Consider the following 72,089-nt stretch of genomic DNA (forward strand, 5'->3'; position numbering starts at 1 on the left):
AGAGCAAAATAAAAGGGTAAACACAAAATAGAATAAACTATACAGGTCAGACTGGGCAGTCGCTGTCACTGTTCCTGTAATAGTATACTTCAATGTCTAAGTCTTGTTTTCTCACGTTCTCTCTGCTCTCGTTCCTCCTCTGAACTCCCACACCGCGCTGGAGAGCTGCAGGTTTTTATATTCAGGTGACCATCTCCCGATTAGCAACAAAATTAATCACTTAATTAATTCGGGAGATGGCTACCTTCTGCACAAGTTTTTTTAATTATTCCTGGCAGAGGACGAGCACCGATCTCGCCTCTGCCAGAACACGTTTTAAAAATAAACAAAACAATAACACGCCAATACGCCGTCACAAATTACAATAAATAAATCATAATAATCAAATACAAAATAACACAGGGACGGAGAGGGACCCTGTTCTAAAATAAAACAAACAAATCAATGTACAGGGCTGCTCACCCTGTTACAATGTGTCATTAGGGTTAGGGTTAGGGTTAGGGTTAGGGTTAGTCCTTTTTAAAATGCATTAGCAGATGCATTTAACCGAACACTGCTGGTAGGTAGCAGTCACTGTTCCTTGAGTATGCATAGCCTGGCATGGGAGAAGGAGCAGAGCTCATAGAACAGGGAATAGGAAATGAGAAATAAAGCAGCGGTGGAGGAAACAATGAAACGCTGTTGATGGGAATGAATAGAGACAGTCGAGCAACCGAACAGAAGAGTATGAGCTGACAGCAGATGTAATAGCATGTGTGTGGTGTTATTACAAGGTAACTACATATGTAATAACATTATAACTATGCACTCCAACTGTAATTCCGTAGTAATTGTATATTGTGATTACAAAACACTCAACTGACTTGTACACAGTCAGAGCAAGCGTTTTGCAACCAATCAGGTAGTTGTAAAAACTGTATTGAATTAATAGCAAAAAAATGGAAAGTACTGTAATTCTGAAAAACAAATGTGTTTTAAGATGATTTAACATATAAGCAGTGCATGCTACTGAACCCTGGAATCAATCTTCCAGCATTGGTAGGTTGGCTTCCTGACTAGTAGTAGGTACTGAACCGTGATAAAGATGCAAACTAAGCCCCAGCTGACCTTCCCCATGCTCTATTTTGTATCATACACTCTGTTTGGCAAAGGTTGCAGTGTGTTTACGCATTTGCATTTGAATGACGTCCTTGCATGATTTTTGCAGGCATGTTTTCAGCAGGAATGATTTAGAGACAGAATCTAGAATGTGTAAGAACTGGAGCGATTTTGTGAACTCTCCTCAGTTTGAAATCCTTTCTGTTTGCAAGGGGGTTCAAGTCTGCATCACACTCTGAACACTGCGTGACTTTGAGAGCTGTTGTAACCCTGCAGAGAACACCCATGCAAGGACACTCTCCCGATCTGCATTTAACACTGTTACCCAGCCACCTTTTATCCTGCCATGATTCAATTACTCTGCCACTTAAATCAGATTTTGAAAGTAAATGCAGCTCAGACGGGTTTTTGACAAATTTAGCTGATGTAGAAGATTAGGCTTCTTCAGACACTTGGCAATGTTACACTCCAGTGTCCCATTGCCCATCGCGGTGAAGGTTGCATTCTCTTGTTGTGTTGAAAGCGGTTTTTACCATCTAATTAATTCATCTTCAAGGCAATGCACTGCACACATTCCCATTTCCTCCTTAGAGAAAGAACACATGTTATTCAAAGAGCCGCCCGGGGAAGGGAGCATGAAGAGGATTAGAAATGTTAATATATTTAAAGAAAAAAAATCTACATGTAAATTAGGAAGACAATAATGCTTCTCAATTTGCATAGAGAGAGAGAGAGAGAGAGAGAGAGAGAGAGAGAGAGAGAGAGAGAGAGAGAGAGAGAGAGAGAGAGAGTTTCTTATCCCATGATATGTAATCATCATTCATTATTGCTTCCAGTGGTCATTTTTATACTGGTCTCTAAATACAGTCACAATTCCACCTTGTTTGTCAGAGACTGTGCTCCTATGGTAAAATATGCTGGTGTGACTTTATTACACATGCCAAACACAGTTCAGTGCAGAAACAGTAATCCATGACATTTAACACATACAAATGTCCCACATACAAAGGCAGGAGAAATCCTGAATGAATTCACCACATCAGAATCAGAAGTACCCATTCTACAGTGGTTTAATTTTATTCAGTGATATTAAAAAGCAGGTAAAGAAATCACCCAGGCCGAGGTACAATCTTGGTGTGCATTATTACGTGTTCTCTGTAATTTACTCTTTCCCCACGATCAGCCCAGGTGAGTCTTTCCCGAAGCTTTTTAAATAATTATTTTTCAGAATATTTGATAAGAATGACAGTGGTTTCTTCTTCTGAGCCAGGGGTGTGACACCTACACCAAGACTCGGGAGCTGAATCGCATTTACTGGGTTGACTGACTCCCAAGTCTATTTTCTATATACCATCATCATTAATCATGCTCCTTCAATTCTCATTGACAGCTGAAAGCTCTGGAGCCAATGAGATTGCACCAGGCAGTTTGGAATGCAGAAATACCCAATCAGATCTCATGCCTGGATCAAAGTGGATCAAAATGATTTTAATTGGTGTTAGCATATTTTGAACCCCTTAACCACCAAAGAAATCAGGTTTTGCCCAATCAAACTTACCTGTACAGGTAAAAGCAAGAAACCTTTGCTCTTTCATGAATGCTGCTTTTTTTTGCAGGAGATCATTAGTTTCATTTTCAGTACCTCCTACCTGAACCGATTGAGCGACTGGCACCTGGATCAGCCTTGAAATCACCACATTAGAGAACGCTCAACCACCTCTGCACTGGCGTGGGGAGCTGTAAGGTGGCCCTGAAATGGTGGGGGATTCTTCAAGGACAAACTCGGAGAAGAAGAACAAAACTTTGAATCTGTAGCGTCCTATTTGACAAATCAGCAAAAAATCAAAAGATTCACAACACAAGAAAAGTTGCTAGTGCTGATAAGAAGCTGGCATTTTTAAGTCATTTTGACCCATATGAATCCATTCGTAATCAAAGTATGTTCTGGTTCATTACGTATCTTAAACCTAACATTAACCTTTGATACTCACACACTGACCTCCTGCACTGAGTCCACATTACATCTCAGCTGGCTTATCGCATTGCAGCAAATCTCCCAGGGCCAGTTCAGCATGAATGAATAGCTGCTCTCCTCATACAAGCGTACATAAAGAGCAGTCGCAATTACAAAGGAAATGTGACAGCTTACAAGATTCACTTCTTTGTGATGCATCCTATCTTCAGTATTCACAAGCTATACATGTCCACAGATGTTCATTAATTGCTGTGTTTGTGCAGCTCTATGTAATAACAGTGAAAAAAAAACACCCTGCTATCATTTTTTTCCAGCATGTCATTTGTATAATGGGAATGTACACTGTACACTACAATGAAGGTTTTTTTTGCAGGACTTTCAATGGAAAAATCCTTCTGTTAAGTTACACAATTTGGTGACACTTTACATTGTGTGTCTAATTACTCTGTATTGCGCAATATATGCAAGTACACAACTGTGTCAGAAAAGGTTCAGAGTTAGGGTTATGGCATGCAAAAAAATGTGCACATTAAGTAAATTGTAACTATACATAATAACATGTAATGTTATTACTAAGTAACTACACAGCAATTCGAGACACTTTAAAAAAAAAAAAATGTATATAAATTTAGTCGTTGCCAATTATTTTTTTTTAATTATTTTCTTCCCAGTTTGGAAATGGCCAATTATTTTTAGGCTCAGCTCACCTCTATCACCCCTGCGCTGACTCGGGATGAAGAAGACAAACACACGCTGTCCTCCGAAGAGTGTGCCGTCAGCCGACCGCTTTTTTTCACACTGCGGACTCGCCATGCAGCCACCCAAGAGCTACAGCGTCGGAGGACAACGCAACTCTCGGACAGCTTATAGGCAAGCCCGCAGGCGCCCCGCCAGACTACAGGGGTCGCTGGTGCGCGGTGAGCCGAGGACACCCTGGCCGACCTAACCCTCCCTCCCCCCGGGCGACGCTCGGCCAATTGAACACCGCCCCCTGGGAGCTCCCGTCCACGGTCGGCTGTGGAATAGCCTGGACTCAATCACGACGTCCAGACTATAGAGCGCATCCTGCACTCCACGTGGAGCGCCTTTACTGGATGCGCCACTCGGGAGCCCCTAGCAATTTGAGACACTTTTAATTTTATTAACACCCCCGAAAAAAATAACAGAGACAGAAATTATGAATTCGGAAACAAGGAAGAAACATTGGCAGCATAAATTTATTTTAAATGTATATTTTATATGGAAATATAAAAGTACAATCATTGGTATAAATGTGCAACTTGCAACCAGTATCCATTTGCATACATTAAATCAATGGTGCAGCACGATGCAAGGAACATATATGAGACAGGAAAATGTACCAAGTTGCTGAAAGGTGATTTTTAAGAAATGTATTATTATCATTATAGATATTCCTTATAGATTATACATAACATACAGTACTAATGTTACAAACAGATCTGAATTCTGTTATTCAATTCTGTTTTTTTTTTCTATTGCTGTAGGGTATTATGTTTAACAACTATTGTATTGTGCATCTTTATATCTTTACATAAGGGGATAAAGATCACCTTTCAGAAGCACTGATAGGGGAACAGATATACACAGGGTTTTCTCCAGCCCTCCTTACTGTAGAGCCAGTGGTGACATGTGGAGAAATGTGTATGTCAATAGAATATTCAAATCCATTGCAATCAATGGAGATACATTTTGCAAAATGCAAAAGGATTTTTTTTTTTTTTTTTTTTTTAGTACAGGATAAACTAGCTACACACATTGTTTTAAAATGTATCTGTTTTAAAATTTGCTACATAAGGAAAATATAAGGCAGTTGAAGAACAAGCCATGCATGCAAATAAAAAGTAGACAACCCTTTTTTTTTTTGGCTGCACAACCCCGATGCATTAAACAGGCTCTTCATGATATTTCTTAAATATTTATTTGTTTTAGTTTTTAATTAAGTGGTATCAAACGTCAATCAACATTCAAATGCATTCAAATGGGAAATGTAATTGCCAAACTCATTTTCAAACCTAAAGTGTCAGAGTGGAAAAAGTATTTTTTTAAACTAAAAATGTACCTTCCAAACCTATTTTCACTCATAGTACATTTCTAGTACATTTCTCATCTCCCAATTGTAGGTTTGAGATTGACAGGAAGTAATTCAGCAGTTACCACTGCTCCAGCTCCTGCTGCTGCTGCAGTCTTGCAAGGCAGCTCCCATTCGAATGTATTTATTTGGCTGGGGTTTTACTCATCAGTTGTATGCAGGATCTGCTGTTTGTTTATTTCTCCTGCTAATGGAGTCATGCTCTGAGTGGTACTGTAGGATATCAAACACCTTAATTAAAGGTGGACTAGCATCTCTGACAATGGAGTCTATGAGCACATGTGGAAACGAGTTGTTTCTGGTAAAATAAATACGGTATATAACTTTTTTGGCATTGTCTTGAGAGAGAGAAAGTGATGACATGGAAACTAATCATAATGAAGTGTTGAGGGAACGTACAAGTCATCTCAGATACTGCATGGTTTCTCTTGTGTAGAACACATTAGACGCCCTACTGCAGCAGCATGAATTGGATAACAGGCATCAGCATAACAGGCTGTAATCATACCTGCAACAGACACACTTCAAGGGCACTCTTTGCAGCCAGCTGCAATTTCGCTAAAGGTAAAACTACACACTGTAAATATCAAACACAGTTCCAGCTGTTTCCCAGGGTATATTTGGAAGTTGATGCCTGTTTGCACCCACAGCATGCGCTATACATTTACTGTAGTATGCCTTGTAGTAGCTTTTTCTTCTGTTATAATATAAATTTGTTTTTATATTATGTAATGTGTGTCACAAGGTATGCAGTAGTACAGATAATAAACTACTATAACACAGTTTCTTTTTAGTACTTCTGTTTTTGTACTAATGTTTTCAGTGGTGTTAATAAGGGCAGAGGTGGGGGCACCAGAAAGTATTAAGCATCAGTTTTAAAGACCTGCAGCTTTAAGACCACTCTATCACCATTACATAATTTAGAATGATTTCAGAATGAGAGACACAGGTGCGGAACCCCACATAGCCCATCAGTCGTACTGACCAGGTAACAGAAATCATAATCACTGTACACTTTACAATATTGCCCACCATGGTATGGGTGTGGATCCAAAATATCATAATCATTTTGTAATAATTCTTAGTTTTAAAATTATATACATATAAGATGCCTGAATAATATATCTCATATGGCTGTACATTAATTGCATGCAAAATATGGTATCAATTCTGGATTTCAAACAACCTGAGTTCTGTGCAGATGTAGAAACTAAACTATGCACAGTATCCAGTAGGGTCAATGTGCCTTAAAGGGACAAGCAGATATTTAGTTTTCTATGGTGTGTCATTGATATTTACAGAACTGTGTGTGTTGGTTTCATTTTTATGAAAAGGGGCTGCAATGGTAATATTTACAACAACTTTGGGTCTATTCAGCTTGGTACCAACTTAGATCTTGGAGAAAATGAACAAAGCCAACTTTAACCAAATTATCATAACCAAATGAATTACTCTGATGCAATTCAGTGGCTGTTTAGAACATTATGTTGTGTATTAAGAATGGTGAGGTTGGGTGCTATAGCCCATCTCCATGTATTCAGCATTGAACACCCATCTGGTCCAGATTTTTTAAGTAAGAAATGACTTTGGTACAGGCAAGAACAATGACATTCATATTCTCAGTGGTTTTGTTCCAGTTTTGTATTATTGGGATTTAGCACATCTCTCCCACTAGACCTTATTAGAAATATATTGCATTACAATGATACTCAGCACAACACAACCCTCAAAGAGCTATACCACACTTAGAAACAGTTTTGTAGAGGATATGTTTTGTTTTTGTCAGACCAATTTGCATGGATAATGCAGAATAAAGCAATGTATTCCTGTCCTGCATGCTATAGATTACAAAGAAGACAACATATTCCTCTCAGCTGTTAGCACAATATGGTTGTCTTATATGTTCGTCTTCCACAAAAACTTGAAGAACTTGGAAATAAGTCTTTAATTTCCTATGGAAGAGATTTCAGATGTATTAAGTCAAGCTGGTTAAACAGAGAAGCTGCAAACTAAGCAGCAATCTCCCCAATCCCCCAGTGACCCTCACAATCCTTGTACAAAAGGATCATATCCATCAGAACACACATTAACAAAGCTCCATCTTACTACCTCGTGTCACCAGCAGGGGTCAGTCAGCAGCAATAACTGTTACATCACCCCAATAGGAAGCTTTATACTAGCGTCCAAGATTTATTAGCTTTTTAGTTATTAGCTTATTTTTCTTGGTGATTATTTGTATTGATCTTTGAATACATTTTGAGAATTGAGTTGGGAGTTACTAATTACTCATTCCTTCCATTGAATTTGGGACGAAGAAACCCCACTGGGACGAGAATGGGAAATGACCTGTTTAATACTAGTAATAAAGATAAAAAAGGATTTGCAAGGAAGCACTTTTTATTAAGATGGGTTTTTCTTTGGGTAGGGCTTCCAAATGGATGGCTCATGTTTTATAGCTGCTGCAGTTTTAAATTACAGACTTGGACAATGATTTCACCTTTTTTTACATTAGTGGTTTTCAAGCAGTGTTCATGTAAGTTAAACAGATATAGGAGTCCTATATAGTCTATATCCTCCCACATGTGGATTTTATCAAAGCATTTTATACTATAGCACTATTGCATCAATCGTATGTTTTCAGGGGCAATCCAGGGAAAGCCACGGATAGGTGATTTATTCAACCTCAGAGATTCCATAATGCATTTACATTTTCCATTAAAATCCAACTGTATCTAATCCCAGTGGGCTATACGTTGATTGACCCCATAGCCAGTAGAGAAGCCCTGAATAGGACGAGCAAAATATAACACAAGAACTAGGAACTATTATCAATAAAAGGCAGAATTTTGGCCCATTCAGAAAAATGCACTGGAGCAAAGGGCCTGGGAGGTCATGCTGTTTGTTAATTGCATGGGATATGTAACACAGTATTGCCCAGTTTATATGTACAATCTGATAGGATTCAATAAACCGATTTGAGGAGTCGATTCCAATGCCCCACCTTACATATACAGTTTCCCAAAGCAGTTTTCACGATCAACGTAAGAAACAGCACTATTTATGATACATGGTTACTATCTTTCATCATAACATACAGCTCATTATAACATGCAAGTACTCAGCAAGGGAAGGACTATGTAAAGAGAGCAGAGTGAACCATGCTTTAAAATGTCATTTTCAGGATTCTTTTCAAATTTTTTTTTTTTAAATCTAGACCTACAGTAGTTCATGTTTTCAGTTTCAGCAGATTGTCATATTCTTATTGTGCTTTTATTTAAAAAAAAAACATATTTGATACATTTACCTGTAATCAAGATCATGTGATTTATCATATTAATAACCATGTTTATCTTACTGTACAAATAAGAAAGTTAACAAATGTCCTTTTTATGATTTCAGTGAATATTTGTTAAGGATGTAATGCATTAGTTAATAATAAGTTCAGGTTTCATTGCAACTAAGTATTATAGAGCTTTTATAGTTCATGGATGTCATCTAGTTGTTAAATGTTTATTTGTACCCAAAGGAAACCCATGTCTAGCTCAGCTGCAGTTAAGTCATTGGCATAACATAGGGAACCAATCAGTAAATCAGAAGTGCTGATTTATCACAAAAGCAAACCACTATTTGATTTTTTCAACTGCTCCTTATTGAAATGGTAAATCTGTTTGTTAGTGCTCAAAAGATATCAGCAGTAAGTTAAACAGATCCAAGACTCCTTATTTGGAAGTAAAAACAATGTAACGTTAAGAACTTGCATAAAACAATAGAGTTGCAGGAAGCAGCCATTCAGCATTGCTATCCTAGCTTCATAGCGATAAATTGTTGCATTCCTCTCTCATGATGTGCTGTTGTGCTAGCTTCAAAATAGCCCTTACAAAAGTTTCCCATAGTAAAAGCAAAACAAAGTGTAATAAAGCACCGGTAAACACTGTAAAGAATAGTGAGGTATGGTAAAGCATATTAATAAACATGGCATAGTACAACCATGAGAAAAGCATGGTAAAACTACACAAATACAGTACAAAATAATACCATGGTACACTTTTATAAAGGAGGGGCCTTTTGTTTCAGTTTTGTGCTTTGTGAAGCGCTGTACTTAAAATATCAATTAAAAAGCATCTATAAAAATGTTATTAAAAGTATTGACGATTATTGACAGTTTATTACAATACAATTTCAATGTCACACCGCCAATGAAAAGTGTGTGTGTGTGTATATATATATATATATATATATATATATATATATATATATAATTTTTTTATTGGAAAAAGGCCATATGAGCTATAATTAGCTTGTTTACAACGGCGTCCAACTGCAAATTAAAATCACATAAAAACATGGAATACACATTTAAACCTCTACACATCATACACGTACACAGGGCTTCTTCAGATAATGAAACAACACATTTTTAAATTGACAATGGGAAGTCTGATCGGCAATGCATTCCAATCTGAAACTACTGCAGCAAAAGCAAAAGATCTCCTTCCAGTAGCACTTTTTACCAACGGTATTTTAAAATATTTGGTTCCACAAACATTTTGTAAGCTGTAATCACAGGTAAACTCCTGGAACAGATTACTGAAATAAACAGGCAGTTTGTTAAACACCCCTTTAAAAAGAATCTGATTCCAGTGAACGTTCCTTCTATTATCAGTGGACAACATGTTTAACCTGCTGTACAAGGTACAGTGATGTTCTGAAGGAGTACTCTAAAGAACAAATCTACAAATCCTGTTAAACATTGTAACATCTTCTTCAGCGACTCCTTACTAGCAGTCATGTGAATCACATCATTGTAGTCCAGAATAGGAAACTAAAGCTGCTTAGCTAATTTAAACCTTGATGTAAAATTTAAGCAATGTTGAGGAGGGAGGAATAGATTTAACTACTCCATCTGTCATGTGATTGGTTCACATCACTGTCAGTCCTGCCCCTTTTAAAAGGAACGCACTCCATCTCCACTCCAAAAACATAAAATGGCTGAATGAAGAAACTGCTGAACACTGATTCTGTGACTTAACAGAACATGAATTACAAAACAAACTACAAAAGAAAGAAAAAAAACTAGAGGTATGAACTTTATTTATGTTGTTTAGTTATTTACTTATGCTGTATCAGCTATATTTAAACAAAATACTATAAAGTCATAAATATTTGCGACCAAAATATTTTGCGAATCACACCTATAAAACCTATTTTGCTCCAGAAATGTTGGCACCCTGTTGCACTGGTAGTAGTATATTACTTCATTATATTCATACGCAAAAATATTTTTGGCTTTACAGTATATAATATAGATATTGTATCATGCAAATTTTTGAAGTTAGCGTCATTATTTACTACTAACATGATGTCTCAGCTGATCGAATCAATTGATCTGGTCCAAAAAAGCCTCCTGTAATTAATGTAGCTCAAAAAGGGTGTTACCAATTTCTCAGTTCTCAGTTTGTGCCTCAACAGTACCATCTAGAAACCCTAAGCAAGACACGTTGACATCACATGCATGGAAATGATTGAAATCTGTCCAAGCAAATGACTCTTACGACTAAAGGGACATGGCTGTCATTATTTATAAAAAGGTAGGATGTTATTACTGCCTCGTACATAGAAACAAGTCTGTCTAGAAAACCACTTTCAAGCATGTACAAATAAATGCCAGCCAGTGCAATGCAATTAAGGGAATATCATATGTACTTGCCATTTTGTTTCTTATTTGTTACCTGCAGACCTTTCTGGACACCTGTATTAGGTCCTCGACTGTGGTTACTAAACATAACCAAGCAAAGCAATTGTATATTTTAGTTGCGTTAATTAATACTTGTTGGCCAGATCCCTAATAACATTAATCTTGGGCATCCTAATGTTATCAGGTTATCAGTATGGTCTGCAGGTAAACTAAAAGAGAGATCAGCTGGAAAATATTCCTCTGAAACACCCCCACCCCTCCCCTCCCACATTGTATACAGCCTTGACCACATGTTAATCCTACATTCCATGCAGCTTGGCTAAAATTTGCTAATGCTATGGGTAATTCTTGGATGAGGAATGTATGTCCAGATTTAGAGTCAAAAGAGCTGATGGCTATATGAAATGCAGCAACATGAAACAGGCATTAATAGCAGTCGGTTAATGAAACAGGATGTTGTCTCTTGCTCCCTTATAAAACAACAATAGTTCTGTGCAATTGCATAGCTCTACTGTATAAATAACTGTATCTATAACTGTACCTATTCCGTTTTCCTCAACTCAATGTATCCTTTTCTTTGTAAATGTTTGCAATATGCCGTAACGAAAATGGGTTCACCCATCTCATGAAGATGTACAGCATATAATAAATATTGCACAAGTCTTTCTTCAACTGGAGGGTTAAATACATTTCTACCTGCTGTCACTGGTTTCGGCCAACCGGTTATTCATAATGGCCAAGGCGCCCACCCCGCCAGAGAAGCCATTGTGTCTGGAGCTGCTGCACACAGTCCGCGGGAAGCCATTGGCCGTCTCCGAAAGCTGCTTCTGCATGATGGCGAGCGACACCTTGTTGGACGCGGTCAGGTCCCTCATGGAGATCATCTCCCCCGAGAGCCTCCTGCCCTCGGTGTCGCTGTCGTACTGGCCATCCGTTTCCACGGAAAAGTGGTTTCTGCGGAGGCGGGAGCCGGGGGTGATGGCGTTCCTCCGGCTCAGGAAAGTGCTGTTCTTGTGGTACGTTCCGCAGCACCGGCAATCCAGCTTCTTGATCATCCAGTTCAGCACTTGCTTGATGACAATGGAGATGACGTTGAAAAGGGAGTAGATGCAGCAGACCCCCAGAAGGATGAATATAAAATTCCCAAAGCGATACAATCCCTGATTCTTGTAGGCCGCGTTCTGGCTGCTTACCAGATCTCCGAACCCGATGGTGCTGAAGGTAACGAAGCAGTAGTACAAGGAGTCCATGTAGTTCCACCCTTCCACCAGGGTGTACATGGCTGACGCACAGCATAACAGAATGATGGCAGAAATCCCCAGGATCATCATGACGTAGTAGACCGAGGGCTTCCAGCCCGCCAGGCTGTCACCATGAGAGAACGAGGACTCCCTTCGGATAATTGGAGGCAGAATGCCGTTTCTCTGCAGGTGCCTCTCATGGCATGCCTTCATGATGACGGCCAGGAGGGTGATGATGCGCTCCAGGAAGAGGTTAAAGAACAGGATAGTCCCAGCACATCCCAGCAGCCCATAGAAGATCAGGAACACTTTTCCTGCAACTGTCGCTGGAGTGGTCATTCCAAAACCTGGATTAGGAGTAAAGAAACACAAATAGATTAGTTACAGATGTTTGCAAGGTTTACATATAAGATGCATACTATTGCACCATACTGTACAATGTGTGTCAAATTGACTTTCTTCCACAGGGCTTTACAGGACTTACTTATGTTTTAACATGCTTTCACTATGCTTTGTTACACTTTGCTATATGTTTACTATGGCACACTTTTATAAGGGAGAAACTAAACAGAATTTCTCATCATTTTTTTTAAATCTGAATGAAGAGGCAGCTTTGTGGAATGTGTATAAATACCAGCGGGTTGGTCAAGAAAAGAGGAGTCCTCAATCATTTCAAAGAACGATAAGGATGTAGAAGACAAAAATAAGTCTGTCCTATATTCAGGTGAGCAGCTTTAACAATTGTGTAATAAATCAGCTAGACACAAACCAGATTCATCTGGAAAAGTGGCCCCCCAGAGTGAGAGGGAAAAAGTGACCAAGCCAAGGACAAGTTTATAGGCTGGTTCAAAGTCACTTTACCGCTATTGTTGTTAGTTTTTGGCCCAACCTTCAAATACACTGTATACCCTTGAATAAGAATGGCTGTCATTAGTTATTAAATGTCTATTATAAACCACATGCACCATATTATCCCACAGGCAGAACCCCCCCCCCCCCCCCCCATCTCTTTTGGTGTCTCAATATACTCATGCCCTTTAACCAGTCATTAGCAATGTATTCATTCATTTCTTTGCTTGTAAGGCCCTGGGTGGTTTTGGATCAGAGCAAACAAGGCAACCTTTCAACCACCCCCCAGGATTCAACCTATCAACCCTGCACAGCATTTCAAACAGCAAGCTGACATTAATTTACCTTCTGTGGTGATCTATAGTCTATGGTCCTGTGTTTCTCTCCAATATAGCATATTCCCTTATCGCAGCAACTCCCCACAACAATTAAAAAGAGAACTGATGATCAGTGGGCGTCCTCCAACCCCACCTACAAGCCAACCGACCACCCCTTTACAGCAGGGCTCCTAGCCCCTAAAGGGCAAAAGCCTGGCCTGCAGGTGTCTGCTTGACCTCACTGGATGCTAGTACAGGCCACAGTAACACAGCAAGGTGATACATATATTGCTGTCCTGTGTTCTTATTCTCTTACATCCTTTGCATTGGATGCTCATTCCCTTTATAAAAGTCTCCTATAGTAAAAGAACACGAAAGTGTAATAAAGCATAGTGAAAGCATGGTAAAGCATAGGTAAGCATTGTAAAGTATATAAAAAAAACAAAATAATGGTTTCTTTCTCCTCAAGATTCAGACTATTATACAATAACTCTGAAACGACATTTTGATGGAGTGCATGCGTCCTCCTTATCTTTGTGAGATGTCTAGAACTATTGTGGGTGGCTGTGTCTTCATTATAAATCTTGCAGGGCACAAGCTTGTCTCTGATTGGCTGAGAACCTGTCATAGCTGCTGGGAAAATTCCATCTCAGCTCCTCTAATGAAACTCAATTGTATAGAATTCAGTAAAGTGTTCTGCTGTGCTTTCCCTGATAATCTGCCTCTGTGTACATCCTCAGACAACACATAGAGTTTCTAAAATAAAATGGGAGACTACTTCACATGTAGCCAATGTGTCCCCTTAGATCCGTACGTAGCCAGTTTGTAGGTACAGTGAGACTCAAAACAATGAACAATATGGGTGAGATCATTGAAGCTATTACTCCAAATAGTCATTAGCGTCATTTATGTCTGAAAGGAAAAAAACAGCAATTGCTATTCTAAAATGAATAAGAAACAACTGCAAACTTATTCACAAGCCTCTACATTTAATGCCTGGGTTGTTGATTTTTTCTGATTTTATCTGTGTTATTACTGTCTGAGAATAAAACAATTCTAATGACATTTAGGAGTAGCTTGCCTTGAGAATCTAGCTCTGGGGCAGGGGTTAACGTTACCCCCATTAAAATAAATCCTGCAAATGCACACGGTTTTATGTAACGCACAAAGGCAGTGACAAAGACTACTCGCTGAAATCCTGGGAGGCCTAGGTTTTAATTCAGTGGGGCACAACTCCGGTCTCCAAGGGCCATTCCAATCTGGGTATTTGTTTTAATCAGGTCCTAAATGATCTTTTTATAAAAAAATACTAAATAAAAACCATTGTTCTTCTCATGCCAATAATGACAGGAACTGCCTTCGGAAAAGAATGCTTTCTGTTACATCTCAACTGCAATCTATCAGTGAATTTTGTTTGTTGAAATCCTTATCTGAAAGCTTTCTATTTTATATGCTACCAGAAGACATCCAACTTGATCCTAGATGTACCTGATTTACTGTAGCTCTCAGTACCCTGCCAAGTTTTTGTCTCTGGCAAAATAAATAAATAAATAATCATCATGTTTTATTGTTCAAAGATGCATTTGAAGTGTAACAGGGAATCTGTGACCAGGCACTTCCAAAGTGAATATCTTAACCACTGCATAAAAGAGTCCAGTTTTTACTTCTTAAGAAAGAGTGGGTTTTAAAGCAATTTATTCTAAAAGGGTCAGCAGAACTTTCAAAGCACGTGAAACAATCCACAATGCTTGATTTCTGTGTGAAACTGTGAGTTGTTTATTATTGTTTTTGTTCACTGAGTTAATTCTGTATAATGTACATTTGTTAACTTTTGCTATTCAAATTAGACAGTACAAGCCAATAACTAAAAGTACTGGCAACAGTTTGCACAATTTGTGGTTTCATTTTTTTCGTAAAAATAACGCTGCAGTTATTTTATTAATTTGTATTTCAATTGAACTATACGAGTTGTACCGAGTTTGTACAGTACTGTATACTGTAATTGATTCATTCACAGTAGTTCTTTCAACCGTTTTCATAAGGACATTTAACTAAAAATAAACTTGTAAATACTGTAAACGTGTGAGTTTATATGCATGTTAATGCCATGGCTCATGTGCACCCATGGTTAACCCAACACCTTGAATAAGTCAGCACTAAATGGCATCCCTGTGGGATGTCGAGTTAACCAAGGTTGACTGTATTTGGATTTTAGTTGTTAAAATAAAATATTGTTCTGTAAATGCTTATTTTATTATTTCACTTCCATGACTAACAAGCCCTGTCCTGCTACAGATATGGCCATGCCTGCCTGATTATTTCACAGAATGTTATGATGAATACAGTTTCTGTTTAAAGTAGCTCAAGTTGTTTTCCTGATTAGATATTGAACACATTTTCAAGCGAGTGCAAAGGGACATTTTCTTAGATAAAAACAGTTATGCTCCTATCAAACTAGATGAAAACAAAGAGTTTTGCAAAAATGTAACATTACGCTATTATTTGGAATAATAATAATAATAATAATAATAATAATAATAATAATAATAATAATAATAATAATAATGCTCTCAACAAGTTTTGCATTCTACATTTTCATCTTTACTGGTGGGGAAATTTCTCAAACTACAAGTAAATCTAATACAGTATTTAGATGGAAAAAATACATTTGTGAGTTAACAATAGAGAAAGAGAAGGAGATGTGATACCCTTTTATTGGACTAAGCAAAAATTAATCACAAGCCTCAAAGGTCTCGTCTTCAGGTGAAACATCAATCTCTCTTTCCTACTTTCAAATTATTGGTTTTGTCATTTATCATTTCTGGATCCTATACATTACATCGATATGCATGTGATTAAAACATTTACAGTAAATAAAAAAATACATGAAATATGGTTTAATTATAACATTAGTTACAATACAACATTATAGTGGTGTGGTAGCACCATTATAGTTAGGGTTGAGTAGGCAGTTTAATGTTAAACTTTGACTCCATTCAGGATTTGCATGTTTAGTCCCTTTGGTTAGATCTTTTGATGTGGGCCATTTCGTTCTGCTCGGATATGCAGATTCTGAGATCCAGATAGTTTTTTTTTTTTTTTTTGTCAGTCTCCAGCTCCAAAACGGTTTGAAATTTTTGTTTGACAATTTTAGGGCACAAGGGGACTGGCCCAGAATAGTGTATTTTTATGATTTGGTGAAAAAATATTAATCTGTTCCTGAGTTATAGGGAATTGAAATTTTGGTTACAACTTGCAGTTAGATGTTTGATATCAAAAAAGCAATTGGCCTCATGACAAAATATCCTTTTTTGCAAAGGTTTAATCTTGCTACACAATTGATTTATTTAAATGTTTGGATATACTGGTACTTGATTGATTACTGTCTTGTTCACAGTCATCTTTAAATAACTCTAGAATATGCTTAGTTGAAAACGAATCCGTTTTTGACCAATTCAGATTTTGCCTCTGATGTATTTATTTTCAAAAGGTTTCCTTAGGTTGTGCTGCGGGGCCAGCCACAGGGGTCTGTGATGTGCAGTGAGCCAAGGACTCCCCAGCTGACCTAACCCTTTCCCCGCTCGGGCAGCACTTGGCCAATTGTACACCACCCCCTGGGAACTCCCATCCAAGGTCGACAGTGGCATAGCTTGGATTCTAACCGGCGATCTCCAAGCTATAGGGTGCAATTACCAGTCTATGGGGGGCAGTATTAGTGACGATATCTGGTGTGTCTCTGTCTGTCGGCACCTGTGGCAGTTCCAGATTGCTGGGCCAACGTAGGCCCTTGGTTAGTTTGCCAAACGGCAACCACTTACCAACCAAGCCAACCATAAACCAACCTTGGACCAAACTAGTTTGCTGACTGGGTAGGCTTGCATGTGACCAATTGAATTGACACTTTCATTTTGACAGAAGATTAAACAGGCTAATGTATTGGACCGCAGACTGTCACCCATGTGTAACATTGAGAATTGTCAGAAAACTTGGAGATGTCTTTGTGTTTATTTATTTTTTTAAAGTGAAGGGAAAGGAAATTAAGAATGCTTCAATAAATATCAGAAATGTGACACAGAGGCATGTCTACTGAATGCCTTTCAAAAATGTTTTATCTACACTATTATTAATCTGCCATTTTCCCATGTACTTGGTATACACAGTACATGTTTATATGAAATAAATCCACTGTGTGGAATATATGTAAGGTGCAGTATCCATATTTAAATATTCTAAATTAGACATATGTGATATTCAGCCTTTAACTTTGATATAAGTGGTATATTAATGTTTATAGCACAAGAGTGGGCATATCTAGCATGAGATATATTTTTGTTATCTTACTTGAGTGGGTGTTCCAAAGCAATCTTTTCATGTGCATTGTCAACTTTTCCAGCGTTGCTCAATCCAGAACTACAATAAAGTCCAAACCAAACAGTTTGTGCAAGGTTTATTAACAAAACAGCTGTATTCAAAACAGGTACATGTTCCAGTACAGGCTATGAAACAATACATAGCCCTTTGTATAGGATAATATATATATATATTACCAATACAGAAATAAACTAGAAAGTTATCTAGTTAGATGTGTACAGATCCAGGTGCTTTGGCATGTTCATGACCACACCCCCTCACATGGATTGGAGGCGGGGCTACGCGTGATCACCATTAATTAGTGGACATTCCATATTAACTATACAGTAACACATTGCTACTAGTTTAAGAGAACATTATGCCTCTTGCTTTTATTGCTTATCAAAATGATGACTATATTCAATCTAGCAAAAACAATGAAAACTCTATTCAGTGAATTGGTAATATTACGACTCAAAGTGGTTGGGTTTTTAAAGCTATTTTAAATGACTTGTGCTGCAATGAGGATACTGTACAGCACAGTAACCTGTAATGCCAGCAAAGGTAAAATACTGCTATTGTAATGCAGCTGTGTTGATGAGAGACCACGAGTTACTGTGGGTTAGTGCCTGTGCATATAAGGGTATACTCCACCAAGGTGATGTGACTGCAAGTTACTGACTTGTGTCGACATTTTTTATAACAGGAGAAAACACACACCCTTAACCTTGCTGCTGACAATGACCTTCTCAACCATTTTCTATTAGTGCTCATTCTGTTTTTGTTCCTTTACAGTTGCCAGCATTTGAAGGAACTACCAGAGCAAAGCTAAACATTATAAACCCCCATTATATTAGACTAACTTTATTGCCTGACAGAAAATGATTTTGTCCATCTGTTAGAGCATGTTTACCAGTACATATGTGCAATACTTTTTATGGGCACTTTGGTTTGACCAAAGGAAAATTAATGAGCACCAACTGGCCTTCTCAAATCTGAAAACCACATGGAATTAAAGAGACAATTCTAATCCCCAGTGTTCCATTCCCCATCTGGAGGTGCATTGGCTGGAAATGAAGGACGTTGCACTCTCTGGAAGAGGATACAGGGCTGAATTGATATTACATCTGCAGGTGCGGTTGCAACCTTTTCGTAGCCAGTTTAGGATTTGCAAATATTTCAAACTTAATGCTATAAATAAACTGCTGCATCCTGGTACCTTTGCTGTAGGGCAAGTGGTCCTATTGCAAGTAGGCTATAGTGGACTTGCCTTCACTCACACATAATACTTTGTTTAAGTCTAGCTCTCGGGCAGCTTACAGACAAGCCCGCAGGCACCCGGCCAGACTACAGTGGTCGCTGGTGCGTGGTGAGCCGAGGACACCCTGGCCGACCAAACCCTACCTCCCCCCGGGCGACACTCGTCCAATTGTGCGCCGCCCCCTGGAAGCTCCCGTCCACGGTCGGCTGTGGAATAACCTGGACTCAAACTCACGACATCCAGACTATAGAGCGCATCCTGCACTCCACGTGGAGCGCCTTTATTGGATGCGCCACTCGGGAGCCCCAGCTTTAAAGAGTTTAGAAACAACTGCGGCATGAGAAATGTTGCAAACTACTTTTTACTTTCTGGTGCATTTTATGATGATCACTGCATAAACTTTTGAGCACATCTTTAGTAGAATTAATCAGCGCAGCTTAATATGGTACAAAGTGATTCAACTGTCAAGCCTTTTATTTTATTTATAAAGGTTGAGGACTTGTGCTTTCAACTCAGAATTATCTGCACAACTCCATGAAATACCATAAATGATTGATAAGCTGTCATGTTTTTTAAAGCAAGAAATCGTCTATCGTCTATTGCAGTAGGTTTTACTAGAAGTTTTACTTTGACATGAATTCATTTATGTATTCGTGTCTACGTCCTTACTGTTCTGATGGAAGATGTTATTTTAATTATTAATGAACGTTCAGCCTGTCAACTAGAAGAGAATGAAAGAAGCAGTGAGTTTATTTGAATTACAACAAGACTTTGTATCCATGGGGCATTGGATGTTGTAGTTTTAATATTAGCAATGTTTTTTTAGAGTAAGTTTTGTTGTCCAAATGTGTTTAGTTCCACCCCATAGCTTTCTGACTAGTGCCTACAATAAACAGCAATCCATTCAGATTTTCTACAATACACTTACCTTTAATTTGCCTAAAAGCAATGACTGTGCAATGCCTAGCATTACTCTCCCCTGAATGCAGTCAGGCTATATAGCAAACATTTTGAAAACTGCTGTGCACACAGTCATACAATTGTGTTTAGACATAGACAAAAATAAAATAAAAATGTGTTATGTTGAGCTCACAAGATAAACAATCTCAGTATCTCGACATTTCAAACCATTACACCGAGATCACAAGATAAACGATCTTAGTATCTCGACATTTCAAACCGTTACACCGAGATCACAAGATAAACGATCTCAGTGTCTCGACATTTCAAACCTTTACACCGAGATCACAAGATAAATGATCTCAGTATCTCGACATTTCAAACCGTTACACCGAGATCACAAGATAAACGATCTCAGTATCTCGACATTTCAAACCGTTACACCGAGATCACAAGATAAATGATCTCAGTATCTCGACATTTCAAACCGTTACACCGAGATCACAAGATAAATGATCTCAGTATCTCGACATTTCAAACCGTTACACCGAGATCACAAGATAAACGATCTCAGTATCTCGACATTTCAAACCGTTACACCGAGATCACAAGATAAATGATCTCAGTATCTCGACATTTCAAACCGTTACACCGAGATCACAAGATAAACGATCTCAGTATCTCGACATTTCAAACCGTTACACCGAGATCACAAGATAAATGATCTCAGTATCTCGACATTTCAAACCGTTACACCGAGATCACAAGATAAACGATCTCAGTATCTCGACATTTCAAACCGTTACACCGAGATCACAAGATAAACGATCTCAGTATCTCGACATTTCAAACCATTACACCGAGATCACAAGATAAACGATCTCAGTATCTCGACATTTTAAACCGTTAAAATGGTGTGAAGTGGCGTGATCCTAAAATGGTGTGATCCTGAGAGAATAGTGGCTGCAAATCCATATCAATTTCATCCAAACAGCTGCTATTTCATTGAAAATTATTAGGATTCTGTCTTTGTTATTTTTGTTCAATCTCATGATTTCTTTTCCCAGTTTATAAAGTAAAGCACTGTAATTAGATTGTTACACCAGCAAATACATCAGTAACACCAAACTGTAACCAGATTTGATGGAGGATTCCAACAATGACCAGCACTGGTGTACTGTATCTATTTTCTGTAAGCGTGCTGGGTTTTGAAAATCCTGTAAAAATCATCTTCTGTTGTGGTTCAGGACTCAGTGTTGTGTGCATGTATTTAACATAATGCTTATAAAGATAACAAGAAAAATTACTTGGCAGTCAAGGTATTTACAATCCAAGAAGCTCCAGCCCAAGTTATGTAATTAATGATGCATCATGCTCATTTATATTATTACTCCACAAAGTGTATTTATAACCCACTCTTTCTCCCAGCAGGAAAAGGTTTTGTATATATATTCTTCATTTCAACTAATCTCATAAAACACAACTGGCACTTTATCAGAAAGCGCTAAAGGCTCAGTCCGGGAAGATTGCATTTACTGCTGATAACATCCATTATACATGTAAAGAGCGACATTGATTCAGAATTCAGAATTGTATCCTTTTGCCTATGTTTTCTTTAATAAATCGACTGAAGAACTATAATCAGGATAATAAACAGCTTCCTATTTTAACAGAGCTTCCTCCAGTCTTTAATTAACTTCCACATTAATGTTACAAAATGACAAACTATGTGTGCCAAAGAGACCTGGAAATGTATCACTAAGCTTGTTGGGTGCAGGTTTGTAAAATGAACAGGTGTGTTTCTATTTTCACAAAACAGGAGTTAATAATGGACAGCTGTAAATGCTTTGTAAATATGGCCCAAAGAAAGCCAGGCAGACAGACAGACATGTATCCCTTTTATAGGTGCTAGCTTCTGTGTAATCAGCACACAAGTTGTTAATGTGCACAGTGGAAGCATTCATTCGGTCATTGCTTGGATAAAACTTGGGCTCAAGAGCACAGGCTCAAACCAAAACCTTGCACTCAGCAGCTTTAACTAGGCAGCAACAAGAGCTAGCAAGCCTCAGACAGGGTTGTCAGTCTTACTTGCATGGATAGCGACTGGTGTTAATAGTAAATCAAATTCTCTTGTCCTTTTCCTGGCTAGCTTGAGGCAAACTCATCACAAACATAGCGCAAGTAACTACATGTATTATCTCAGGATGAACACTGTAGAGCACACCTGAATACATTTCCACAAAAGCAGACTTTATAGTATGCTTGTTACAGCCATTGAAGATGTTTTTACTTTGCTTTGTGTCTGTACCTGGCTCATATCCAGACCAGCTCATTTTAATCATCCCTCCATTTCCTCTCCTAGGTTGACCTGGACTCTCCTACATGAGATAATAGATTACTGCTGCTTTGTGACATTTTTGTTGTTGTTTAAGACTCTGTTGTCTGTTTCTATCATCAAGCTAATATCGATTGGTGAAGATTTTGTAATGACCTTGATGATATCCCTTGATAAAGAGCTATAAGAGAGCTTTGCTATAGCCCTTTCTATGAAAGCCAGAGTTAAGGGTTATAGTACATATCAACCAGTAATTAATTTGATATAATGAAACAAATCAATAAACAGGAGAAAGCGATAATTCATTTATTTCTAGGGGCGTCCAAGATACAAATTTTAGGAACTGAATTCAGGAAGTAAAAATCGATTTAGACTAAAATAAAAACTTTGGGATGCATAATGAAAGGCAGCAATGCTCTCGTTTCCACAGTGTCTGATGGGATTCTGTATTCAATGACCCAATTAGGCAGCGCTACAGCTTTTAATAACTCTCTTTTCTAGGTTTCATCGTGTATGACAGGGGTGTCAGACATACGGCCGGCAGACCGGATCAGGCCCGCAGAGTGATGTCATCTGGCCCACGGAATATGGTGGAATATCATTTTTTTATTCAATAGGATATAGGTAAAAACAATATTGCAAACAAATACAAAATCACATTAGAAACTGATCTTTTTTTTTTTATTTAACACTCACCAAAAGATAAAGACAAAGAATATTAGTGACTGCTGCTGCTGCTTCTTGATACCTGCTGATCAGCGCATCAACATCTGGAGCAAATGACTGGGCTGAGGATATCTTGAGTATCGAGTTAAGGCATGTGTCAGTTAGTTGAGAATGGAATTTAGATTTGTTGATATTCATGACAGAGAAAGCTTGCTGTTTCTCAGGACAAACTATTTCAGCAGCTTTTAGCATGCATTTCTTCAAAAACTCTCCATCAGAAAATGGTTGTGAAGAAACACCTATTTTGTGAGCAATCACACAGTTTGCCTTAACAGCAGCATCACTTATGTTACAAGCATTAGTAAACATTGATTGCTGTTTTTCAATCACTGCTAATTCAGGGTATTTATCTTCATGTAACTTTCCTGTATATTTATCAGATTTCTTGCCATGGTTTTGTTCATAGTGTCTTTTAATGTTGTATTATTTCACAACAGCCACATGTTGCTTACAAATTAAGCACGTTGGCTTTCCATTCATGTCCACAAAGAAATACGAAATTCCCCATGTCTTTTGAAACACAAGGCACTCTTGGTCCACCTTTCTCTTCATGGATAAAGACACAATGACACTCGCTACAGAACTTACAAATCAGAACCAAAACCCTTTTCTGGTATCACTGGTGTTGAACTCGAACCAGCTGACGCACTGCCGTCTCACCCACGTGGTCGCCGATTGACAACAATCACAGCAACATGACAATTTGTGTTGCTTATATGAAGGAACTCTGGACTGGAGACATGTTTATACACGTGCTCTAAGAGGTGACGGTGAGTGAAATAATCAATATGGGCTAGTTAGAGGAATGTTAATATGTATGATCATTTTTGTTAAATATGATAATTTGTAGGTCTTGGGTTCGTCTTTGTATTTTTATAACTGTCACTCGGCCTGTGCTAAGCGCCAGGGTATCGGATCAGGCCTATCATACAAAAAGAGTTTGACACCCCTGGTCTGCAGTATGGCCTGTTCTTCAGTTTTCTAAGACTGAAACCTGAATTCTTCTGTTTCTTTTTTTGTCCTGCTCTCACCAAGGCTGCTCTTTGAATAGTTACAGCATGAAAGCTGTCTCGACCTACTTGGGTGTATATATAAAAATATATTTCTCTGAACTATTTTTAAACCTTGGGAAGTACTCTGACATAGCATTCAACGCATGGCAACTACACATTGCCCCCTTTCATTTTCTGGTCCCCTGTGAGCTAACCTTACCCTGTTATTAATACTTGTGTCTATAGCTACGTCTTTCAAAGTATGTTTCATCTTGGCAGTGGTGATGCTTGTGAATATGTAAATAAAATCTGCTCATGAATGCCACCCCCTGTCAGGTATTGGAGGGGCCAGTCAAAGTAAGGGGGAATGGATCCAATGTGCTCAGATTGCTGGGAATGATCATTTTAATAACACTTGAATCAGGCACGTGAATCCCTTCCCATCCTACTTTGTTTGTTTTTTTCAGGTCACATTTGTTTAAAAAAAACCCTGCTGCTAATAAGGTCACAACAAACTGCGGTAGTGTTGCGTTTTGCAAATGAGGCCTGGCAGTGAGCACACACTACCCCCACTGCCTGACAGACAATCTGGATCTCCTCAAGCATTTTCTTGCCCTTCTCTACTTTGGCACTTTTCTTTCTAGTCAAGATATTCTCAGCTGCATTGCTCTTGGGCAGACATAAGGCTTTTAATGCAGTTAATCATTCCTTTTCACTTTTCACATGCATCAGCTAATCCCTCCCACGAGTTTACTGAGGAAGAAGCTAAACCAAAAGTACAGTATTTAACTCTTATCCTTTAATACGCCATGTAAGCTTCATTGAAACTTTAAACACTTTGTTAATGTGACATTTCTTACATCCTTTTCTCCTCTGGGATTGTTTTGGCCTGTGGGTTTCTCTAGAGGTTGTGGGCTGTACAGTATATTGCATGCTGTACCCCAGAGATTTCTATGAATCTGGAGTTATTCCTTTCTATGCTCTCAAGCTTTGAACCATAAGAAAAGTATCTTCTCTCCATGCATGCCTCTGCCTGCTTCACTACAACTCCAATTCCTTTGATCAGAAATGCTGTATATTGGTCATTGGGATGTGCAACTTATATTAAATTGCAGTATCCTTTAAAAGAAAAGTATAATAAAGATAATAATGGATGTTGATGCACTGGTTAGCACTAAACACAGACTAAAACCTAAATATAGCATGGGTATCAGTTAAGAATTTAAGCACAGATTAAAGTGCACAATTAATGTACAAGGTCCATGCTTTTAATAAAACAAGCCAGTTTCCTCTTGATTTGGCTCGGTGACAGACTTCTGTTCCTATGGCTTATGTTCAATGGACTCATTAAGACATTTGTTTATATAAACTGTACCACAGGCTTTTATCTCAGTGTAAATGGATTGGAATTCCACTTGTCAAAGAATCCAGAAAGAATCTAATAAAGTACAATCAAATCAAATACTTTTGTAGTCTCTTTATCGTCCATGTGACGCGCAATAACATCTGAAATTAGGAGTTTGAGTTAAAAATATGTTCATTATTCAATGTGAACCAGATAGCCTGTTACTAGCCAGAAAACCTAATACAAATAGGGACATAAAACAAATAAGTATTCTATTTGGAGAGACAATAATGATAAATATATATTAAAACATCTTTCCTTCCTTTGATTGAATCAATGTTTTTTTTTTTTTTCTCAAATATACATTCAATAGAAATACAATAGCCTCCAATATTACAACCCACAAGCAACAGATGCAACACTGCCAGTATAGAAATAATTAGGCTAATGTGACTGTTACTTTCAGTGAGAATATAGTGGGATTGTCTAAGGTTTCTAATTCCACTGATAGTTATTCAAAATGCCAAAGCCAAATGCCATTCAGATGTTACTATTAACAATGTGCTGCTGTGGGGTAAGTGTTAATAATTTAATACAGTTCTCTTTGACCAATCCACAGTTTTGGTTGAATTGGAAAAATAATCAATTAAAATATAAAAGGATGGCATCATAGAAATGGTTTACCAGCAAATAACCTAGAAAATGATATGTACCTGTATTTTTAGTCATGTCATTGGTTCCTGAGGTGATGCATTGACTCTCAGTTATTTGTTATTTACTTATGGATAAATAAAAGCAACTCTACCTCTTTTAGCTCAGCAATATGTTTAATAGGAGGCGTTCTTAGTCTTGCTGATAAACAGAAAAAAAACTTTAGTAAAGTTTAATTCTGGGTTGACTATTTACCATATTCATGTATAGTGTTTGCTTCTGTGCACTCTTGTTCTTCAGAACATGCTAGCTTGTTCTCATTTCTTAAAGGTCATTTCGGCTTCTACCTGCAGCAATAGGAGGTTATAATCGTGAACTGGAAGCTTCACTGTCCTTTTTGTTTCCTCCAAATGCAATTTGTGACATATTGATTTTGCAGAAACACCTGTTGCTATTTGCACAGCTGCAGAAAGGCTGAAAAACTGAGTTGCAGACAGAGAAATGCAATACAATGACCTGGTGTTTCAATTCTATATGATTATGAGTGGGGCTTCTGATTTTCAATTTTAACCAATAAAAAATGATAAAACCCCTGAAACAAAAAATGAAATCAGTGTATAGCCAATAAACACCGGCAAAAAACTGGAAATGGTTACTCAATTCATGTTGACTTCACCCCTTTCCCATTAAAAAAAACTACTACTACAACTACAAACAAAAAAACCTTTCCCAGTGCAGCTGGGCAATGTCCTTCCATCTGGACTTGTATCTATACTTGATTTGTTCTGAATACTTTAAACCCACCCGAGATAATGAGTGGCAGCAAAGTCCTACATTTCTATAGGAGACTCCGCTTGTGAGATTTAAAACGAGCTTGCAACCAGGAATGGAATCTTGTTCTCTGGATTTAAAGCTGTATTACAGTTAAGATATGGAGGATTTAAAACAGAATTTCCAGAAGAATTTGTCCGTGACCATAGGGATTTCTTTGTGGAAGACAGCAAAGGAAAGATGGTTCAACTTAAGTGTGCAAGTACTGTTGACTTACTATACATATTTTGACAGAAAAAGAACGTACAAGCATTTTGGAAAATAACCGAAAACAATAGCTTCATGCAGTATATAAAAAGCGAAACCCCCGAAAAAAAATGATTTACATAAAACTCGAAAATAGCTACAAATAAGCACCGAAAAATGTAAACAATAAAAACAGAAAAACAGAAGCCATAATTATGAGTCACACAGCCTATAGTCTGAGGTGAGGTGAACAAAACTGGACACAGTATTCTTGAAGGGGTCTAACAAGTGCAGTGTATGATCTTAGCACTTACAAGCCATGTGTGTACAGATCCATATATATCCAGTACAAGCGGTGAACTTCTTTAACATGTCGTACATACTGTATGGTGGGTTCCTCACTGCAGTGTGGAAAGGAGCACCTGCAGCATCACACACCACCTGTTCCAAGGTGGGGTTGAGAGAACAATTGGAGTTTACTGGAGTGTCAATATGCACTGTTCTTGTTGTGTACAGTGTATGTGTATTTTAACAGCAGATCATTCAAAGAAGAAAAAAATCATTGCATAAGCTACTCTGGTAAACGACTTTAAGAAAAACAAACCAATGTCAATCCGTTAAATACGGCTTGAATTTGAGAACTGGGTATGCAAACATCTTGGTTGAACGATTACAAAAGCTGCATGTTAACGCAGGGTGGCACAAATCATTTTGTTTGCTGGTGGCTATTTGGCCACTAGCTTTCAAAACCTGGTGGCCAAGTGAACTTTTACAGTGGCCAGCATTTTCAAACAGGGACAGTATGAGGAGACGTGTACATGTTGCACACACATTGCTTTTGCATGTTTTGTTTTCATGTAATGGGTGATTATCTTTGAATTATGGGAGGGGACCTATATACAATCGATGTGCCAGGGAACTAACTGCAAACCATTCCAGGGAACGTTATGTATTAAATGCTAGGGAACTCTTTACAACATTAATCAAATGACAGGGAAGACAAATATATAAAAAATCCAGGAACATGAACACATCCCTTTATTTTTCAGTTACTGGCTAATATACTAACACTCTGTGTTAGTTCCTCCTCCTCATCTTCAGTTACAGTCTCATTTTCATGGAGTTGGCCAGATGTAGATTTTCCAAATCCAAATGCAAATACATTTGACTGTTATTTCAGTTTCTTTGACATTTTATTTTGGGTAAGAGATATTTTGAGTAAATATATTTTTTTCTTTTATTTCCCATGCCGAGAAAGTCAAGGAAACCCATTGGCCTGTAGCGCTCCTGCAACACGGAGAATTTTTTTAAAGCTGTGCAGTTATTTTAAACCCCACTGTCTGTGCCTTGTTAATGTTGGGGTGAGGGAAATCTACTTGCTTTTAAAGTTTTTTAGTTTCTTAATTTTCTTTACGTTCTGTTGTATATCCTGTAAATGCTTACTTAGTGGCGACTTTATGGTAAAATCTACTGGCCACATTAAAATTGAAGGTTGCATTTGGTGACCGGGCGACCTGATTTGAACCAGCTTGTGCTAATGCCTTAGTGTAATGAACCCTTTTTTCGCTTGTGTGTTTTAATTTTGCAAGCAAAGCAAACATCCCCAAGTTCAATATATATATTCAATGCATTACAGGCACACTACAAGGCAGAGCCAGTTATTTACCTCTACTGTTAACGCCAATGCTAAATCAGTTACTGGCATTGCCCTATGAGTATGACCTATTCATGCAGTGATAAGGCTGTAATTTCATGAAGGTGGGGGGGGGGGGGTGGGGGGTGGCTGTTTTTTTGGCCAACCACAAGAGCGACTACTTAATATTTTAATTAAAGAGCAAGTTGGCAGGGTGTGACTGAGAGAGAAAGAATCCAAGTGTAAATCTCCCTCCCAACCAGAAAAGGCGCTGTGTAAGGTTGCTGGTATGCTTTCCCATAGATGGGTCGACTCGACGGTTGGCAGAAACCGGAAATCGGCCATCTTGAAGGACACGCGTAGCTGCACGTACATGAAACGAATCCCTTGCGATCATCTACGGGGCAGGCAGCGATTGGAGAGACCATGGGGCCGAGTTGATTGCAGGGAGGACTTGGGTAGTACAAAGGGGATGCAGCTACGGAGGTTGACGCTGTTATCCAAAACAGACCATTTATATTTGTTTTTCCCAGGTTTGCATAAGTACTGTATAGAACATTGTCTCCACTGTGGGCTGTGAGCAAGATGCAACAGCCAGTCAAACCGTTGTTTTGTTTGCTTTTTTAAAACAGGCTTCTCCTAGATTGCATTCCAGTGAAGCAGCATGTTCTGTTGGGGTTTTATTACAGCCCCAAAGCCACGGATAGCTTATAAGCTACTTTGACTCCGACTCACCATGGCCCCTTCAGTACTTTTTTTCCCTGTATGCAGAGAAAACCCTTGACTTATTCATTCCTGAGCAACATAACCAGGTTTGTGATCCCAGGGCCTGAAGCAGATGAATGAAACAACACCATTTATTTTATCAGTCACTCATGCCACAGGGCTCTGTTACAGCAGCAAGAGGAACATCAACCTGACCTGTTCTGTGTAGCTCTGCTTAAAACGAGTCCAAGAGTTTGCTTCGTTGACCATATATACTGTATATAGACACTGTGAGGATGCATGTATCATAGACACTGTGAGGATGCATGTATCATAGACACTGTGAGGATGCATGTATGAATCAGAAACACTGTGAGGATGCATGTATGAATCAGAGACACTGTGAGGATGCATGTATCATAGACACTGTGAGGATGCATGTATCAGAGACACTGAGGATGCATGTATCAGAGACACTGTGAGGATGCATGTATGAATCAGAGACACTGTGAAGATGCATGTATCATAGACACATGAGGATGCATGTATGAATCAGAGACACTGTGAAGATGCATGTATGAATCAGAGACACTGTGAAGATGCATGTATGAATCAGAGACACTGTGAGGATGCATGTATGAATCAGAGACACTGTGAGGATGCATGTATCATAGACACTGTGAGGATGCATGTATCATAGACACTGTGAGGATGCATGTATGAATCAGAGACACTGTGAGGATGCATGTATCATAGACACTGTGAGGATGCATGTATCATAGACACTGTGAGGATGCATGTATGAATCAGAGACACTGTGAGGATGCATGTATGAATCAGAGACACTGTGAGGATGCATGTATGAATCAGAGACACTGTGAAGATGCATGTATGAATCAGAGACACTGTGAAGATGCATGTATGAATCAGAGACACTGTGAGGATGCATGTATGAATCAGAGACACTGTGAGGATGCATGTATGAATCAGAGACACTGTGAGGATGCATGTATGAATCAGAGACACTGTCGCAAAAGTCACTCAAACTTGAACAAAAAATGAATGGAAAATAAACTGAACGTGGAGGATAGCATTACTCAGCAGCCAACACTGATAATGAAAAAAAAAGAAAAAAATCACTAAGAAGCATCTACCCCCTGCCCTTTTGATTGCACTTGCTTTTGAACCTGTCTAGCTTGTTTGATTGGATCGCCCGACACACACGGCTCAGCTTTTTGTTATATTTAATTGCATTTAGACATTTGTCAGCAGGTTTTTATCAGCTCTCCCAAAGTCTGGTCAATTTGAAAATGTCAGCTGAGCTCAAGCATCCTGCCAACCCCAGACTGTAGACTCTATTAATTAGAACCACAGGAGGAGAAAGTCCGTTTTCAAAGGGTCTCTGTATGAACTGGTTTTAAACAAGAAGGCACCCGACACTCAACATGTAGAAAAGAAAAGGGCTGCATTCTTCTAATTCATGTGCCTTCTTTGCTGTTCCATCAATGCAGTAGAACACAGAGTGCAGCGTGCCCTTGCAACCAGCATGGTTTTTGTTAACACATTTGTAAAGACTTTAGAGTCTAAGTATTAGAGTAGGCTGAAAGGTACAACTTCAATTCAGCTGTTTTCACTCATGCCTGTTTGCTGAGTCTTTTTTGTGCATAAAGACATTTTTTAAATGTGTTTTTTAGGGTATGCTGTGGACTGGACTTGTTAAGCTGCGTGAAGTTTAAGTCAACATTTAAAGATTCTAAAGTCCTGTTTGCATTTAGAGGTCATCCACCTGTAGGATAATGAATGCTCTGCTCAGAACCTGAAACAATCTGTGAGGCTTATAATACTTGTGTAAAGGCTTCAGCAATATTGTCCCATGTCTATTGAATTGGCATTTTTTGTTTTTTAGTTTGTTTGTTTGTTTCAGTGACATTAAACTCATTTCAAGCATGTAAACAAAGAAGTATAATCTCCCAGATCAGGTCAGGGGTCTCAGCACAGTAGGTAACCATGGAAACAAAGACTCACAGAAATGCAACAGCGTGTCATTGAGCAAAATAAAGCAGATAACAGACTGGCACAAAGAAGACACTAAAACACACATATTAAATATGAGCAAATAAGGACACAAAACCACAATGAACAGATCCAAAACATGTGTATAAACTATCCAACTGTAATGATAATGCAGCTCAATCAAAGAAAATCCTTCTGTTGGTTCAGCCTCTACAATATTTTTTCTGATATTTGGTTAATGATGTGAAGCATCTGTATTCTTTATTGTTTGTATAATAAGTGCATTTTTTTCAATGGGCTCACCCAGTTAAAATTTCCCGTAATACCGATTGGTTATTAAGGAAAACAGGCGCTCATTAACACCAGCAACAGAGCGTGACCCCAGCGTGACCCCAGCGCGAGTTGTCAAGCTGAAAGGAATTCCACAGCAAGCAATACAGAACTTTAGAACTCTGGCAGGATCACCAGAGATTATAAAAAATACTGCATGGGGTAGTGTGTGATAAATAAGAATTTATTGACCACCCAAGGGGTTGGATTCTTGCATAATGTAGCATCCCACCCCTGACGTGTGCATTGAATTCTCATATCACACACCATGCACTATTCTCTATATGACGCTTAAAGAAACTAAAAAAATAAGTCAAGACTGCTAAGTAAAGAGGAGTGTAATTATTATAATGAAACTTTTAAATAATGTACACAGAGTGTGTTGCAAGCTTGAATAAAAGCAATAAAGAAAATCACAGAAAAGAAACAATATGCCACATCTGCCAAGAGAGCAGTGCCTTCGTGCAATCGGCATGTTGGAGGCTGGACTAGGGCAGTGTACTGTGGGTCGCCGTCTTGGGTGCTCACAGCCAGCAATTTCAAACCTGGCAAGATGGTATAACCAGATACACTCTGTCAATGACAGGCCACGGACTGGGAGACCAAGAGTGGCAGAATAATAAAATTTTGCTTCCTACCAACATCAATCCATGTAAAACTGAGATCAGAACATGGATAACAATTAGTTCAAATGGTGTCTGGTTGCCCTACTTGTATATATTGGCATGGGTGATCAGAGAATGAACAAACCCCTTTATGATTCAATCAGGAAACTCATGAGATAAATAATTTATTATAACTAGGCAACACTACTACATTATACATATTTTACACTACAGTATTTGGCCTTTGGCCTCACCTTTTGAGGCACCCCTGTCCATAAATTAGATCCCAGATAAGTGAAGACGCTGACCATAGGGAAGCTATGGGCAGGGGGACAGCATAGCTGACAAAGCTGAAAAAGCAGGTGGAGGCTGAAGAGGAGAAGGCGAATTCTGTCTTGAAATCACTGTGTGCTTGTAAAATAATTGCCTTCAGGTTCTCAAATTACAACTAATTTATACATTCGATATTATCTGCTTACGAGTTAAAATGAATAGAGCTCTAAAACATGTTGTTGTCGTTCCATAACAATGTTATTACAGGGCCAGCTCCTTTCTAATGAATATGTAAAGGCTTTCTGATCTCATTTGATGTTGGTAAACGATTCTGAATGGATATGTCAGCTGCAGTGTATAATGGTTTGCTGAAAAAATGTGTCTAATATGAGATATATGGGAGTAGAGCAGGCAGATATGAAATTGTCTGCTCAGGATCAGTAGTCTCATAGACAATGTTGACACCTTGTTGTTTAGTGCCTGGACATGTTATAAATCATTCCTTGACCGCATTGTGACATTGCCGTTTTATATTCACTGCACTGCACTGCAATACTTTGTTGTAAATCGATCAGAGCGACCAGAAGTACATCTGTCTTATACAGAACAGGCGACCTGTTTTGACCAGGGCAGGTTATAGATTTGTCCTGCATGCTACAGCTGTGCATGTAAAGAATGGACTGGCCTTAACCAACAGACTACAGGTCGGCAATAACTCAACTACACTGTATGCAACATGTTAAGACCATTTCCCAAGGCAATGTTATATTACTGGGTCTGTTTAGATCCTTATTTTCAAGGCTTTTTTTCAGCCATGGGGCTGCTTCTGAAAAGACATATACGTTGAATTTCTGAAGCGAGGTGTTTTTTTTTTTTTTTTTTTAGAAATGAGGGTTTGCACTGTCTCATGTAACTGTGTCAACTGCATGTTAGTAAATGGCAAAAAATGATATACAAAATATCTATTACAATGGAGACAGAAATTAGTGATGCACACCTAGAAATTATTTCTCAAACCACTTTCCGCTCTTTTTAAGAATCAGAAATAATAGAGAATGATAGGTAGCTGTCACAAAGATGGCCGGAGTGGGTGGCGTCAGACCAGAAAGGAATACACAGACAGACGGTGGTGATGAGTAATGCTGAATGCAATGGGGCACTCAGTGTTTATTAACAAAATAAAAGGTTTAAACAGACAGAACACAAAACAGGACACGGCACTTGAGGCCAAAATAAATAGACTAACAAAAACGGACTAAAACAGTAAACAGACAAACGGTGAGTGAAACAAAAACGTAGCTTTCTTTCCTTTTTCCTACTTTCCTTTTTCCTCCTCTCTCTCTCCTGTTCTCCACTCACCGAACACACAACCCTGAGTAAAAGAAATGTGCATCTATATATACTGTTGTGCTGGGATTCAATTACTAATTAATTATTCACTTGAATCCCAGCACGTGAATTAATTCTGTGCAACCCCGTGCTCACATACTATACTTTAAATGCACGTGCAGTGATGTGCAATCCCGTACCTAAATACAAATATACAATTTAAATCACACGTGAAACACAGACCCGTTTATATCCTGTGTACCAATCTCTATACACCAACATTAACACACGCAACATACAACACATAACACACAAATGCACACAGGGGCAGGCCACATTGCCACAGTAGCACACAAAATAGGATATTAAAGGTAAGAAGTTAAAATTAGAAAGTAAACCATTAGTCTGTTAGATATTTGACTATAGTGACAGTTTCATGTCCTGACATAAAGGCAAGGGCATATACTGTAATAAAGGGTCAATTGTCTAGCAAGAATGTGCAATGCAGTGGAATATATATATATGTATATATATATATATATATATATATATATATATATATATATATATATATATCAAAAGAGTCAACTTTCCAACATTTTGGTATATGTAACATACAGTAACTTTGTCAAGGGAAAGTGTGAGGCACTTATAGGCTTTTGATGCCATGGTAACTACACTCACTTATTTCTATTTACATTTATTAATGTGTTTGTGATGTAATTTACTACATATACTAAGCATCAAAAGAAACTTAACACTTATATTTGAACATCAAAAGAAACATATCACTTATATTTGAGCATCAAAAGAAACGTATCACTTATATTTGGATAAAATTCACTAGATGTGATCGAAAAATGGCAAACTCTGTTTTAGAGCAGGTGCAGTGACTTTTTTTATTGTGCTGATTAATAATTGACATCACGAAGATGCTGCAAAATGATCTGTCGATCTTGGGCAGGTGTTGTGACTCTTGGTCTCACAGTCTGTGGCCTGTCATTGACAGAGTGTATCTGGTTATACCATCTTGCCAGGTTTGAAATTGCTGGCTGTGAGCACCCAAGACGGCGAGGCACAGTACGCTGTCCTAGTCCAGCCTCCAACATGCCGATTGCACGAAGGCACTGCTCTCTTGACAGATGTGGCATATTGTTTTTTTTTTCTGTGATTTTCTTTATTGTTTTTATTCAAGCTTGCAACTCAACAGCTGAAATCCCTCCATATCCAGTGTCCAATCAACTGTCCCACTAATTAGGCGATTAAGTGCATATGCTTCAGTCATAGTCACTCAAGCGTGTCATGGTCAAGGATGAACGATAGAGCGATTAAAAAGAAAGAAAAAACATTTCAGCAATGTCCATCTTTTACATACATGATTTTTTTAAAAATAAATGTGTTATAATAGTGATAAGTTTCTTTTGATGCTCGGTGTAGTTAATGGTCTAACGATCTACTATTGAGTCTATGTATCCATTTATGTTCCTTTAGCTTATGTATTGTACATTTATTTAATTTCATTTCTTCTAAAACTACACAGTGTAGGTCATTCATGTTGTGTTCATTTTTTGTTAAGTGTTGAACTATTGGTTCATTGACTTTTTTATTTCTTATGTTTGACAGGTGATTCTGTATTATTTTATAAAATGCTGTACCTGTCTCTCCTACATATTTTATTTTTTACATTTCTTGACAAAATATACCATATACAAGGTTGCTATCCTTGCATGACAGATTTTTTTTAAGACATATTAATTTTCTCTATTTGCGATTTCACTTTTATCTTTACAGCTATATTCACATACTTTACATGTGCTCTTACAGGTTGTAATGTCCTTTAATGTGTCTGTGATCCGTTTATTTTTTACTGTGGACTAACATGTCAGCTAAATTTGCATCCCTTCTAAAAGCCACTACTGGCACTTTTGGAAATCTTCATTTATTCTCAATTATGATGTATACAAAGGTCAATGCGAGTTCAAGGTCTTTCAGTTCTTCAAATCCACCGCACACTTAAAACTCTCTGAGAGATTACCTTGAACAAACCTGGCACACTGCCTGCCCAGCAATGTGTGATTAATGATAATGAAGACGCATCCATCTGGAGCACTTTAGCTGAAGACAGTGAAAGGCAGGGAGGTACAGAGTTGTGTTGAAGGAGATCCATGTACATATAACCAGCATTAGAAATATACTCAAACAGTTTGTATTACCCCATGCCAAGGACATGATCATTCAGAAGCATTAGAAATGTATTCAAACAGTTTGTATTACCCCATGCCCAGGTCATGATCATTCAGAAGCATTAGAAATGTATTCAAACAGTTTGTATTACCCCATGCCCAGGTCATGATCATTCAGAAGCATTAGAAATGTATTCAAACAGTTTGTATTACCCCATGCCCAGGTCATGATCATTCAGAAGCATTAGAAATGTATTCAAACAGTTTGTATTACCCCATGCCCAGGTCATGATCATTCAGAAGCATTAGAAATGTATTCAAACAGTTTGTATTACCCCATGCCCAGGTCATGATCATTCAGAAGCATTAGAAATGTATTCAAACAGTTTGTATTACCCCATGCCCAGGTCATGATCATTCAGAAGCATTAGAAATGTATTCAAACAGTTTGTATTACCCCATGCCCAGGTCATGATCATTCAGAAGCATTAGAAATGTATTCAAACAGTTTGTATTACCCCATGCCCAGGTCATGATCATTCAGAAGCATTAGAAATGTATTCAAACAGTTTGTATTACCCCATGCCCAGGTCATGATCATTCAGAAGCATTAGAAATGTATTCAAACAGTTTGTATTACCCCATGCCCAGGTCATGATCATTCAGAAGCATTAGAAATGTATTCAAACAGTTTGTATTACCCCATGCCCAGGTCATGATCATTCAGAAGCATTAGAAATGTATTCAAACAGTTTGTATTACCCCATGCCCAGGTCATGATCATTCAGAAGCATTAGAAATACATTCAAACAGTTTGTATTACCCCATGCCCAGGTCATGATCATTCAGAAGCATTAGAAATACATTCAAACAGTTTGTATTACCCCATGCCCAGGTCATGATCATTCAGAAGCATTAGAAATACATTCAAACAGTTTGTATTACCCCATGCCCAGGTCATGATCATTCAGAAGCATTAGAAATACATTCAAACAGTTTGTATTACCCCATGCCCAGGTCATGATCATTCAGAAGCATCCTCAGTAACCAGAAGCGATGGTGGTTTAACACAGCCTGGCCTGAGCTGAGCAGCTGAATCAAGGGAGCGCGGAGATGAAAGGGTTTCCACTCGTAGGATTGGCTGGGTGATATCTGATGAAGACACTGCTAACTGTGCTGGGTTGAGGAAAGCTCTGTTTCTTATGTCCTCAGCCCACTGGGGAGTTAAACTTTAGATCAAATGTACACTATATATACAACGCGTGTGAGTATAGGTTTTTAATGAATAGATAGATGAATACGTCAGGAGCCTCTTATATGAGAGATATCATCTTGAAAAAGTCCTGGAGGCTCAAACTGCAATGTTGCTTCTATGAGAAAACGGACATTGTAATGGAATAAGCATGGGGTGCACAGGACTCAAGCAGTATTTTAATACAAACTCAAAGTGTAATTTGTATATATATATTTTAGCTCAAAGACATAACAGCATGACAACTACTTGTTATTGTTTATTTATATGTGATTTATTCTTACATGATATAATGATGTTCTATATATTGTGACATCATTTTTACTTCTATCTTTAAATCTGTATTAATTCCAATTAACATTATTTTATATAAACTTTTATCATGCAATGCTGGCTCTGAGGATCAGCCTTGATTTGGCCTCCCCAGCACATCAGCATGCCCAACTTTTGAATGAATTTTGTTTGTTTATTTATTTAAATGTTATATATTTATTGGAGTTAATTAGTTCATTCTTTTCTGTTGAGTCCTGCTGGCATAATTGTGTTCAATCTATTGATCAATTTACTTTCTTTTATTCTTCTATATGTTACATTGCCTAATTTTAGCTATTCCAATACTACAAACCAAACCATTTATGTCATGTCCTTGTGCTGTACTATTTTTTTCATTCATTTTCTTTTTATTTCTAATTAATGAAAGGTGGTTCTGAATTATTTCATATAAAGTTGTTCCAGTCTCTCCAACATATTTTATTTCATCACATATATACACAGCTGTAGTCAAAAGTCTACATACCCCAATGGAAATTGATAATTTCTAGAAATTTCTCGAAAACAAATAATTATAGGAAAAATATTTTGCAGCAAAAGTTTTTCTTTTGTGGATGAGGAAAAAAAGTTACAAGAAATTGCAAAACTCCCTTATATGACCAGTCACACAAAATTAAAACAATCACACATTTGGTACACAAAGCATAATAATAATAATAATAATAATAATAATAATAATAATAATAATAATAATAATAATAATAATAATAATTTTACTTACCGATAGTTGACACCACTGTCCCCACAAAGTAGAACGCCCCAGGAAAATCCCAGCGCGGTCTGACAGAATCCGCCTTGACTCCTGCAGCGATTGCCGCTTCATAATCTCGCAGAAAAGACCTCAGATCCTCAAAACTAATGTTAAACGTGTCGCTAAAGTTGTACAGAGTCCGGTTCCAGCGTCCCTGGTTTTCCAACTCCTTTGGCCTCTCGATTGCAGAGAATACGGCAGCCCCGCACACCAAGTAAAGGGCGATCAAGACGGCTAGCAGTAGAAATCGACCATTATCTTCGTTAATGTGTACCAGCGAGCGGCAGCCTTGTAATCTCTGACTCGGCATCATCCAAATTTCAGCACCACCAGGGCTACGGACAGCGACCAGCTCAGCATGGGAGGATGCGGCATTCGTTCAGCTTTGAAACTCGAGGGATTCTGTTTAACTTGACTATTCCTTAGCAATGTGTTCGTGTGTATACTGTGATAGTACAGACTAACCTGCACAAAAGCCACTCCGTCAGTGAGGATATATTTCCACAACCCGAAAGCGGGGTCTCAACACACATGTAGACGTGACACTCAGGTAGTCGCACAAAAAAAAAAAAAAAAAAAGAAAAAAAGTTATTAAATTTATAGCAAATCACCCCTGATAGAGGTTCACTTTATTCGTATTCAACTAAACCAATCCAATCTTTCGATATAGAACTCCGGGGTCCTGTGTCAAGTATACCGATAACTTATCCCATTGACTTTGATTTCTTACTTTTAAAAAAAAAAGTCTTACTTAACATATGTATTTCGAGTAGACTAATTACATGTTGAGGGAAAGTGATTCTTATCAGTTTGATGAAGTATCCGGTTTTAGTAATCGTGTCGTCCCATTGTACTAAGGCCGTTTTCATGTTTTGTTTGTCACCTTTATAAGTCTATAACATCCTTTGCGTCGTTGCAATAAATATGTTTCCCCGCGATGAACATCTCTTTTTGGCAGGGCATTATCTCAGGCGAGTAAAACGAACCAGTGGACTGTCTGGATATCACCTGTCCTATTGATCCAAACGCTGTATTGCCCAGCCCATGTCGTAGAACAGTATAGTAATTAAACTGCTAGGGTTTATAACTCTTACATACGACTTTAATCCAGAACTACATAATACCCAGCCTTTAATATCTGTTGCTCTTGTTATGTTTTGCCATCGTTTCCTTTTAAAACGATTTTGCTGTGATGTTTGACAGCGCTTGTCACATCTCCAAGGAACAAAATCAGCTTTAAAGCTCTTTTTGCGAAGCTTAAGGTCTCAAATCCCGTCATTCAAAAGACTCACAGATTCAAAAGTAAGGCAATTGCCACTTGGCCATCCTGGTAATTTCATAGGTCTTTATCGTACATTTCAACATTTCACTGGAACCTATTCAAGATAACACATATCACCCCATGCAGTTATTAATTCAGTATATTTTCTTTCAGTTTTTTAAAAAATAATTTCTTACATTGTGTTACAAGAATCGTTGACTGTCCGACGCCGTTTCTGCATCTTGCATATGTCGCCCAAGCATACCAACAATTTTGCATTGATTTATAAACATCCCATCTTCCCAATACTGCATCGCTCCCTTGAAAACAAACTGAGTCGTATTAATCCACACTTGTTCCAAGTAGAAATCAGCACCACAATACAAGCAAAAGCAAATCCACAGTCATGCGTGATGTCCTTTCGCTACTGTCGTGAATGAAAGTGCAAACAATGCAGTTACACCAGTAAGCTGTTAAAAGTGCAGCCGCTGAAATAACAGGCTTAGTCCAGCTTTCCTACCTTCCTTCTTCATTGCTTCCCTTTAGCCTTCCTTGACAGGTTCTGGTTGAGCTGCAGTCTAGTGCAGTGCAACACTCAACTTCTGTACACGGGCGCGAGCTTTACATTATGCGTTCTAAGCTGCGCAAACACGATGCATTGGAGAAATTGTCATGCATTAATTTACATAGTCAGTGCACCGCAGCTGATAAAGTGCTACAAACCAGTCTCACAATACATGATTTGATGAGATGAGTTTTTTTTTCAGTGTGCTGTATTTCTGTAGGCGTCTGTGTACACTATTGCTGCAAATTGCAAAAGAATAATGCGCGTTTTCGTTTGTCAAGCACATCAAGCACAGATTGTTTTAATATCAAAGTCTTCATGGGTAGAACAAAAAAAATGTACATTATTGTTATTTTTAGTAGTACTAGATCTAGATGTAACAGTAATAGTAATAGTATTAGTAAGATGTATTAATAAATTAAGTGAGATGTTATAAACACGTGTATTATGGAAGGACCTCAATTGTCCTCAATTAAAAAAAGGCGTTATATATAATGATTAAAATCTCATATCCTCTGAAATTTTGCAGAAGGAAACTCAGACAGACTAACAAAACATGTGGTACCAGCTGTGAATAAAATACCTTTATAGCTACACAGTAGCAGTAGCTACCCTTGCAGGAGAAAATGGGTTAGGTGGGAGAAAATAACTGGGGCACTGGTGGTGAGCCACTGGCAAGTTGCTTTGTAATTCGTTTTTTTTCCAATACAGTCTGCAAACCATTTTTCAGGAGTGTAAATGGATCATTTGTTCTTAAATACAGACTTAAGTTAAGCATAAGTATATTTTTGTAGTGTATTCATTGTAAAAATAGACAGCATACTTAGCACACTGTTCAAGGCCTTGATTAAAATATGCATTGGTGGAAACAGAACATAGAACAATGAGGCTGACTCAACCTCATTCCACCGGCTATTATACAGTAATGCATTATCCTGTACCGCTGTGAAACTGTGTGATGGTGCTTGGGGCAGTCAATCGCTATTAGTGTTTTAAAAAGGTGCTTTTTGGAATTGAGAGTGTTTTAAGTTCAGCAAATATACATTGCTGATGATGTCTGCTGCATCAGACATACATTAATCATTCTACCAATGATGTTTGCAATTGCAGTGAAAACAATGGATCATCTCTGGACCAGAATTGTGCCATATTACCTTATTATGGGGCAAAATGGCCCTGTCAAGCAGCAGTATTTTATTTTTCAAAAGATAGATTCTCAACAAAGAAATGTCATATGTCTGCATTCCCTGACAGGGGACAAAACGTTTCAGAAAGGCAGTGTATCACACAACACTGCCCATTACACTAAAAATTACCAAATTGTATTTTAAAACTTTGGTTACCACTGCTTTAAAAGCTTTCATAGTTTAGAGCCCAAATAAACACTTGATAACATTTTGTCAAATTATAAGTATGTAAAATATCAGGAACACACATTTAGGGGTACATTTGCACTTGTGTGAAGGATTTTTCATTAACACCTTTTTTAAAGGTGGGACTATAATCTATTCAGGGATATGGTGTATGTGAAAATGTTGACTATGGGGAAATCCCAACTAATAAGTAATAGCAGTACATTTTAAAATGCTATGCAGACTTACAGGTACAGTACTACTATGATGAACTTGCAGGGACTTGAAGCAAGCAAAGGGCGATCTAGTCACGCAGGATCAGAAGTGGGGACCCCTGATTAAATTCTTCTTGTTGTAACCTCAATCGGTCTTGTACAAGGGGTTGCATTACATCCTTTAAGTTTATCGAGTCAGTGGGAGGCAACGCTCTCACATACAAGGTCATGATAATCAGTACAGCTGCTGGAACAAGCTAATAGAATAGTTACCCAACCTAAATTAGAAATGTGTTCTTCACAACAGGTAAGCTTAGTAAGAGATAAAGCATGCACAAGTGCAAAGCACACAGCAGTGTGCAAATTCATTAGAACCCCCCATTGCGTCTGTAGAGTGCAAAGCACACAGTAGTGTGCAAATTCATTAGAACCCCCCATTGCGTCTGTAGTTTTGATTTGTTGTGCATATGAAATCAAACCACTGTAGTCAAAAATAGGCAAAATAGGCAAATTAGTGATTGTCTAATTTAATTGATGACTTTAATAGGCCACGCATGCAATTAATTAAAAATAGTAAGAGAAAAAGAACACATAGCCACATATGGTAAAATGCATGAGACTTTGTAGAAGTTGTTTAAGGTGCCTAATTAAAGCACAATGTGGTCTAGCATATTTACACACGAGTGCCTATTGTTTCTATATCACTGCTTACTGACCGAAATTTGTAATTCTCACACCCTGAGGTTTTCATTCAGGTAGGTATATAAAGGACATACATGACAAATCTTGAGGTGTTCTAGTACATTTGCACACTATTGTATGCATAGGAAAATGCTGAGTTACTGTGCTACACATTTAGCATAGTCAACAAATCAAAGTCATACAAAACATTGACCAATTTTCATGCTTACTTACTTACTTACTGTGACAGAGATCGAATGATTCTTGGTGTTAGATCTCCTTCCCGACCTGCGAGGGCACTGTGTAAAGGGAACAGAGTACCGTGGATTAGATGGCCCGACAGTTCATTCCCAGGGTTAGGCAGAAGTCGGCCATCTAGAAAAGGGACTGAGCTGCGTTACACTAAATCATTGACCCATAAGGTTAACGGTGTGGCATCCGTGGATTGGAGGAGCAGGTGCGCTCGTTAATCAAGGGGTCATGGCTGACGGTATATAAAGGGGACATAGTGAGGTGATCTGTTCCTTTGTGAATGGTTAAATCGAACAACCAAAAGGAGAACCTGTGTTGTGATACGTCAGTGTTTTGTTTGTTTTGTTTGTCGTTATTAATATACTGTTGTATTAGTATCTGGACAGCTAACACGATCCCGAGCTGTTGCCAAAGGCCATCATTTAACCCAGATCAACATCACTGCACTTTGTATCATAAAGAACTGTATTCACTACGAGCACTAGAGCATGCACTGAGGACTGATGTTGGTGTTTGTGAATGTGTACGTGTGGGTGAACTGAAACAGGGTTATTATTTCGGGGCAAACCCACAGATTATAAATAAGCAATACACACCGCTGTATTGCTTCATTAACATTGTTATTGTTTACTGCTGTTAGCCATCAGGTATTGGATTATACAATTAAACCTTCTGCACCTGGATTATTATTGTTTGTCTGATTATTGATCACCTGCACACTGTTCACCACTTTGTCACACTTACCTTCTTTCTTACTTGCTGTTTGTCATTGTTACTCGTTACTTCTTTATTTACTAACAAGCAGAAAAAGGAATCCCTTGAGCTGTGTCACTAATGAAATGGTTTGTTAAATTATGATTTACGTGTTGTTTTCCAGTCTCTGTGCTGATTTCCTTTTCTCCTGTCTCATGCATGCCTCAGACAGTATTAAGACCACACATGTGACAACTCATAAAGGCTTTGCTTAACAATCAGCCCGTCGTATTAGACCAAACACACCATGCATCAACTTCACAGTGAATATGACACGGCTATTCCAGGAACTGCAGTGAAGTAGGTCAAGTGACCCTTTAGCTCACCACACATGACTCAGACTCTGACTCAGACTCTGAAGTGGCTAACAACGAGCATTCCCTATTTCTATTGTTCCCGTTCCACCCGTTTCTCAAACCAGTTAAAGACATGCAGGCATTGAACAGACCAGGGAGTGGCAGCTGTTAGATAAGCGAATGATTACTGTAACTTTCCAAACTGAGGAACCTAAAAAAAGAACTGCATCCGAGGTTAAAATAAAGCAAAAATCAAATTTGCATTCCATATCAGAGACAGATATGTGCTGTATAACTGCAATAATACCCTCTACCATACCAGCCTGAATGAGAGACTGGCTTGGCCTTTGACCAACCGATTATGGTTTACTGTAACTCTAATTAATTGTAGTAGGACAGACTTGGACTGACCCAGTGCAATACTACCCATTACTTAGCCAGCCTAAAAATAGTCCATATAAACTGTCTCTTGAGACCCATTACGTTGCAAGCTGTATCCTTCTCCAAAGGAAAAATATATGGGTTTACTAAATCAATGCTGCTTTTCCATTTCCAATAGTCTTTAACCTTTCCTCCTCTTTCTAATACCAGTGGCTACAGAGGCATCAGGATTACATTTGACAACTTAATAAATAATTCAGAATGTTTAACCATGCTGAAAAGCAGCATGAAAGTACATTTACACTTGATTTAAAAAGCTGATATTTCAGGGCTCCTGAGTGGCGCGTCCAGTAAAGGCGCTCCGCGTGGAGTGCAGGATGCGCCCTATAGCCTGGAAGTCGCTAGTTCAAGTCCAGGCTATTCCACTGCCGACCGTGGATGGGAGCTCCCAGGGGGCGGCGCACAATTGACCGAGGGGGAGGGCTTAGGTTGGCCAGGGTGTCCTTGGCTCACTGCGCACCAGCGACCCCTGTAGTCTGCCTGCGGGCTTGCCTGTAAGCTGCCCAGAGCTGCGTTGTCCTCTGACGCCGCACCTCTGAGGTGGCTACATGGTGGGTCTGCAGTGTGAAAAAAAAGGTTGGCTGACAGCACACACTTCGGAGGACAGCGTGTGTTTGTCTTCACCCTCCCGAGTCAGCGTGGGGGTGGTAGCGGTGAGCTGAGCCTAAATTGGGAGAAAATGACGAAAAACAATTGCCGACTACTAAATAAAAAATAAAAAAAGCAGCTGATATTTCTAAAGGTTGATTTGTTGTAATGGCTCTTATGGGACCAATGTTAATATATAATTGTGCTATAAGAATTGCAGGTGTATTTTAAATTGTAGAACCACAGATTGCAAAGATTACAAGCATCATAAGAAGGGTAGAGGAAGTGTTAAGTCTTCTAGATCTTGCACTAGGCCTGTTTCACAGAAGGATGTAATAAATATTGCTGATTTTATCTGTGCTACCCAATTGTACATTTCCTGATACTTCAACCCCCAACGTCCCTTATAACAGTTCACCACTGTATTTGTGCATGGCATTTTTGCAGTTTTGCCATGCTTTTCCCATTTACCATGGTTTACCCCAGTTCAAATTGGACTTTGGTGCAAAGACTTTAAATAGACTATGCTACTGTGTCTAGGAATAATTAACCAGTGCTGGAATCCAGAAAGTTAGTGGTTTACTGTACTATTGTGAAAGCAAAGAAAAGTAAAGCCCAGACTAATGAATAACAATGTAAAGTATAATTAATGATAGCTTGAAACAGCTGGTCAACCCCAAGCTGAAAACAAATTCATCATGAACAGAGACAACCTTATCATGAACAGACACAGAGTCCGCATTGGGAAGAAGTGTTCAATACATCATAATAACATTGACATACAGTGATACCATGAAAGGTAGGGGTAAAAAACAAACAAAGAGGCCTTTTCAATTGTTTTCAAGAAAGGAATGCAGGCAGATACAATGTCCTCGTTGCAGTTTGCATTGAGACAAGTGATAGCTCCACACGGGAGAGAGGATCAACATGATTTGTGACAAAGAAACATGGAATGAATATGGGTCCTTGAATCCACATGAATTAACAATGAACAACTTCAGAACTCACAGGAAGTGCGCAAGATATTTCTGTGGTATTCTGTTGAAATTCATTATGAATTTTCAGCCATTATTTTGAAGTGTTACCCTTATATTGTGTAACCCCTTGGATAAAGCATAAAGGGCTATCTGTAAGTGTTTTACACACTCTTTATGATATAATGATTCGGATTATTGGTCAATTTGGACAAGCAGAGTTTGCTGTACAGTTAAACCATGTGAATTTGAAAAATAATATGTAAACACATTGGAAACATGATCTTTTTGTCAGGCCAGTGACTTGGGGATACTGTAAGAGAGAAATGAAATTAAAGTCAACGATTGCTGACACATGCTATTGACTGACATCCTCTGCATGCCCCTAGTACTGACCTTGTTGTTTTCCAATTAGGCTTATTCTTAAGCAGCTGATGTTATCAAAACATTGCTTCACGTCTCCAAGACGAGCGTCTCAACCAATTACTGCCTGAAACTAAATGTACTGGAACAGAAAGACCTCTGTTTGATGCACACTTTTCAGGAAACAGTTATCCAAACACAAGTGTAACCACAAGCACAAGAAAACGCTCCTTTCTATACCAATAACTTGGGTTTCATAATGCCATCATTGCTAGTCTGTTCTTTTTCTATGCACCTTCAGCCTCCCCACCACAACTGCCTGGTTCATAATTCGGTCATGCCTAGCTTTATTGCAGTTCTCAATGTATAACAGGTATTAATACATATTGAAAGGATGAGTAGTTTCAAACATCATTTATTTTCCCCTATAAAAACGTGACCCAGAAATGAAAAGTTGAATTTTTTGTGCACAAGGCACACTTTTATTATACAAAAACAAAATAAACAAACAAAACCGAGCTCTTCCGAGCACTTACTAAACACTTATGATGCAGGTCCCTTACTAACGCGCAGGACCTGACATGCAAAACATACAAACAGTTTGAAACAAATGCACATAAACCAAACATAGGTTTTACTTTAATATAGTACTTTTTTTTCAGGAATACGACACAGTCGGGCTCCTCATTCAGCAGCAGACCTGAATGAACTAACTCTGGGGTTTATATGCCCCAGAGAAACAGGTAAAGGCAGCTGGCTCTAATTTACAATAATGAGGCCAACTGCCAAAACAATTATACAATTAAACAATTACCAAATAATAAGTAAACCATTAACTAATAAGACAATTAAACAATAATACAATTTAGGCTGGCAGGGAGGCTTTAAACCCTGTCCCTGCACCAAACACACATATATACACTTGCAAGGCCCTGCCCTGCTACAACCCTTTTAGATTTCTCTTACTGTTTTATAGCGCTTGCAGTCATGTTCATTTGTTCTGGGTTATTTAATCTGCTCATATATTGGGCTATTAACAGACTTCCTAATTTCATTCAATTCATGTGACAGTGTGTCTGTTCAACTGGTAGCCCCACCTACTCATTACATTTACACAGACAGAGAGAGTGGGCAGGGCTGGCAGAGTTGAAAGGTCACATTGTCACATGATGTGAATGGAATGAGGAAGGCTTCTCAGTCCCAACCCTTTCTCTAGATTTAATAAATAATTGCAAGCACCCTAACACAGTAAAGGAGAGCGATGATAAAGAGTGCAGCTGATCTCAATCTTTGCTGATCTCAATCCTTTTCTTTTTAAGAGTGCTGCCTCTTGAAAATGTAAATGACTAAGTCCCTGTGTTATAATTGGCTCCTCATCTATTACAGACTAGGGCTTGGGTTAATTTCCGCAATTACATTGCAATTAGGCAACAGCGCTTTCTTCTTGGCTTGTTTTGCAAAATGTGTTGGATGCTTGAGGAATCGTCAGGCTGCAGTTTGATAAAGAGAAAATCGAGAAAAGCTTTGCCTCATGAGCAGCTGTCAAATTGTGTGTTAATAAAAAAAAAAAACTGTTTCCAATCCATACATCAAGAATACCTATCTTTTGTTGACCCTATGAACCAAACCCTTTACAATACAGGTAACCGTTTAAAATAATGAGTTCTGACAGCCTACACCATGCAGTATAAGTACTGCCCATAGGGCTGCTCTGATAGCCTTCAGCAGATTAAAGTTATTTCTGCTTTTCAGTAAGATAAGGGGGGTGACCTGCAGTCTGGCCTGTGTAATTTGCACTGCCTTTCGCCCAAGTCCCATAGATTTACCATGTGACTTTACTGCAGGGGTGGGCAACCGCAGTTCTTCCATAGCGTTGAAATTGAAACCAAGTCCTTAGCTGTTTAACCCATCGCCAGCGGGTCAATGAAATAAGGGAGCTGATCGAGTGCAAAGTGAAATCAATGGAATAAAATGGTTAAATAATACTTTAGTGTGTGTGTGTGTTGTGTAGGGTTTGTTGTATCTTAATATAAAATAAACTTGATTATAATGTCGGTGCCACCTAATCGGGATACTGATAATCGGGATTGCTCCTTAAATGCGATGCAACTCTGGGAGACGGTTCTTTCCAATGCTATTTACGTTGTTTAATTGGGACATCACTTTGTATAATTGGGATACAGTATTTTCAAATGATAAATGGAGATGGCTTTTCAGAGCAAGACAGGTTCTCATAGCGCAGTGCAGCGAGTACGTGATTGCACTGTGACTTGCGTAAATTGCATAATGCACATTGAATTCTTGAAAGAGGAGGAGTCTCCTGTGGTTTCTCAGGCTGCTGTTGGAAAGAAAGTTGGCGTGTCAACATCGCAGGTGCATCGCCTTGTGATAAGATGTGATTTCATTATTTTTTATTTCCTGTAGAAATAAAAAAAGTGATTAACTTTGTTAAGGATTAAAAAAAATCATAATGTGATGTGATTTCATTCTTTTTCTTTTTATTAAGAAACACAAAAGTGTGACTAAGGTCATCCCCAATGCCTTTCATTTAATTGGGACAGCCAGGATATTTCTTCTGAGGCATCCTGATAAAGCGACGGCGACTGTACTGCGTTTGTTTTTTTTAGCAGTATTACCAATAAAAAGTATTTTGCGGAGGTACGTTTTTTTAATCCCACAATATCGTGATATGCAAATTATTATCGATATCTAACGATATCTAATAGCCACATTGTTGCCCATCACTAATTTAAATGTTCCAATTTGGCCTTGCGCGACTTACTGATATCATACAGCTTTCTTAAACCAGGTGTCCATTAAGTTTTTAGGTTGTCTTAAAACACAGCCTGCCTCATTTGGTACATTTGGTGTCACGTAAAAAACAAAAACAAAACACTAAGCCCCTCGTACTGTATGATTATTCTTTCCTTTTTGTCAAAGAAGCTTGCTAATAGGGTTGCTTGGTATGACCTTCAGTCATAGTACAAAGTTGTGCTAGGTTACCTCACAAACAGGATTTTCGCTGCGCAAGTCTCGTAAGTATAATGTACGACATCTGGACATGTTTCCATGCAAAAAAAAAAAAAAGAAACAGAGTTTTTGGTCAATTGGTTGGAGTTTTAGCGAGAGAAGGTGATTTACCCTGCCTTTGAAGTCGTACAATGTTTTAGATGCGTTCCTATAAGTGACGAATTTCAAAGCTACGTGGAAACCTGGCCAATGTGAGTTAGTAGCAAGTCCTAACTTTTTCATTAACAGAATTCATAAGAGATAATGACAAAATATTTCCAGATAACTTGCTTTTATGCTTTTACGACAAAATAATCTGCAGTTTGTATTTCACATTTTGTATTGGACGTTGCCAGTAACTAACGCTGTAGGCGAACACTCGTTTTCAAAACTGCCGCTAATTCAAACATCGAATCAGGTCAAATATGCATCAGCTCAGACTGAATAACTGGACATTAATGTTTATCGAGTGTGGTGGTAGTAAAACAGTAAAGGGAAGGAACAAATTCACTAAAAACCTATTTTTTACAGTAGAATCTTGGAATTGAAATTCCACGAGCGTGTAAATATTTGTAGACTTCAACAAGAAATTAAAAACGTTCGTTAATGTTCTTTTTTTCCTATTAAATTCTTGTGATTCCGAACCCCGTTGTAGATTTCAGCAAAGATATTGTATTAGATACAGTAGAGCAGCTGGGTACTCTATTTTCCTTAAGCACACGTTATAAGAGAATCAACAAGACAATACACATGTAAATTTTGTTGAAATACTGATGTTTGGGCACATTACACGACATTGTTTCACTTGAGTGATTGCAGTGACATAATACATGTTTATTCTCAGGGTCTTTGTAAGCAATAATGGACACTATTCTCGATTTATTTTCTCAAAATAAATATTTATGAATAAAATAATAGTTCATTCCATTATTATCAGTAATAAGGGAAAAAAAATACATATCTGATCAATTTAGTTCTTGAAACAGTAACTCCGTATATCCACTCGTTTCTTGATATGTACAAATGTTGTAAAAACATACATATTAAAATACATGAGACAGAATACATGTTCTAATATAATTCTAAGTCAAATAAATTGGATTTACAGTGTTTGCCCTTTTTTAAAACAAGTTCCTGTGATGTTTTGTTTCTATGTGGTGTTTGAAAATGTCTCCGCCCTTTAAAAATGAAATGCCCGTCTCAGTGACGTCACACACACACACACACAAAAAAAAAACAAGCAGGCAGTGAAATTAAATCCCTCTCCTATCAAATGATCTGTGCTAATAAGCTGTACTGCAAAGTATGGTGGCCCAGTAAGTCAAAGAAATTAAGTGTGTTTTTTATCATGTTTACCAGATGACAGGCTCAGAATGACACTTCAGCCAGATGGCAATAGTATGTTACAAATCGCCTTATCAGAACTTTTCCTTACCCATAACCTATAGCAGAGAGAGTCATGTCTAGTCGTTTCTGACTTGCTATTAATCACAACCTCCCCCAGTCCTGATTGAAGCACTGTGCAGATACGACAGGCCGCACCTGCCCACTCAGTCACTAGTGCAGTTCATCCAAAGAACAGGTGAAATGTTTCAACACTGCACAAGAGTCATTGCAACACATTCAAAGGTGTGTGATTTATTACAGCATTTTGGTCACTCAGCAAAAAAGAACACAATGAAGTTCAAGCCCTTGTCCTCATATTCCCAATATTAGTAAAAAGCAAGCAAAAGACAGCAAAGCACAATAAAGCACAACACTGAGGGAATTAGTGACAATGATGCCAAAGCTAGTTAGGTCTTGGTTATGAAACATTTCATTATTTCCATTGAGGGGCGTTCCTGTTCCTGGGAAGTGAGTGGGAGGACTGCACCTCATCCAGAGACGTTATTTTTAGAAACTGCAGCGTTTTCTTCAGCAACCGCAGCAGAAAGGGTGTGGAGTGCAACCAGGGTGTACGATCAGAAAGGGTGTGGAGTGCAGCCAGGGTGTACGATCAGAAAGGGTGTGGAGTGCAACCAGGGTGTACGATCAGAAAGGGTGTGGAGTGCAGCCAGGGTGTACGATCAGAAAGGGTGTGGAGTGCAACCAGGGTGTACAATCAGAAAGGGTGTGGAGTGCAACCAGGGTGTACGATCAGAAAGGATGTGGAGTGCAACCAGGGTGTACGATCAGAAAGGGTGTGGAGTGCAGCCAGGGTGTACGATCAGAAAGGGTGTGGAGTGCAACCAGGGTGTACGATCAGAAAGGGTGTGGAATGCAACCAGGGTGTACGATCAGAAAGGGTGTGGAATGCAACCAGGGTGTACTATCAGAAAGGGTGTGGAGTGCAACCAGGGTGTACGATCAGAAAGGGTGTGGAGTGCAACCAGGGTGTACTATCAGAAAGGGTGTGGAATGCAACCAGGGTGTACTATCAGAAAGGGTGTGGAATGCAGCCAGGGTGTACGATCAGAAAGGGTGTGGAGTGCAACCAGGGTGTACGATCCTGGATTTAAAAGTAAATCCATCACAGAAACAGAGAAACGCACAACGTTTTTTTTGTTTTTTTTTAAAGTTAAGAAATTAATTTTCTAAGAATGATGGGATGAGAAAATAAAAAATATCACCTAATGATCCAAGCAATTAACATTACGGTATTTTCCAATCAATAAAACAAATAGCCAATTAGAGTAAAACCTGTTTGTAATGAGCGCCGTCTAAAAGTGGTATTTATAGAAAGGTGCTCTTTGAGTCAGTTAACAAACTAACCCAGGTGTGAAGACGAGAGCAGCAGTAGGGCAGCAGTGTGGAGTAGTGGTTAGGGCTCTGGACTCTTGACTGGAGGGTCGTGGGTTCAATCCCAGGTGGGGGACACTGCTGCTGTACCCTTGATCTAGGTACTTTACCTAGAGTGCTCCAATAAAAACCCAACTGTATAAATGGGTAATTGTATGTAAAAAAAATGTGTAAAAAATAATGTGATATCTTGTAACAATTATAAGTCGCCCTGGATAAGGGCATCTGCTAAGAAATAAATAATAATAATAATAATAAAAGAGAATGCAGTACACACATATGACTTGTATGTAACAACCAGCTCAAAGTTTTTAAAGGAGGGATGGAGTGAAATTTGTACTGCAAATCTTTCTACTGGTTTGGTGACAAAGCGCATTAGGAATAAATATAAAAAATGTGCTAATACCACAGTACAGTGGAGCTAGCTTAGTGGCTGTAGTTGATGGTGCAAGAGGGGGCCAAAGGGTGCAGGATTGAGTGACCTTGGCGATGGTGGGGATGGAAAACAAAAAACAGGGATTGCAATGCCTATTGAACCTCACCATAGCTCCAAAGTGTTAACACTTTACATTAAGTGTCTCTAATTACTGTGTATTTACATAGAACTTATTTAGTAAATACATGTGTACTTACACATAATTATGATGTTATATTTACAATGTATTTAATGTGCAAATCTTTTTGCATGATATATGTAAGTACACAATTCTATCAGAAATTGGTTAGTGTTAGTGTTATATCATGCAAAAAAATGTACATTGTAAGTACATTGTAACTATGCATAATAACATTGTAATTTTATGTAAGTACGCATGTATTTACTAAGTAACTACTATGTAAATACACAGTAATTAGAGATTAGTGTTACCAGAAAATGTACTGTAGAACACAATTGTCTTACTAAAAGAAAAGCAGTGTTTTGAGACCCAGTAGGTTGTCCTGCAATTGAACCCTCAAGCCAGAAAGTGCTCTATATCCCACTGCCAATTCACTTTGCCACCCACTCCACTAAACATGCTTTCCTCAATGAAATGCATCTGATGGTGTGTCCCAGTTCTGGTGTAGAATGGAAATGTCATATGAGAAATAATGTATTGGTAATGTGTGGAGGTGTGTTTGGCATAAGTAGAGTTGCTAAGGTAACTTGGGTTTAAAATGATTGGAGAGATCAGGCATGTGCAGAAATGCATGGAAAGGAAAATATGGTAAACAATGAACCACGGTAACCTCGTAAAAGAGAGTAGATAGTGACTGGGTTGCACTTGACCAGAGTAAGAGACGGATAACTAATTTCTATTGAAAATTAGTAAGATAACAAAAACAGACTGGTCACGTATGCCAAGCATTGACGCATACACAGATCAGGAATTATCATGGACTATTGATGTATCAGTATCAGTCTCTCCAGAGGTTCAGGTAATTTGATCAATTGCCTATCTCTGTTCATAATAGTAGCATGTATTGTATCTAAACAATAATGTTCAATGTAGAATGTAATATGGGTACAGTAGTCTCCGGCTAAGAGAACACCCCTCAGGATGCAAGCGAAGTGTTCTTATAGCTGAAGTCTTCTCTACGACGGAGTTAGCCACCAGACACAATATGAATCAATGAATAAATAAATACATATGTATTACTTGTCATGATGCACTTGCATCAACATATGAAATTAACTGGATAAGTAAAAGCTAAACAATAGGCAAGTGTATATTAATAAACTATAATAATAAAGTAACAGACAAACTAACATTAATAAATCTAAAGCAAAACACGTCAAAAAGCTTAAATCCCTATGTACTATGAAATTAGCTGGTGGGTGTGTTTCGGTCTATCACAATGGCAGAGGCAAAAATAATGGGTGTTACTTAGGGTTAACCTAACGTAAATAAATTGTATTGTTAAAATTTGAAACATGGTCTGGTCTCATCCTTATAGTGTAACAGAGTAGTTAATTTCATGTTTACCTTGATTCATAAACCTTACACTTCAGCAGGTAACTGCGTTCTCATGTTGAAACACCTGCTCGTTGTTCCAAGACGTCACAGCCACATTTCATTTTCATGCGTTACAGTTGCTGCTGAAACAAGAGTGGTCGACTGGCGAGAGATGAATTAGGATCTGTCAGAACTGCCTGTGTACACCAGGAGGTCACTGTTGTGTGTTAAACACTGCAGAGGGATTTGCATGAGGGGAAGCAGCTGTTCCTGCCCTTCCACAAAGGTATACTACTGCTAGACACAAAGCTTGTCTCTAAATCAACACCTGCCACCAGCAATCCTGCTACCTCCTGACAAAGGCTTCAGCAGGCTCAGCAGCGTCAAGTGAAAATAATATAGCCTTGGTACTTTTACTGAGCAAGATATGTAAAAATTCGGCTGGTAAAGGGTAAGTTTTTGAGATAAGCAGTGGAAACGAGTTCAGGGAATTTAAAAACATATTATTCCAACATAATCTCTTCCCTATTTCTTCATTCTGGGATTTTTTTCAAACATGTTTCAAACAAACTGAATCAGAAGAGAGAGCTGAAAAGCTTTTATTGTGACAGCATTTAAAGCATTAGGGTGAAAAATGTATTTTTGCGAGCCATTAGCTTTTAAGTCCCAAGTCTCCACTGTTTAATTATCCCTTTAGGAGCTGTTAAGTGCAACTGTCTTTGATAACCTTGCCTAGGAATCTCTCCCCCTTTCATTCTTGCAGGACTGGCTGATAGGGAGAAAGCAGAGTTTGAGGCTGTTAAAATATGGCTGGGGCTGGGCATTAACAGCAAGCACACACTCCCCAAGTGAGTGTCTCAACGACTGTACAGAAAGAGCCAGGCTTGTTTGCACAATCACTTCAACATCATCTCACATAGATAATGCTCCTAGTAAGTATAAAAGAGAAAGGTAAAGCATGCAAGGCCCTTACTTCTGCATTACCTCATCAGGAGCTATTGCTGATAGTATACCCAGAGTCTTGCGTAAATGGGGAAGGGCAAAAGATGCTGCTTGAAAACAAATAGACATCAAGTCAGCACACTGGGGCCAAGTCCTACAAATCCAACATGGTGGCCCTCAAAAGTGTGAGATAGCTTACAATGATTTTAGTCTGAAAGTCATGGATTTTGGCAATAATGCATGGTGGTCTAAAGCACGGATTGCTGTGTTGATATACTAGACCAGTTAAAAAAAAAAAATATATATATATATATATATCTTACAGATGGGTGCATTTATACAAAAATGAAGTAAAACATTCCCTTCTGGTTTCGCCTCCATAACCCATGAGGGTGCCAGAGCCAATGCGATGCTCCCTCCGGAATCCCCAACGAAGACCGACAGCTTCGCACAGCCAGGACGTGAACCTGCGCTGCCCATGCTTTCACCAGGTCAGCCACTCAGGGAACCCCTGCTAATTTGATATTTCAACCTAGGTATTTAGATCAGTAGCTGTTTAGATCAAGTCAATAGGTACAGTAAATTATAGGGGTTCTCTATGTCTGGAGGTGCAGCTCCAACATGAACCTACAATGATTCTTTCGTCTTTCAGAACAGTAAACCCACGTGAGCCAGATTCTCAAAAGTTTAGACTCTTTTTATACTCTTTTTCTTGTTCTGAAAGCAAAAAAAATAAATAAAAACACATAATAAAATTAAAAAAATAAAAATAAATAAGTAAATAAAAAACTACGTTTCTTGCTTTATAAGTAGGGCCACGGAAAATTCACTTTTTAAAGAAATTCACGAATGACAATAAAAAAAACAATACATTTCACGGATTGTCACGGAAGTGCCATTTTATAAAAAAAAAAAGTTTCTATTGTAAGTTGCCTAAAATTAATAGTGCATCAAAGAAAATCACTGAGGTTGAAACATTTAATGGTAGCTACTGAGTCAACATTTACATTGCAACGTTTAAAACAAGGGTTGTTTAAATGTGTTGGCTGAAAAAAGTAACAAGCAGACAAAACTGATCAAAACAAAACAAGTTTGAATCACAAATTCTGTAACATTGTCGAGTTTTGTAAACATTTGAAACTTAGGCTATGTTCATACAGTAATTAAACAGACTGTGTTGTATAGCGTTATGCTGACTGTGAAAAACAAAATGTTTAAAACAGGGTTAAGTGCAAGTGACAAAACCAAAATTTTGTGTTTTTCTTTACACACACTAAATTATATATGACGTTTTAAAACCACATAACATCGTGCTACTTGAGCGAATCAACCTATACAAAATAATATGAAGAACAAGAACAAGAAAAACAAGAAAAAATTGTATGCAACCTTTTATCCATCTAACGTGTTGTGTACACAGACACACACACACACACACGCACACGCATGCACACACACACACACACACACATGCAAGCACGCTCACACACACACACATGCACCACACACCACACACACACACACAATAATTATCTGGCCCGTGAGCAGAAAACTAGTTATTTGTTGAAGGCCAGCATTGTGCATCTTGTTGCAGTTTCAACACTCATGGTTTGTCTTTGTGGTGTAAAAACCTGTCCATATGCGGAAACTGCTCATTCTGCATCCACAGAGTTTGGTGGAATTGACAAAAAGCAGCGTGCAATTTTTGCCATGTTTGGGAATCTGATTTCAGACCTCACCCAGAAATCAACACTATTGACATTTTTCACGGTAGGCAGTCAACACGAATTCTGTGAAATTGTGAATTTTCCGTGGCCCTATTTATAAGTCCCTTGAGACTATATGGTCTTTAAACACTTGTTATTTAATCTTAATAACAACTCATTCAGCCCATTACATATCCCCTGTAAACAAACCCTTAAACATGTCATACACATCAAGACTTGCACACACCACAATGTACAGAGCTGTGAAATTGATCTGAAAAGTATATACTGTATTCTCATGAGTTTGAATTATATCTCTTGTATTCATTGCCTCCTTATAAGCAGCTGCTGTTTGTTTTGGGTACCTGCAGCAGATGCTTGTCCTGTGATCCATGACCATACGTTATGAACAGGACCTCTGCTCCACAAGCTGCCTGTTCCTGCCTGACAGTCTGAGTTTCAAACATCACCTCAAGACCATGCTGCTGCCTTGGAGAGTCTTTTTGATTGGCTTTGGGGATTTGTGAATACATAACCTCTGCACCATTGGCTGTGTAAGATGTTTCCAATGTCACAAGAGCTTGCTTTAAAATAGTTAACAATCTCGCTTGTTAAAAAAGCCCTGACATATTCCGTAGGATGATAAGGTCTAAATGCTATCATTAATAACTTTAGTTTTATGTTCAGTACCTACAGCGCTGCAAACAGCAGGAATGCTGCCCCTGTTAACATTAAAGTGCTGCTCCAGTAATTTGTTCATTCATTACCTAAACAAGCCATGTACTTGCTGTTATGTTTCTCCTCTTGTTTGTTATTTATAACCTCTTTAATATTGCACTCATTTTGTATCTCGGGTATTCAAAATATTAGTTGCATTAGGGGTGTGACAAGTAACGATATAAAGCAAGTATCTGCAATGAGCATGGTCGTTTTTCCAAGTATGAGTTTTACACAAGTACAATGCTTGCTTTATAGGGTACTTAATGTTGAAGCACTATGTCGGACCAGGTCCGGCACTACAATTGTCCCTTTCCGGTCCGATGTCGGACCCTGACCGACATCATCAAAAAGAGATCAAGCACAGGTCTCTAGTCGTTTTTTCTCCAGAAAAAGTCGAGAAAACCTTTCAATGGCCGAGTGAGACCGATAGGAGCTGAGAGAAGCCGAAAAAAAGGGCCGGATCTGAGCAACACACATTATCCCTGCACCACAGACCTAACACGGGCATAAACAAACAAGATAGCTGCTTTTGCATCCAGAGCTCAAAGAATATCACTGACCTTTGCAGAGCTTTTTGAGATGTTATAGTAATAAAATAATGACTTGGATTGCATTATTGAGGAGTTTGGTGATAAAACGAGTGATCAGGAGATGATTTAATGGGGGATTTCAACTTCCCCCATATAAAATGGGAAAACCCAGTGGGGAGTACGACAGACAAAATTGAAATGGTGGAAATGACAAATGACTGCTTCCTAACACAATTTGTCAATGCACCAACTAGAGGGGAGGCATGCCTTGATTTAGTCTTTTCAAATAACGAAGACTGAATAACTAAAACAGAGGTCAGAGAGCCATTGGCAAACTCAGACCACAACATGGTCTCATTTGAAGTGTTTTTTAAAACCCCAAAAGTAATGACTAAAGCTAAGGTTTACAATTTTAGGAAGGCAAACTATGAAGGAATGAAACTGAGACTAACAGAAGTAGATTGGAGTAAAATAGAGGAGCATAACAGAGTGTTAGGAGCATAAAGTGTTAAAGGGACTAGGAGCTCTTAAAATAAACAAATCCCCTGGACCGAATGAGATCCTCCCAATAGTATTCAAAGAAATGAAAGAAGTTATTTACAAACCGCTAACCAAGATCATGCAACAGTCTCTTAACACAAGGGTTGTACCGACAGACTGGAAAATAGCAAACGTAATAACAATCCACAAAAAGGGAGCCAAAACCAAACCAGGTAACTACAGACCAATAAGCCTGACTTCTATTATATGTAAACTTATGCAAACTATAATAAGGTGCTTCTGTGACAGTTCGGTGGCATTCTACCAGCAATGGTATTGTGCCCCGTCTTCATACAACACACACGCAGGTGTGTAAACCAAAAACAAATAAGTAAAAGGTGAAAGGAAAAAGGAAAACAAAACACTTTAAGGAAAAACTACAAATAAAGTGTGCAGGTGGCTCATTGCTCCCTCTAGCGGTAGAAGCCCAGAGAAACAGGCACTGCTCAATATCCTCTCTTACACAATGTGGGACGGCTCAGTCCCGCTAAGCTAACTATCTAAGATAGTGACAAGGAAATAAGCGGTGCGTGGCTTGCTTGCACCACCGGGTCTGTGTGTCTCACGCTGGAGTTGCCGCTCCAGAGTTTCCAGTTTCCCTTCAGAGTATCAGGATTCCGCCATGAAGTCACGCTCCACTATACTTCCTGTAAGAGGCAGAGAGGATACAAAACAGTGCCCTTTTATTCAGTCATTCACCCTGTATAGTCCCACCCCCCAGCCAATGACAGAGCGTCAGCCGATTTCTTCACAACTGACTCCTGTCAACAAGACATTGCCTGAAAGCTCACGCATGCGCCTGAAGGCCAGTCCAGATCCCTCCCCTCTCACAAGGATAAAATGGAGCAAGGTAACCAGTGGAGTATCACAGGGATCAATATTAGGTCCTCTGCTCTTCCTAATCTACATTAATGACTTAGATTCTGGTATAGTAAGCAAATGTTAAATTTGCAGACAACACAAAAATAGGAGGAGTGGCAAACACTGTTGCACCAGCAAAGGTCATTCAAAATTATTAATAATAATCATTATTATTATATTTTGTGTTCATCTTCAAGAAAAGCACTATTACTGTCTTTATGGAACAGTTTAAGTGGGATCCAATTAAATGCTATGTGCTTTTGTCAATGCTGGAGCAAATCAATAGGTGGCGACTGTAAGTCGTCCTGCCTTAAAGCCTGCAGCTTTTTAATGGTGGTTGGGGAGGTGGAGGAGAAAATTTTTCTGAACATTTTTGGAAAGGTGGGCTGCAGAATTCACGAGGACACACAGTCAGATTCACACAGTTTAACTCATGAGTTATGAAAATATTTTTTTTAAAGTATGTATTGATAACTGTAAAGATTTCCCCTATTGTATAAAAGTTTTTGCTCAAAAGAGCAAACGTCCCAACATTTCAGTATGTTAAACATAGGTTTGTCAAGGGAAAGTGTGTTTGAAAACAAGCAGTGGAGGTATTTATAGGCTTTTGCTGCCATGGTAACTACACTCATTTATTTCTATTTAAATCTATTTTAAATAGATTTAAAATTGTGTTTGTGATGTAATTTCATGTATAGTTAATGATGTAATTGTTTGCGGCACAGATAACAGCGCAGCGTATTTCTTATTATTTATAATTTAAAACCCTGTGAGGATGAGGATCCACTTCCACACCAGGAGCAGAGCAGCGGGAGCTGCCTCTGCCTCCACCACCTCCACCACCAGGAGCAGAGCAGCGAGAGCTGCTCCTGCCTCTGCCACCTCCACCAGCAGAGGGTGGATACCTGCTGGTTCCACCTCAGCCGCCGTGGGAGGAATGCTTGCCCCTCCCACCTCCACCAGCAGAGGGTGAATACCTGCTGGTTCCGCCTCAAGCGCCATGGGAGGACAGCTTACCGCTCCCAGCTCCACCAGCAGAGGGTGAATGCCTGCTGGTTCCGCCTCAACCGCCGTGGGAGGATTGCTTGCCCCTCCCACCTCCATCAGCAGAGGGTGAATACCTGCTGGTTCCGCCTCAACCACCGTGGGAGGACTGCTTGCCGCTCCCAGCTCCACCAGCAGAGGGTGAATACCTGCTGATTCCACATCCACCATCATGGGAAGGACTGCTCCTGCCCTGCCTCACACCGCCCAAGGATGCCTGCTTCGCACCGCCCAAGGATGCCTGCTTCGCATCGCCTGGGGCTGCCTGTTGCTCCGCATCGCCTGGGGCTGCCTGTTGCTCCGCATCGCCTGGGGCTGCCTGTTGCTCCGCATCGCCTGGGGCTGCCTGTTGCTCCGCATCGCCTGGGGCTGCCTGTTGCTCCGCATCGCCTGGGGCTGCCTGTTGCTCCGCATCGCCTGGGGCTGCCTGTTGCTCTGCATTGCCTGGGGCTGCCTGTTGCTCCGCATTGCCTGGGGCTGCCTGTTGCTCCGTATCGCCTGGGGCTGCCTGTTGCTCCGCATCGCCTGGAGAGCCACAAGTTACAGGGTACGAGGGAGAAGTGGAGCTCCCGCTGCCGCCTCCATGGCCACGGGCTCCCCTCCCGAGTTCACCTCCCGTGGGTCCGCTGCTGCTGCCGTCACCTCCCGAGGGTCCGCTGCTGCTGCCGTTGCCTGCCGAGGGTCTGCAGCTGCTGCTGTCGCCTCCCGAGGGTCCTGTTTTGCCTGGGGTCGCTACCAGTCCTGCCATGCAGCAGGTAATACTATGGCTGGAACCTCATGAAGGGGAGCTGCCGGCCACGAAGAAGGGGGGGGAGGTCAGGAGACCAGCTCCCCAAGCCGCACTTTCGCGGCAGGAAATACTGTGGCTGGAGCCCCATGAAGGGCAGCTGCCGGCCACGAAGAAGGGGGGGGAGGTCAGAAGACCAGATTCCCCAGCCGCACTTTCGCTGCAGGAGAAAGGGTGGCCGGAGCCCCACGGAGGGGAGCTGCCGGCCATGAAGAAGGGGGGGCAGGTCTGGAGACCACCCCCAAAATTTTTTTGGCCAGAGGAGCCGGCCTGTGCGAGGGCCATCGGAACGCTACGGCTGTTTGGGTGGGAGGAGGACATCCCACCGTGGCCGCCACCTTTGGCCCATTGCTGCCCCTGTTCCTGGGCCGGGAATTTGGGGACTAAGGGGGGAGGTGGCTGAAAAGGCCATGTGTGCTGCGCACAAGAGGGGGCATGTGTGGCAGAGTGTCCTGCCCCTATTCATTATTATTTGTATTATTTCTTATTATTTATAATTTAAAACCCTGTGAGGATGTGTGGCTGATCAGATACTGATTATTTAACTAGCTGACAGTCCCGCATCCTTACCAAACGCGTGCAGACTGTGGCCAAGGGGTAATAAGATAATTAACAGCTAGTTAACCCCTCGTCCAGAGTATAAGAACCTGCAGCTGTCCGTGCTGCAGGGTTGAGTGTAGAGAGGAGAGTACGAGAGAGCGAGGAGAATATAAAAAGAACAATTGCTATATTTAAAAATATACTTGTTTCTGTTTGTTTGGCCATCGCGCCTTTTTGTTTTGTGTTTTGTTATTGTTTAAATCTTTTGTTTTTGGTTTATTTATTTAATAAATCCACGCTGAGTGCCGTTGCATTCAGCTTCACCCGCCCATCCACTGTTTTGGTTAAGTTACTTCCTGGTCCATGATGTCACCACACCTCACCACTGCAAGCCATCCTGCCACACAATCTAATATTCATTTCTATTTAAACCTTTCTATATAAATAAAACAGCATGCCTTTTTTGTTCTGAACCCGTTCAGAATATTTTGTTTAAATGCTATTATTGTAATGATGTGACACACCACCCTTTTTCAATGAAAGTAAAACAAATGTTTTTATTGCTCCAATAGCGTGTATAAATATTATTCATAATACGTGAGCCAGACTTTCAGGAATGAGTCTTGGCTAAACTACAATTATGTGTAAAGTAGAACCTTTCTTATGCGATGTCTGTGCTCCAAATGACGTTTGTTTGGGAGAATGTTCACCCTTTCAAAGCTCTGTGTGCGATGTCTGTGCTCCGAATAAAGTTTGTTTGGGAGAATGTTCACCCTTTCAAAGCTCTGTGTGCGATGTCTGTGCTCCGAATAAAGTTTGTTTGGGAGAATGTTCACCCTTTCAAAACTCTGTGTGCGATGTCTGTGCTCTGAATAAAGTTTGTTTGGGAGAATGTTCACCCTTTCAAAGCTCTGTGTGCGATGTCAGTGCTCCGAATAAAGTTTGTTTGGGAGAATGTTCACCCTTTCAAAGCTCTGTGTGCGATGTCTGTGCTCTGAATAAAGTTTGTTTGGGAGAATGTTCACCCTTTCAAAGCTCTGTGTGCGATGTCTGTGCTCGAATAAAGTTTGTTTGGGAGAATGTTCACCCTTTCAAAGCTCTGTGTGCGATGTCTGTACTCGAATAAAGTTTGTTTGGGAGAATGTTCACCCTTTCAAAGCTCTGTGTGGGATGTCTGCTCTCCAAATGGCGTTTGTTTGGGAGAAAACAGAAAAGATTTTCAGTGCCCATCAATCCCTGCCCCGACTTTGATTGGCTTGGTGTCACTCACGCTTGCTGTAGCAACTGTAGTACCTGTCACCCAATACATTCTGAAATGATGAAATAAATCCACCAGTCAATGCTGATACAGGAACTAATCATATCTTCCTGTTAAATGCAAAAGTTCACTAAAACTCTGCTTGGCAAGAGCTTAAAGTATATTTTTGTTGATGACAAAGCCAAAAGGCATTGAAATCAGGAAATTAAGGGTTAATGTTATCATTATAAGGGTGGCATGGCAGACACCTGTAAAAGGTCATACAACTTCATGAATATCAAGCTCAAAGCCACAAGGACTCAAGACGACTATATCAATAAATGACTCACTCTATTTGTTACTGGGTGTCGCAGTGAAAAATTTGGATCCATGTAAAAAACCAACAGAAAGGATATGAATCTTCAAACCGAATGACTATCAGTAACAATGGTTTAAAGTTCATCGCTTTTCTCTTCATCAGACTGATTGTAAATCTCTCTCTTTGACCCGACAAAAAGGGATTCAAGGTTGTTATCATCTGTCATCTGAGGCGTAGTAATGAGTTTAAGCAATCCATCAGATTCAAAGAGCAGCCTTTTTATTATCTCTCCATCCCGTGGCCCATCGCATTAATGAAGAACATGATATTTATTCATTCAATTCCCAAAAGGATATAATAGTGGAAGAACTGCAGAGTAATGTGTCTGTTTGAAAAGATAACACACTGTGCCTTTTTCAGCTAATCCGCAGCTCTGCCGTAGTAGCCCAGGAGTGCTGAAACACACACACACACACACACACACACACACACACATATCAGCAATCTCATTACACATATTCAGCAGGTCTTTTAACCATCCAGGATGCAACAGAAAAAGGAGTATTTATATTTTCACTTCAGTCTATATATATTGTATCGGGCTGTGCATTCACTGCGGCGCTGTCTGTCCATGGATACAGCGCAGCAAGCATAGGCTGGCCTGCCGAAGACAGCATGGAAATAGTTGCCACAAGGGACTGTGGGACTTCGGACTGTTCTTGTTGTAAAAAACAACTTTTCTGTAAATAGTTAAAGTGCATTTGTTCCCCCTTGTTCTGTATGTCTTCCCCAGTGTTTGTCTGCGTGCTGTGCAAGGGTTTGAGGGCTGGTCGATTGTGTGTGTGGTCACCGTGATCGAGTGGGAGTCTCTGTGTAGTGGGCTGAGTTATTAGTCTGGAAGGATATGCATTATATCATTGTAATATGCTTGATGTCAGAACATTATTGAAAAGCATACAGAACTAGACAGGTGTTGAATAAAAGTTAGCAGTAAGTGTTGTGATTGTATCAGATTACTGCTAATAAACAGGTAGCTCAGCAGTTCTGTCCTCTGCCATGTTCATGCAGTAATTGAATTTGGCCTTTGTCCCCAAGGCAACTACTGTACTATAGCCTCAATCTATATGTATGAGTTCTCCTACAATGAGTAAGTCAGCTGTAGGTGGGATTCCAGAGGTAATTCACTAGGGGATCAGCAGACCTGGCAATGTATGTTTGAAAGGGGCACTTATGTGCCATTGTTAATCCAATGTACATTATCACGTCATTTCATTCTTAAGGCCTCAGTGGTGTAAACTTAACATATATATTTGGTGTTGTACATTATATCCACCTGTGACAGGGCAGAAGAAATGCCCGGCACATAATTAGAGGGGACAGGGTAAAGCCCTGCTTGTAAATAAATGTATTGTGGTGTATTGGGCTTTAAATTTATTATTTTGGGGTTTAAGAATTGGTGATTCAATGCATTGTTTTGTGTGTATTTAAAATAATGGTTTGTGTGTTGTTTTGTTATGATTTGAATATATTTTGTTTATTTAAAATCAAGTGTTTTTGTTGGTTATTATTTTGCAGCATGGATGGGGTTAAACCCCCATCCACTAAACTCATGTGGAATGTGACCATCTCCGGATTGAATAATTTATTGTTAATTCGGAGATGGTCACATGTATAAAAACCCTGCAGCTTTTGCTGGTCTTGGTGGGTGTACAGAGAGGAGACCGAGAAAAACGAAAGAGAAAGTAAAGTGATAACAATTGCCACGTGTGCTGGAAGCACCAGCATGGTACTTGTTTGTTTGGTGTCAGTGTTCATGATTTTGTTTTGTTTTAATTTTTATTTTTGTTCTGTGAGCAGTGTTTTTGTCAACCCTTTGTATTTATTTTGGTTTCAATAAAAATGACGCACTGGTGCTTATCACCTGCAAGTACCTGTGTGTCTTTGTGTCAGCTTTTACAAAACATTATTCAGATCTGAGACAGTCAATGGGGTGTAATGCATACATGCAGTCTGTCAAAACAAAGAAACTGAGCTTCTGAGGTTAGAAGCCTGCATGCTGTATCAGCTGATCAGTTAACAAAGACACTGTGGTGGTTCTGTGATTCACAACTTTAAATACTGAAGCTTGAGCACAAAGGGTGCAGCGCTGGTACATTGTATGTATTCTGCAAGTGATAAAAGGTATGTTTCAGGAAGGAAACAAGTGATTATCAGAATTCCGGCTGAACACCCCATAAATAACTCTTAAATATCTTATGCACTTCCTCTGAGTTCTGCAGTGTTTCATTTTTAATTCAACCCTTTTAATTCATCACGATTTAATAACATTTAGGTTCCCCTTTGCCCTCCATCCGTTCCTAATGAATGTATTCATTTGAAGTTATTTTAGTAACACTTTACTTTAAGTGTCACTAAATACACTTTAATTGCATGTGTGGTAACATAGTATTTCCATTGTGAATACACAATCCATGTGTAAAGTATAATTACAAAAGATGTTAGCAACTGCCATTATTTTTCATCTTGTAATTAAGCATGTTATTGCATTGTAACTACACAGTGTAATTACTATGTTATTACAATGTATTTTGCAGTGTAATTAGAGTGACTTCTTTACTGGCCACTGCAGTGGAACACAATCAGACACATCTCGAAAAAGCCAGGGGCATTTGAAGAATAAAACTGAACTGACTTTTCCTTGTACTGTGCCTAGTATTATTATTATTATTATTATTATTATTATTATTATTATTATTTACAACATATACAAAACAAAACAAAACATAAAAACTCTTTGAAGTTCGCCAACTCATTTAATTCTGTAAAATTGTGTACACTAATTTGACTGGAAATGGGCTATGATTTGATGTTGTGGCGTGTGTGTCCTAATTCAAAAGTAGCCTGTAATAGAAGCAGCCTAGTTTTATATAAAGTCTAAATTAATAACGGCCAGAAAAAGACCCCAAGGATCTGCCACAGATACTAAAGCAGCTCAGCGAAACAGATCAATGACATGGATCTGATAACCACAAGATTAAATACAACTGATATGTCAGCAACGCTTGCTTTACAAGTATGTTTTAGGATCCTTTATGACAAAGTACATTAAGTGGTAGATCTTAAAAGACATAATTCTTAGATAACTGCATGAGATGTACAGAATTCTGCGATTGTAGCACCCTGGCTTTAAAGCTCACTCAATAACAATGCTGGGTAATACCACACTGAAACAGCCATTACCAGATTCTTGTGTTTAAATGGCTTACCAATATAAGGAATGGGTAGCTCTTTACATTAAGTGCCCTCTAATTGACCTTGTGCGGGGACTCCGTCCACCTTAGTTACTGTTGCTAGGTCTGACAAACAAACCGCAAAATGACTCCGGAGAAGGCTTCTTTACTTGACATCCCGTCGACTTTCTCTCCCAGTTTTTTGCCTTATTGTCCACATTTGTTTTAATAAGGCAGAAAAAAATGGGACACAAAATAATTGTGTGTAGCGAGTTCAGTTAAAAACGCACAATGCAGTTGTAAAGCCAGGTAAGAAATCAAATCGTTTTCTAGTGATAAGTAAATTACATTTGAATTAATTCCCGTTGTGTTGTAATAATTTTAATATTGTAGCTAGATGTCTCTATTCAAGGTTTATTCATTTCGTACTTCAAAACCTTGCATATTAAACCTTATTAATAAATAAATTACAAAACAGATGTTACGTTATCTCACTTAACATACTGTAATTTACTGTGGTCGAAAAGTAAAAAAATGTATGAAAATCTATAAATAATAAAATCTTATTAATATTTAGTTTGTAAACGTCTAGTCCTTCCTGCGCTTTCAAATGTATTACTGTGTAATCTCTATATACCTTTTAAAGTTTGTCATATTAAGAGATTATATTTTAAATACATTATTTTAACATATCCAGCTACCTAAATCAAAGAAGGGACACCAGAAATATGGGCCTTGATTTATTCTTTTTTTCCCAAAGCTGGCATTTTTCTTTTTGCGACCTTGGTTTTGGTAAAGGGATGAACCTCACCCCTTGAATCCTCTCGGGTTACCTTGTGTACCACATGCACATCGTTTTACCATTTTATAGATACAATCAACGATTTAATTGATAGTCTGGCTGGCATCTCAGTGTATTTCTATGGCACTTCTTTGTTTGTTTGTCAGACCACGGAACACATGTTCTTTGAACTAGCGCTGTGATTGGTCGAATTACATCACCAGCGTAAGGTCAATTACTGTGTATTTACATAGTAGTTTACTTAGTAAATGCACTTGTTACTCCTGTTATTTCCCTATTCGCAAACTTAATTATATAAAATGTATTATTCACAGCATGACCTTATGCTTTCCAATTACACATCAGGTTAATTAATGCCTGCAAATATGATCAAATATGTAAACTCCTGGAGCAAGTTTGAAAGTTTTACAGATCACTCTCCAGTGTATACAAGAAAGGCGGTACCTTTGCTATATCCCATATCGTTCACAGCAACATGTTTTATCGTAATCAAGTTGCTTTGATATTTCTATACACCTGGGTCATTAGTCACCTCGAGAATACCTTTTTTAAACTTTTACTAAATCATTTGCCAAGACAATTTCTCTTATAGCAGTGTGAAGTAGTGGTTAGGGCTCTGGACTCTTGACTGGAGGGTCATGGGTTCAATCCCAGATGGGGGACACTGCTACTGTACCCTTGAGCAAGGTACTTTACCTAGATTGCTCCAGTAAAAACCCAGCTGTATAAATGGGTAATTGTATGTAAAAAATAATGTAATTGTATGTAAAAATAATGTGATATCTTGTAACAATTGTAAGTCACCCTGAATAAGGGCGTCTGCTAAGAAATAAATAATAATAATAATAATAATAATAATAATAATAATAATAATAATAATAATAATAATAATAATAATAAACACAGTAAATTCAAATCAAGCTCCCTCCTGCAACAATGATCGTTTGTTGTTTCCCACTATAAGGATCATTGTATATTTGTGTGTGTGTTGGGAATATAGGTTTGGCAGGGAGGGAATTAAAATCCTCCCTGCCATAAACAATTGAATGATTAATGGTTAATTAGGCAAAAAACCTTTTGTTTAGGGGGTTGGTGTGTAAGAGAGCATGACCTGAGTTTGAACTGTGTATACTGTGCTTGGAAGTCTAGTGAAGGCTGCAGTCGCATTTTGTATTGTTTTGTTTTGTTTAAACCTTTAATTTTGGCCCTTGTGCCTGTTTATTCCAGTTTTTGTTTAAATGTGCACAACAGTGCTTTAAACTGCAGTTTCTAGCCTCCGAGTCTCATTCTTGATGCTATCCTGTTACACTAATGTACGATTATAATATTTGTGAAAACTAGAGCCACCAAGTGACCCCCTGACACTTTTCCCCGCTAAACCGTTCAGTGAATTGGAGAGCCTGCTTTGGAACAGTAGTGTGATATATTGGATTCCATCATATGAGAGGCAGCTTTGATTTTGACATGGTACAGTAGCGTGATATATTGGATTCCATCATATGAGAGGCAGCTTTGATTTTGACATGGTACAGTAGTGTGATATATTGGATTCCATCATATGAGAGGCAGCTTTGATTTTGACATGGTACAGTAGTGTGATATATTGGATTCCATTATATGACAGGCAGCTTTGATTTTGACATGGTACAGTAGTGTGATATATTGGATTCCATTATATGACAGGCAGCTTTGATTTTGACATGGTACAGTAGTGTGATATATTGGATTCCATTATATGACAGGCAGCTTTGATTTTGACATGGTACAGTAGTGTGATATATTGGATTCCATCATATGACAGGCAGCTTTGATTTTGACATGGTACAGTAGTGTGATATATTGGATTCCATCATATGACAGGCAGCTTTGATTTTGACATGGTACAGTAGTGTGATATATTGGATTCCATCATATGAGAGGCAGCTTTGATTTTGACATGGTACAGTAGCGTGATATATTGGATTCCATTATATGACAGGCAGCTTTGTATTAGTAGCACAATGTAATTCACTCTCACTCTCACTAATGCCTCACACAGCAGGGTTTGCTTTAGCTATAAAAGTCAATGCTCATCTTTTTTAACCTCTAATAAAGCATAAAACATGTCACTGGACTCCATCACTGCAATTGACTTCATTTCCTTCATTTCTCTACTCTATGTAGAAATGCCTTGGTCAAAGTTGAATTTAGCCACCCCAATTCTGAAGCGCATCACTTTGATAAAAAAAAAAACACATCTTAGCCTTTGAAAAACATATTTGGCATCAATGCTCCTCTTCCTCCCTAGCTTACCTCTGCACCCTTTTACAGCCACATTGCCCTGCCAGAGAGGGTCATGCACTCTGGTTGACTTCAGATAGCAATCGGAGGTCACACCTCCATTGAGAGTTGCTCCTGTCAATCCAGAATACGAGATGCTGGATCAAACTGTTTTAAAACATTTATGCATTCATTTTAAGTCCATCCACCTATCAGATTGCTGCCTCGATCTCTGAATTGAACTTAATTTTCTTTTTCATTGAGATTCTTAATGCAAACAAACAGGTGCAGATGGCAGCAACATCATTACAGCAGCTGTGGACCGATAGATAAGGTTTATGCATGTTCATATCATCAGCTTATGGGGATAACCTTGCCACATTACAGCCTACTGTGCAACAACATTCTAATAAGGAATTACTGCAGCCTGATAACAGCATTGTTAGTCATCACCACAACTGATATGCGCTCTTTTAAAAACAAACCCCTGCGTAAAGACATCAATATTCTAATTTAATAAATTAAAGACTGCACTGAGTCCCATTCAAATGCTTTTCGTTTTTACAGGGGCTTAAAGAAAGTCAGTTTGCCCTTATAATATCCGCTACCAGTATTCCAAACAAATCCAATCTTTTCTCTGCCCTATTACAAGTAAATCTTATTAAGCTATTTGAAAATAGGCTTTTGTGGGCCTGCTGATACTAGCTGTCACCCGGTCTACCCCATGGATTCTGGAATTAGTTGCAGAAGAATTTATTTTATTAATGATAGAGTGGCACACTGCCTTTGGCTAACTGGTCATTTAACCGTAGCAGAAAAGCTGGTGGTCTGCTTTCCAGTTGAGCAATCAATCTCAGAGAGTTAAAGACTAAAGAGGTTGTACTTTGTCTCAGGGGAAAATAACTGCAATTATTGTGGAAGTTCCTAAGCCACAGTAACAATGTTTACGACCACTGTCCAAATAAGCCTTAAACCAACCCGCCATTGAACTGCTGGTAGGATAAAGGCCCCGCAGCACCAGTTTGACATGTCTGCAAGGTGTTAGAATTGTTTTTGAGAATGCAAAATCACTCCTCACAGACTTGAGTAGTAACTTCTTCAGGGAAACTGCCGGTGGAAAAATTCAGCAAAATCTCTTCTTACAGATTAACACACAGCAGGAAATTAATTACAAAGCCATTTACCATTTATTCATCAGGTCCTTCTTATTCTGAAAAGAGACAAACAACTTGGAACTGAGTTCAGAATCTCTTGGGTATTGTTACGTTGTTGACTGGCACTGCTAGTCTTTGTAATGATTGATTTTGAAGCTGCTCTTCATGAGACCTTAGTAATCTGTCAATCAAGCCTACTATCAGCCCTTTTTCTGCCTGTAGGACCGGCTATCTTGATCATTCTAACTTGGAACAGGGACATGCAGAGTTGATGTGTTGCAGAATACATTGGGCCTCATTTACTAAAGGGCACTAAATTTAGAGTTAGCACGCACATAAAGTAGTGAGTTTAACGTACACAATAAATCTAAATTTACTGCTCATTTACATGCCATAGCGCATGCACCTTTAAGGGGCGTGGCAAAAGCAATGGTTTTCAATGAAGGCGGTTACGTGCAGCGGCAGAGGGACGCGGCACCGCAGAGGGACGCGGCACCGCAGAGGGACGCGGCACCGCAGAGGGACGCGGCACCGCAGAGCGGCGCGCAAGAGATCAAATATTTTCAACTTTTGCCGCGTCGCGTCGTGACGTAACCTACCAACAGCCAATCAGGGGAAAGAAGGAGGTTCCTTTGCGAGGAAGAAATAAAATATAAATAAATTAACTGCAGACAGACTTTTAAAAGATAAAGCAAAACGTTTTATTTGGTGTACATTTATTATATTTTAACAGTTTTAAACAAAATGAATACAAAAGGTGGGGGGGGGATTGTGGTGGTGTGGGGGTTCCAATTAGGTTTTATAAAAAAATGTTTATAATGTTTCGCTCCTGTTTTGTCAGTTTTGTCAAAAGAGTTTTATTTTCCCACTGGCATTTACTGTTTGTGGCTCGGTAACCAAAAGCCACTGTACCTGCAGCCGTGACGTAACAACGGACCCCCCACTGACTTCACTCTGCCACGTTTGGTGTGAACAGTACTGCAGCGCGGCGCGCAAGCAGGAGGCATGTGCTCTGCGTCCGGTGTGAACGCCCCTTTAGTGATGCACACGATAATGTCCGAGACTAAACGTGACCACCTTCATATAAAAAGCCCCTGCAGTGTATAAATCTTTTTTTTTTTTTTTTACACTTAGCAAGTGAACATTTAGCTGACATGTTAAATCTGGGTTTCTAATGAATAAATCTTTGAATTTAAATATATTTTTTTACACTTTGCAAGTCAACATTTAGCTAACATTTCTAACAAATAAATCTGTGAAAAAATACATGCAACTTAAATCTTTTCTTTTAAAACTTGCCGATTCAACATTTGCCTAACATATTCATTTGAAAAAAATTATCGTTCAGCAATTAAAAGAAATTCATCTGAAAAAAATAAATCTGTGTTTTTACAAATAAAAATATTTATTTTGCCAGCTAAATCTGAAGCTAACATGCAAGCCCACGCCCATTGATAGGTTTGATTTGGCACTGATGCAGAGTTGCCATTACACTCAGACTTTTAAGAATGTGTTTGCTAAATCTGGACTTTTTTGGTTAAATCTAAGAAAAAACATGCGATTTACATTAAAGTGCTCAAACAAAACAAAGTCCAGGGATCATCAAAAAAAGAGCACATCACGATAAAAATGTGTAATATTTCAATAACTCAAATAGTGAACAAAACAAAAGAAAGTGATATAAATAATA

The 72,089-nt window shown here is 38.9% G+C and overlaps 1 protein-coding gene across 1 annotated transcript; it reads right to left on the bottom strand.

Annotated features, from left to right (window-relative positions):
- Positions 1-9,489: 9,489 nt before the first annotated feature.
- Positions 9,490-38,800, bottom strand: LOC117411128 (potassium channel subfamily K member 12-like). Its single transcript, XM_034018297.3, has 2 exons — positions 38,237-38,800; positions 9,490-12,466 (listed from the first exon to the last, which is right to left on the bottom strand). Exons 1-2 carry the CDS (start codon positions 38,577-38,579, stop codon positions 11,571-11,573), a joined length of 1,239 nt encoding a protein of 412 aa, XP_033874188.1. The 5' UTR covers positions 38,580-38,800; the 3' UTR covers positions 9,490-11,570.
- Between the last annotated feature and the right edge of the window lie 33,289 nt (positions 38,801-72,089).

Source organism: Acipenser ruthenus, chromosome 6 (genome assembly GCF_902713425.1).
Source record: "Acipenser ruthenus chromosome 6, fAciRut3.2 maternal haplotype, whole genome shotgun sequence".
NCBI lineage: Eukaryota > Metazoa > Chordata > Actinopteri > Acipenseriformes > Acipenseridae > Acipenser > Acipenser ruthenus.

Excerpts from the sequence above, each read along its gene's own strand:
- LOC117411128 (XM_034018297.3), bottom strand. The coding sequence starts at position 38,579 with ATGATGCCGAGTCAGAGATTACAAGGCTGCCGCTCGCTGGTACACATT. Across the intron at positions 12,467-38,236 it reads GACAGTGGTGTCAACTATCG|GTTTTGGAATGACCACTCCA; the intron begins GTAAGTAAAATT and ends CTCCTAATCCAG.